The 72,089-nt window shown below is 37.3% G+C and overlaps 3 protein-coding genes and 1 long non-coding RNA gene across 6 annotated transcripts; 3 read left to right on the forward strand and 1 right to left on the reverse strand.

The window, feature by feature from the left end:
* The first annotated feature begins 201 nt into the window (after positions 1-201).
* On the forward strand, positions 202-15,644 carry LOC103968993 (uncharacterized). Its single transcript, XM_065087251.1, has 2 exons — positions 202-360; positions 14,276-15,644. Exon 2 carries the CDS (start codon positions 14,288-14,290, stop codon positions 15,308-15,310), a length of 1,023 nt encoding a protein of 340 aa, XP_064943323.1. The 5' UTR covers positions 202-360; positions 14,276-14,287; the 3' UTR covers positions 15,311-15,644.
* Positions 15,645-17,021: 1,377 nt separating this feature from the next.
* LOC103968985 (organelle RRM domain-containing protein 1, chloroplastic) lies at positions 17,022-27,098 on the reverse strand. 3 transcript variants are annotated; one of them, XR_001975971.2, is made up of 10 exons: positions 26,695-27,098; positions 26,502-26,599; positions 25,205-25,448; positions 25,030-25,127; positions 24,873-24,938; positions 18,807-18,875; positions 17,805-17,873; positions 17,625-17,731; positions 17,297-17,545; positions 17,022-17,218 (listed from the first exon to the last, which is right to left on the reverse strand). XR_001975971.2 is itself a non-coding variant. In XM_018819470.2 (9 exons), exons 1-9 carry the CDS (start codon positions 27,033-27,035, stop codon positions 17,441-17,443), a joined length of 1,197 nt encoding a protein of 398 aa, XP_018675015.2. In that variant the 5' UTR covers positions 27,036-27,098; the 3' UTR covers positions 17,022-17,440. The 3 variants fall into 3 exon arrangements, 1 of the variants encoding a protein (XP_018675015.2); XR_001975972.2 differs by having other exon boundaries at positions 17,293-17,545; XM_018819470.2 differs by having other exon boundaries at positions 17,022-17,545.
* Positions 27,099-27,501: 403 nt separating this feature from the next.
* LOC135595843 (small ribosomal subunit protein cS23-like) lies at positions 27,502-28,357 on the forward strand. Its single transcript, XM_065087272.1, has 2 exons — positions 27,502-27,837; positions 27,926-28,357. The coding sequence occupies exons 1-2, from the start codon at positions 27,568-27,570 to the stop codon at positions 28,202-28,204; spliced, it is 549 nt and encodes a 182-aa protein (XP_064943344.1). The 5' UTR covers positions 27,502-27,567; the 3' UTR covers positions 28,205-28,357.
* An 8,037-nt stretch (positions 28,358-36,394) lies between these two features.
* LOC135612281 (uncharacterized) lies at positions 36,395-37,976 on the forward strand. Its single transcript, XR_010486904.1, has 3 exons — positions 36,395-36,915; positions 37,559-37,641; positions 37,736-37,976. It is a non-coding gene; the product is annotated as an uncharacterized LOC135612281 (long non-coding RNA).
* The last annotated feature ends 34,113 nt before the right edge of the window (positions 37,977-72,089 follow it).

Genomic DNA, 72,089 nt, shown 5'->3' on the forward strand with positions numbered 1-72,089 from the left:
TATTGAAATAAATTTGATGAAACAAAATTGTCAAGAGTTGAATTCAAGCACTATTTAAAGTTTTTTTAGTAATATTTTAGTTACAGAATTAATAATTTTTTTTCATTATACTATTTACAATTGTATAACTCTTTTTATCTTTTCGTACTTACTAAATTTCAATTCTATTCGATTTTTCTTTCGTTTCTCTTTTCTTTTTCGTGTTTCTTCTTTTCCTCTCTGAGCAGCTCAGCCCCTCTTCTTTTCTTCTCTCTTCTTTTCTTCCGAGGGAAGCTACGAGTCTGCCTTGTGGTCTCCGCCTTCCGCTTTCGCCGCTCCGCCGTCCGCCTTCCGCCTCGGTCGCACTGCCCCGCCTAAGAGGTAACTCCTCCTCCCCTCCCCCATCCATCCTCCTCCTCGGGTTGCAGCTGGGGACGGTTTAGCCGGTTCGAGCTGATCCTTGAGCGGATGGGCCGATCCGCTCCAATTCGAGCAAACCGTCGGTGCGAATTCAGAGTCCCCACATTATCGCTCTTCTGGGATTCAACGAGCCCGATCCCTCGGCGGATCGGTCAAGTTGGAAACCTTGATTCTATAGAAGCAATAAACTGATCTGGCCGCAACCATTTGTTGTTCAACGTTTACTATTAATTCTCAAACGTTTCATTTCACGTTTGTCATCTGAGGCTCAATTTCATGCGTTCATCTCCGTTGCGGATCCCTGTTCCGGGATGGTCAATACTGTAAATGGTATGACAGGCTTGCTGCTAATCACCGGTTCGACCGAATGCCACTGGTTGGTAGTCGATTGACTGATTAGACCATGATTGCAGACCATTTGTTTGTTCAAATGCCCCATAGGAAAAAGCACGATGCCCTAAGGTTTGAGGCACGCAAGATTTCTGGGTTCTAGGTTGCAGATCATTTGATACAATATTGATGGTGGGTTGGGCCCTGGTTACCCGATCGTTGAGTTCATTTCAACAGTAGGTTTGTCCGGATGTGACCCCGATCTCACAAAACAGAGTGCATGACAGATAAGACCACCTCCTACATTGTCTTTCCTTAGATGGGTGGAGCAAGTCAAGGCATATTTTGACCTGATCTTAAGTATAAATGGATATTTGGCCTGATCTGAAGCACTGATCAGGTCATCTTTGCTTTGATTTAGAGTCCCTGATCGAGGTAATCTGGTTATGGCAATTGTGGTGGCCTAATTGAAGTAGTTGACCGGAACAAATTTGGGTCATTGGCGATCAGAGTAGTAGAAGCTGCCTCAGTCCAGTTGTTGGTGTTTTTGGGTCCCCATGACTGGAGTCATTGATTGTGACACTATTGGGCTGTGGATGATCAAAATAGCAGAAGCTGTCTGATGATTGTGGTGGTGTTGGACCGCCAGTAGTCAGAGCCATTGACTGATTTTTTTTAAGCTGTCGACAATTGAGGCTATAAAAACCTTAGTTCAAAGAGCCTTGGTTGGAAGTCTGGCTTCGATGGAGGGACCTTTCTTCTAACTCTAGATGACGGTTAGGTCCGATCGTCTTAATTGGTGGGAGGCTGGAAGCCAATTTAGGCCTTGTTTTGCGACTTTCAAGTGTTGAAATGGATCATGCTGATGATGCTATGGCTTGCAAGATGGAGGCTATTATTGTAGGATCTCCTAGTGATATATAATAAATCAATAGTGAATGGGAATTGAGAGAGCTAGGGAGTCCGCTAGTGGGTGGAGAGATTCCCCTTACAGCTTACCCACCCTGCCCTTTATAGAGGCAGGAGATTTAGCAAAGGCAGCAACAAAGACATTGCTGTTAGGCAAGCAAACTGTGACATGTGGATGATGATTGAATGAGCATTATGTACAATATACAAGCCACATGGATAGGGTATACATTATCCCTAACACTAGCCACCATTAGAATTATGGTCATTGTCATCTTCACACTACTACAACACCACAGTTACACCTCGGCTCCATTAACACCATAATTATTACTGCTATTGTCACAATCATTCCCACCACAACTGCCATCTCCACCACCATTGCAGCAGCATGACCGCCATCCTTACCATGCTATTGTTGTCACCATTACCACTATGAAAGTAGGGATGTTTTGTTTATTGGTAGTGGTTGTTCCCCCAAGTTCTTTTGGAACATGTTCCTTTAAGTTGGGGAACCCTTCTTATAAATGTTTATATGGGTTTTGGTCCATTGCTCACTATAAAGTCCTGTATGATCAATTACCTTTGAAGATTGAGGTTAGGCAGGAGATTTAGCAAAAGCGCCAACTGAGGTGGTGTATTTAGGTAAGCACAAGGTGACATGTGGATGATGATTCAATGAGTAATATATACAACATGAAAGCCACATGGATAGGGTGTACATAACCCCTAACAATAGCCACGACTAGAATTATCGTTATTGCCATCATCGTGACTAGACCTAGGCTCCATTAACACCATAATTGTTACTGTTATTGTCGCTATCATTACCTCCATAATCTGAAAATTGCAATAACCAGAAATAAATAAACCAATATTTTCCTAGTATAACTTAAAATAAAAAAAGAAGATTCTAATGCAACAATTGTTCTTGCATCATTGTGATGTACAAGTTAAGGAAACACTTTTTGTTATTCGAATATACTAATATTAGTATTGCTCTAATTGTATTCATGCCTTTTAAAGATTAAATGTTGTTTTTTCTCTAAGAAATTCGATGCAAAGTTACATTTAAAGGATAATATTCCTTTTCTTGTTACCTTTTCTTCACTATAATAGGCAATGAATGCCTTTTCACCTAGATAGGTAAGAACCGGATGGTAAGTACCAGCTTGGGCATAAACTCGTACGTAGAATCCCTTCGCTTTAGGAAGATCGATCCAACCAATAAAAAAAAGAAAAAAAATTAATTTAATAGGTTACGACTCGCATTTGCGAGCCTTCTTCTCGAGCCCTCTTCCTTGACACACACCTAAGTCATTGTTATTGCTTGTCATTGCCATTGTCGTTACTTGTTACGGATTTAACATGTTTTGCCCAAGTCATACGATACCTTTGTATGTCTATCTATAAAGGGTTAGCCTCTCCGTAACCTTACAAGTGCCCCTAAGGACTTACAAAAGAGAAAATGAGTTAGTAAAAACATTAAACTTGAGATTCCATAAGTAGACATTTCAGTAAGCACTTGATAGGCAATGCAAAATACAAGGATAAACGTTATAAGCTCGAAACGGTTGTGTAACAAAGGGTCTAAGGTAATATATCACACTTAAAAGTCCCTATATATAAGTGGCTATATGACACTGCTATGGAGCCAAGCAATGAACTAACATAAGATCCTACTCCAAAGGCTTATCTATTCATGTGTCACCCGGGTAGCTCCAAGGTACTGAGATAGATAATATTTCTTACGTCTCTCTATACATGGAAAACATCCAAAATGGTTGGCTGAAGGCCCTTTTTTGGGGTAGTTTCAATGATTTAAAAAGCGGCATATGTAAAGATCCCAAAATGCTCGAAGCGCTAGATGCTTGCCCAAGCAAAGCGAGGCATTCTGAAATATTAAAATATAAAAAATATATAATACAATTGGTAAATATGATTATATAAATAAAAATATGATATTAAATTAAAAATATCTAATAAAAATATCAAGTCATATTATCGATCTTCTAATAACAAAAATGTCAAAAGACTCAAAACAATAAAGTTTTATATCAAATTCAATCATCATTATAATCAACATCGTCATTCTCAAATATATCAATTTTCTCTTCCTCTTGTCCATCTTCATTAAAATAGGTTTCCTCCTCTTCAACAATGGTGGGAGATGAACTTGAGGCTTTTGCACTCATTTTTGCCTTCATCATTTGTCTTGTATATATCTGTAATTCTCCAACACTTGAGACTCTTGCCACATCTCCTCATGTCAAGCTATCATCTTCAAATACAAGCTCATCTTTGACATCTTACAAGTTCGCACATATTTTCTCCACCAACCACTCATTTAAATCATTAATGTCTGGCAATAAGATTGGATCAATGTTATTTTGCAAATCATGATGAGCCTTCAATGGTTGATTATATTTTATATAAATCAGATCTTATAATTGTTGATGCTTTAACTGATTTTTTCTCTTTGTATGAATCTGTCATATCATATAATTTTAAAATATATTAATATCTCTATCTAAAAAAGAATAGATTAATTAAAACAAAAATATCCTGTGATCCTTACATGTTTAAAGATACTCTAGTTTCGCTCACAACCTACAACACTACAAGTCAAACTAAGAATTTTGATAGTCAATTATGCAAGTTTGGGGTGGAATTTTTAAATAGACTCTACCTTTCAACTACAAAATTTATTTTATTATTAACAATAACATAATATACATGAAATTATTTGTATAAATTTATAAATACCTGGGGATATAGTTGTCCTGGATCGAATTGTCATCGGAATTTCAAAAAGACCAGCGACATTCTTATATAAAGATAATTCACGTAAGATCTTATCTTGCACCTTAAGGCTTGGAACTAATCTTGCAATGCACATATATAACCAATTTATAATTTCTGTATCAAACTGAATGGAGGTGTTGTTATAAAAGAATTCTAGATTCAAATAATATCTTATTGCATGCAACAGACGATGAAGTTGACAAGTTCATCTTTCGTTAATGATTGTAAATATTTTCTTATATTTTTTTATATTTCTATCAAAAGACTTTTGAATCATCTCCTTTGCTCTATTCACAGCCTCATAAATATATTTCATTACAGGCTTTTTTTCATTATCTGCCAATCGAATGAATCGAACAAGAGGGCCCATTACCTTTAACATATAAACTATAAGATTCCAAGAGAATGACATTAAGATGATATCACCGGCCCTCTTGTCTTTTACTTCTTTTGCCCATTTGCTTATCACCCATGTATCTGAGGTAAATATGTTTCTCATGTTATGTTTTTGACGATGCATACTCCGTAATGTCAAAAGGAAAGTAGCAAATTGGGTGACATCATATCTTACAAATTCTTTATTGCTTATTAATTCTCTTATCATATTTAAAGCTCTAATGTGATTATAGAGAAATTCAATGACAAATATTGTCCTTTTTAAAGTCTTCTTGATGTCAAGAATCTTTTCAATATTCTCCAACATTAATCAATGTAATGTGCCGCACATGGAGTTAAATATAAGTATTATTTTTTTGCTTTAAGTAATTTACCTAAGACAAAAGATAACAAAATTGATAAGACTTATGAGTCATATAGTTCTTCTATTCAAATTGAAGATAGAGTAATTAAAAGATTAAAAAAATCAAAACATAAATCTTACCAGCTAACACATGATTGCTTCCATTGTTGATTATAATTTGGATAATATTTTGTTCACCGATGTCTTTCATAAATTTGTTAAGCAACTAATATATCTTTTCTTTAGATTTCATAAAAATTGATGCATCTATTGACTTTACAAACATGGTTCCTAAAGAACGGTTGACCATAAAATTAATTATACTCTTATGTCTCCTGTTGGTCTATGTATCTGACATAATAGAGCAACCATGTTTGACCTATGATTCTTTGTGGCCCTTTAATAAGTCATTTGTAAAATCCAACTCTTTCTTCAATAATGAAGAGTTGTGACGACAGTAGTAGCGGTGAAGAAAGCTTCAGATGATCGCAACAGCGGAGGAAGCTTCGAACGACAGCAGTTGTGATGGAGGAAGCTATGGACGCCAGCAGTGGCGATGGAGAAAGCTTCAAATGGCGACGACGGAAGCTGCGAACGATGACGTCGTGGGCGGAGGAAACTTCATAGTATTGGAGGAAGCTGCGGTCCTCTCCCTTGACAGTGGAAGGAGCTGCACATGGGAGCAACAATGATCCTATGTGTCGGCAGCGAAAGCAACGACAGAGGAAGCATTGGCAGCAGAGGTAGTTGCTGCGCTAGGGTTTATGGCTTAGGGTCACACGAGGGTCGGGGGGTGAGTTTTGTAATTATAGTAATATTGTGTAGCTTAGTTGGTTCAATCGAGCCAACTAGTTACTGTTTAACTAAACCAGACTAAATAGTTTGGTTCAGTTGCATGGCTTCAACTGCGCACTTGTCCAAGGTGTCGGACGCTTGGGTTCAGGTGAGCGCCCAGGCGGTACTTCACTAAAGCGCGTCGCTTGGTCAATTTGTGAGGCGCTCAAGCCTCGCCTCGCCTCACCTCACCTGAGCGCCTAGGCGAGTGCCCGAGCACCTATTTAAACCCTTGGGTAGTTTTGCATCTATGTGACAATCACACACATGTTGTGTTTACAAGCTTGAAACAATCACAAAACCCAACTAAAATGGGGCTATTAAGCTTATTGCAAGCCCCTTACATGCTGCGTAAAGTATGAATAAAACCTAAAAGCACGGACATACACAGACATTACATCGAACACCTTTTCTACGAACTTGTCCATGACACGTCCCTAGTTGTCATTTTGAGTATGTTTCCTCTTCTCCTCGTCTTCTGTATCCTCCTCCCCTCTTCCTCAACCACTTCCTTTTCCTTCATATACCTCTTCCTTCCTCCCATGGTTCGTTGTGCTGGCCTATACCGTGCAGTATGTATTGGTCCGATTGGGGACTGACATGCAGATCGCCATATACCGAGTGATTCATAACAGGGGCGATACAGGGTCTGTACCGATCGAAATGGTCAAAATCCAACCATTACCGACCTATACCGATTAATAACGATCGAATTTCAATCAATACTGATCAATTGTTAGGATTTGTTGATTTCAAACGGTCTATTTGATTGTTTGAACCAGATCTAAGGGTTTTTAAATTCTTTCTACCCCCTTATTCTCTCCCCTTTCATTCTCTCTAACTCGTCTACTCTCAATTTTTTTAAATGGTTCGGAACATACCACAAGCTACTCCTCAAAGTCCGAAAAAGATACGTTCCATTATTCTTTTCTAATTTAGTTTATTTTTGCTAAAATTATACTAAATTTATATTTATTTTCAACTTAAAAACCCTAATCTGACTTTTTTCTATTTTAAAAGAATTTTTGGAACTATTTTGACCATTTTTCCATGTCGTCGGTACGACCCATCATTTCGACACATGATATGTTAGTACGAAACAATATGTACCATACTGTCGGTCGATCGGTACACTAGTACAGGCCAGTAAGGCGAACCTTGCTCCCTCTTTCCTCCTCTTCCTCTATTGCCTCCTCTTCTTCTTTCCTCTTCCTCCACTCTCTTTTTCTTCCTCCCACATTCTCCTTTCTCGTCCACCTTCCTCTTCCTCTAATGCCTCTTCTTCTTCCTTCTTCCTTCTCGTCTTCCTCCATCGCCATCTATTTTATTGGTATATATCGATGTTTTGTGTTGGTATATCAGTATTGATTGATCTGTATCAATTCAACCAGGGATTGATATGATCGGTCAGCATGCGACAATATTCCTTGATAATAGGACAAACTAGTTTAAAGTAATAAATGGTCCATTTACTTAAAACTTGTACATGATTATTTATAAGATTCTTGTCTATTCATGTTTATGTACAACTATGTGGAAATGGGTTAATTTTTTCATGTATTGAGATATCCTATATTAATTCATTGCCCAAGACAACATTTGTGCATTATCCCAAATTGCTTGGCTCTGATAGTAAAAACTCCGTCACACAAAATGGAGATTAGTGATGCCAAATATTTCATCAAATTTTTTGTAATATCTATTTCCTCTGCTTGTATGATGCTTTGGAGATAACACAACATCTTGATCAATATGTCATACTAAGATTGAACCAAATTGTATTTTATCTAAGTTGTTGGATTGTTAATATGAAATAGAACTTTATTAACACTTTGGTGTTTTGAAATGATTGGTTATATGAATTTACTTAGACCATAGACCTTGTTCCATCTAAATTGAATTTTCTATTGATCTTCTCCCTGACACTGCACCAATTGTTACACCTCTCTATAGAATGACACGAATTGCATAATAGAAGTTAAAGAAACAAATATAGAAGTAATTGGACAAAGGCTTCATTCAATCAGGTGCATCAGAAGGAGGATGGATGTATGAGGTTGTTTATTGTTTACAAATAATTCGACCAGGTGACCAAATATCCCTTTCTCGATAAATGATTTGTTTAATTACTTCAGGACTCTAATATATATTCAATGATTGACTTAAGGTATGTATATCACCAACTGAATATAAGAGATGAAAATATATAAGAGACTATATCGAGAATGAGATAGTCACTAGGAATTTCTAATGATGTCTTTTGGGTTAACCATGACACCAAGTGCCTTGAATCATATGAATAAAGTCTTTCATCCATATTTAGATAAATTTGTGATTGTGTTCATCGATGATATTCTTATATATTTCGAGAGTAGGGCGGAGCATGAACAATATCTTAAGACAATTCTAGAAGTTTTAAGGCATTCAAGTTGAACGAGTGGAAATTTTGTTTCAATGAAGTTATGTTACTCGAGCATGTGATATCTAGTGTAGGTATTTCTATTAGCCCATAAAAAAATATAGTTATGAAGCCAGTGATTGCAAAAGGCGCTCGCCTAGGCGCTCGGGCGAGGCGAGGCGAGGCCCGAGCGCCTCGCTAATGTCCCAGGCGGCGCGCTTCAATCAGGCGCCGCCTAGGCGCTCGCCCGAGCCCAGGCGCTGGGCACTTCGGGCGAGCGCCTGGGTAAACCGAACCAGAATTTTAGGTCTGGTTCGGTCCTGGTTCGGTTGTTAGTTGGTTCAATCGAACCAACTAAACCAATATAACCCCAACCCTAACCCTAACCCTAACCCAACACTAACCTGTTGCCGCTGCCGATCCCGATCCCGATCCCGATCGCGATCTCGTCGCTCGCTGCCGCTGCTCGCCGCTGTCGCTGCTCGCGCCTCTCGCGAGCCTTCCCGCTGCTCGCGCCTCCCGCGAGCCCTCTCGCTGCTCGCGCCTCCTGCGAGCCCTCCTGCTGCTCGCGCCTCTCGCGAGCCCTCTCGCTGCTCGCGCCTCCCGCGAGCCCTTTCGCTGCTCGCATCTCCTGCGAGCCCTCCCGCGAGCCTTCCCGCTGCTCGCGCCTCCCTCGAGCCCTCCCGCTGCTCACGCCTCCCGCGAGCCCTCCCGCTGCTCGCGCCTCCCGCGAGCCCTCTCGCCTCTTTCGATCCCTCCCGCGAGCCTTCCCGCTGCTCGCGCCTCCCTCGAGGCCTCCCGCTGCTCGCGCCTTCCGCTCCCTTTCCCTTTCCCGCTGCCGCTGCCGCCGCTCGCCGCTGCTGCTGCTGCTGCTGCCGCCGCTCGCCGCCGCAGCTGCCGCTGCTCGCCGCTGCTTCCTCGTTTCTCCGTCAGCAGGTTTATACTGTTAATGTGATTATATTTATTAATTATATTATATATTTTTATATTTTTATTTAAAATTTCAAATAATTATATTTATTAATTATATTTTATATTTTTATATTTTAGCGCCTCGCTTCGCTCGGGCGAGCGCCTGGGCGAGCGCCTAGCGCCTCGGGCGTTTTTGGACCTTGGCGCCTTTTGGCGCCTAGCGCTTTTTAAATCACTGTATGAAGCCGAAACAACCATCTAGTGTCTCAGAGATTAAAAGTTTAATCTTATTGATATTATAGATGATTTAGAGAAAACTTTCAAAAATAGCTGCTCCTTTGACAAATTTGACATTGAAAAATGTAAAAATTTGGAAACACATTCTTTATTTTAGAACTTTTGAAATTTTCACATATAAAAAAGCCTTGTATATATCTTCGTATAAAGAGAGTTGATGATAAGACAACATAGGCAATTAGCACAATCATTTCTAATGTGAGTTTATTTCTTAAATAATTATGATTTCAATATTAGTTATCATCCTAGAAAAGCTAATGTGGTTGTTGATGGCTTAAGTAGGAAGATGTGTTAGACATGTAAGGGTTTGTTTGGCACAATCCTCTTTTTGTGGAAAGAATCAATAAAAGTTAGGAAGAAGATGAATACTTTCATACCATAGCTAAAGAAATTACTCAATGGTGAAAAGAAATTACTCAAGGTTTTTCACCATAATTTCAACGAGGATGTTGTTATTAGATTCCATCAATAACTCTTATGTTTTTGAGAGTCACCTGGTGACTATCACAAGAAACTCATATATTGAGATTTACTATTCATCCTAGGAGTAGCAAAATGTATAGGGATTTGTGTTAGGGATATCAGTGACAATGCATGAAGAGAGAAAACTAAATTCGTCTCCAAATGTTTAGTTTGTTAGCAAGTGAAGGATGAGCACTAAATACATACGGAAATATTATAGAAAATGCCAAAACCTAAATGGAAGTGGGAGTAGGTTAATATGGATTTTGTGTTGGACTACCTAAGACACAGAATGGACATAATGAAATTTGGATGATTATTGATTGTCTCACTAAGTCTATCCATTTTGTTCCCATCAATAAGAGTTATTTATTAGACAAATTAGCAAAGTCATGTCACAGAGATCATTCCATGCCATGGGGTGTTAGTTAATATCATTTTTTATAATGATTCGGGACCCAAATCGAGGTTTTGGGAAGCTTGCAAAAGGCTTTGAGAGCTTAACTGTAATTTAGTAGAGTTTTTCACTTTTTAAACAAATTGTTGATCTAAAAGGACAATACAAATCTTAGAGGATCTTTTAAGAGCATATGTGCCTTGGATTTAGGTAGTAGTTGGGATAAGGATATCCACCTAATAGAATTTGCATTGGAGAAAATGTAAATCACCTGTGTATTAAGATGATGTTGGAGAGCGGAAGTTTCTTGGACCTTAGTTAATTAAAATAGATGCTGTGCAAAGGATTCGATATGGACCGTTGACAACTTGGAGTTGATATAAAAACATATGTAGATCACAGAAGGGATCTAGAAATTTGAGGTTTGGTTCACGTCTTTTTGAAGTATCTTGACAAGAGGAGTTATGAGACATGGTTGGATGGTTAGCTCTTAGATTTTTTTAGCCCTTTCGAAATCTTGTAGAAGATCAGTTTGTTGTTTATCGATTAATCCTACCCCTTGCACTTATATGCATTCATGATGTATTTCATGTCTCGATGCTTAAAAAATATAGCAAGGATCCATCTCATGTTATCTCATATTAGCTGCTATAGTTGAAAGATAATGCTAACTTTCTAGAGCATGTTTTGAGGAAGGTTATGCCATTAATGAAAGTTCGATGGTAGCACCATTTGGACCAATTAACCACTTGTGAAAGGAAGAGAATGTCAAAATATAGTACCAACATCTATTTTTTTTAGGTAAATCAATTTTGGAAACCAAAATTTCATAATAGGGGAGGAATGTAATCGTTGAAAGATTTTAATTTATTTTTTAAAATTAAAATATTATAAATTAGGATCTTATCTTGGATATGTTAACTGTTTCCTTATTTGGTAGGTCTGCTTAAGAAGTTGTTTTCTCATGGGAATGTAATTTTTTATTCACGATGATTAGGTATGGTTAAGATTAAATAAAATAAATAATTAATAATTCCGAAAAATATCATATTTGGTTTCCTTCCTTGAAGTGAGAATCCAACCCTCTATAAGTTAGGCCTTAGTTTCCTGTCAGCTTAGGAGATTCTAAGGGAGGAAGATATTTTTAGAGATGTAGGTTCTTCAATTCTCTCTTTTCATTTCTTTTTAATTTCGAAATTGTTAATTCAAAAATTTGCTTGTTCATGATTTTAAAGATTAAAGGTATGTTATTGATTTATGATTTCAATATTATGATTTGATTAATGATACATGATTCATGTTTAAAATTTTGTTATATATATATGTTTAGTAGTTGATTTATATTGTTGTTCTTACATGACTTTCTAAATAGTTAAAATATTCATGTTTTAAATACAGCTTTTATGATACTGTAAGTATAGGGTTTTTATTTTATGTTTAAATAATTAATTATGAACTTAATTATTGATTACATAATCTTATCTTCTCTGTTCATGATACATGTCTTAAATTTTTAAATCAATCAGTTTTAATTGCCTAATTAAAAATATTGAAATTGAAACTGATTTGAGGGTTCGACCTAGCAATAATCAGGTACGAACAGAGTCAGGCCGATAAATCAGATTGAGTTAACCTAGCTCAACCAATCCTAGTGGCCAACGCCAATTGCTCGTGTGTGTGGGTAGGACCTAGACTTGTGGCTTGATCTATGTGACTTGGAGTCTATGGCATGGGGTGGCTCGTCCAAGTGGCTCAACAGAACCCAATGCAACGCAGAGGCTCGACACGACTATGGTCTGCAATGAAACTTGAGGCCTAACCCAGTATGGCCTATGGGTCCTCATATCCGGTGACTTGCAACCCGACCTAGCATAGTGCAGCTCAGCCTAGCTAGGCCTGGCATCTTGTGTGGCTTAGTGGCTTGGTAGCCTGTGACCCGGTGTGGCGTGTGGCCCAATGTCGCCCAACACGTGTGGCCCAAGTGTGAAGCCCCAAGCACGGCTCAACATTGTGGCTCGGCTAGTGCAGGTGTAGTTTGAGCCCAACTTAACCCCTTGTTGCAACCTAATTTGGGCTAGGCCCATGGCCCGTAATGGCCCAATGGCTGTGACCCTGTGTAGGCCAGTCCGTGGCCCATTATGACCAGGTTTGTGCCCTATACAGTGGCTGAACCAAATCGATCTGGTCGTTTCAAATTGGTCTAGGGTGATTCTGAACCAATTCTGTTTAGCCCAAATTGAATCTATTTAAGTCCAACTAGACCAATTTAGTGTGATTGCAAACCAAACTAATGTAAAGGCTAGTTCAATTAGTTTCTAATTGAAATTGATCCGGTTCAAGTTGATTGAACTAATTTGGCTAGGGTTTAAGCCAAATTGAGGGTTGTAATTGGATTGGTACTTTATGATTTGGATGTTTTATGAATTTAAACGGTTTATTGATGCATTTGTTATGGATTTGAATGAAATTGATGAAATTTCAAGGTAAAATTGGACCATGTGATTGATACGACTTATATGAGCCCTTTTATGAGATACAAGAAATGTTTCTTAGCTGGGGGCAAGTAGGGCAGTATACTGGATGATTCTCTATAGGAATTATCAATTATCAAGCTAGACGTTGCAGCTAGATAGTTCCTTTGGTCATTGTTAGGAGGAACGTGTCCCCATGGTAAGGAATTTTATTCTTACATATTTGTTGTTGAAAGTGTGATATGAGTTAATCTTCATCTACTATTGGAAGAATAAAGAGTTCATCTAGTGAAGTGAGACCTTTTTATCCACTATTGGTATGGTGTATAGTTGGGTATTCAGCCTTTGCCAGCTTCTAAGACCTCATGAGACCTAAGACTTAGAACTGAGACATGATGATTTTGATATTGGCATGTGGCATAATTTGATTGGCATTTGCTTATGATTTACTTCGTTTGAGATTTTGTTACATGTTTTGAGAGGATGTTTTAGGAGTTTCCTACTAACAGGTTTGCTTATATCTTTTGTTTTTGTTTTCTGGAACAACCTTATGATATTAACTCCAATTTCGACACAGAGAAGACCTTTATCGTCAGGTGGTCCTGTGAGAAAATTTAGTGTTTTTATGGTTTTTAGTACATGCTAATAGGGCTGATTGTCCTCTTTGTTAGATGATAGTTATTTTGTAGACATTTGAAATTTCTGTTTGAATAAAATTTAGTTTAGTTTTATATTGTTCTAGATTTGATAGTTGCGGAAAGATTGTCACATTTTGTATGTTGTGGAAACGAAAAGAAGTTTAGCGGCAGGATGTGACATATTTAGAAAACAATGGGAGCAAGAGAGAGAGAGAGAGAGTAAAGATGTGAAATAGGAGGGGAGTAGCTTTAGACCTGCCAATGGGTCTTCTTGGATTGGATCACCTGACAGGCTTACTGTCCAGTACAAACTCATTTCAGGGCTTGTGCCCAATGGTAAGTGCAGTATTATCTAGCCTCAATCTGTAGTCAGAACAGTAAATGCAGTCCATACCATACTGGTCCAGATGGTAAAGAATTCCTTCCTGAGGAAACAAATAAAAGGTTGGTGCATAGATGTGAATTTTAAGCCAAATGATTACTGAATAGAAGGAAAATTAATTTTATTTTGTTTATGTGATATCTCAAGTTGGATTCAAATTTGATTGATCCAATCTAAGTTGTTGTAAATGATGTCATCAGCTTCCTCCTCTAGTAATTTTTTGCAGATGAGAATAATTATGTATACTATATCTTTGTAATATATTATTTAATTTTAAAGTGTCTTTGAATATTATTTTACAGATTTTCTCGACAATGGTGAGAAGTTCCGGGGTCCTTCGCAGACTTTCTTCCCGGAAACTCAGGTCAGCTCCGTATACAATTCCTTCAAGGAAGTTCTCAGAGAAGGAAGATGGGTCAAAGAAAACATCAGTGACCTTGGAGAAAAGGGATTGGGAAGATGCCACCTGTTCTGTGTGCATGGAGTACCCACATAATGCTGTTCTGCTGCTGTGCTCTTCTCATGACAAGGGCTGCCGCCCCTACATGTGTGGGACAAGCTACCGTCACTCGAATTGCCTCGATCAATTCAAGAAGGCATATACAAAAATGACAACCTCTCATCACGATCCTCTGGCTGACAACAGGACCCTAGGATTAAATGTGCCACACTTGCTTGCATGTGAAAAGTCTGATATTATGGAGCTTGCATGCCCTTTGTGCCGAGGGCAGGTAAAAGGATGGACTGTGGTGGATCCTGCACGTCAATATCTCAACAACAAGAAGAGAAGCTGCATGCAAGAAAATTGCTCATTTGTAGGGACTTACAAGGAGCTAAGTAAGCATGTTAGGTCCGAGCACCCTTCTGCAAAGCCTCGTGAGGTGGATCCAGTGCTTGAACAAAAGTGGAGGACACTAGAAAATGAAAGGGAGCGACAAGATGTGATCAGTACAATAAGGTCATCAATGCCAAGGTCAGTGGTGTTTGGTGATTATGTGATTGAAATGGGCGACAGCGACCATGATTCTGATGATGAGATCGGTGATGGGTATGGAGATGTTGACTTGGAGACTCGAGGATTTAGTAGGAATATCCTATACTTAATTCTGAGAGCGAGCACAGGTCTGATGAGGCTTCACAGGGACAGTGGGGTATTAGAGGACAGAGGAGATGATCATGAAGGTCCTTTAAACAGCGATTCTGCTGATGCTTATCCCTTGGATGGAAATGATAATGTAGCTCCAGTAATAACTCAGGATAGCGGTATGGATGCCCTGAGATCTGAGAGGCGGCACAGGCGGCGCCGTAGGAGCCGTGGTGAGTTCAGCCGGCTTTAGTTGAAGAACGTGGTTGGCATAAAGTACATATCAAACTCGGTTTGTCGTACCCGATTGTTCAATGTTTATTTGATGTGCTGATTTATATCATAAAACAGAGAAGAAACTGTACTCTTGTATTTTTAAACAGATTTTACTTTCACAGGGTGACCAGTTATGAACACCACAATGCAGTGGTCACCACTTTATTGTGGTATATTGCCACATCACGATTCAATGTTGTGGCGGAAACCATACAAAGATGATGCTCTATCTGTCAAGACGATATCTGAGCCAATGTAATGTAAAGCTGATACATGTGCTTGGAATATAGAGGGGGCATACCATTGCAATATGAACTTTTCTTGTTGCTAAATAGTTCTTGAAATTGTTGTTATTGTTGCCAAATGCCACTGATCTCGTCTTATATGACAAGAAAACGACACAATTCTTTTAACGAGAAGATCCATTTTAACACTAAATATAAAATTTGAAGGGATCAAATAGAAATAATGAAGAATATAATAAATAGCATGATAAAACTATATTATATTAACAAAATAAATATATGATATCATATTAACTTCAAACCATATAGCATAATGGATCTCTTCCTCGAGCAATTTACAAATAATTTGGGACAGATTTGAAGTACTATTATATTATATTGCCAGTGACGTTATATATATATATATATATATCATGAATAATTTTATTCATTAAAATAATCTTTTGTTAGTATGATTTCTGTTCATATATGCATAAAGATGATGATAATTTAAACTAGAAAAATGAACAATTCTGTGGCATGAGGTTGCGTAGTCCAAGTTGTGTGTCTGGTCTTCGTACCATTCGATATTTTTTAAATTATTTTTAAAGAAAATATAGGTATGTATACCATTCATTATATGTAACCAAAATCGACAACACATCAAGATTTAAATCGTTTGCATTACCTATAAATTAAAGATAATGATGCCTCATGCTACTCCTGTGGCATGGTTTTGACTTATTAATTACAAAATCTCATCATAATAAACTTTTAATGGAACAAATCAATTTCATAATTTATCCGGTGGCGTTCTCATCCCCTAAATTTTAGGTTTCTACACGTTACGTGCAATCAACTGGTGGCTATTCCTTGTTTTATTCATGATCTTGTATGCAACTCTGCTTTAAGATATTAATCTTTCTTAGATCAACAATAATTAGGAGTTCAAAATTTGTTCTTCATTCATCATGATGAGTTGCACACTCGATCCTTCCGGACGTTACCCATTTATGCACAGCCTTTATCATCCAACTCATATATATATATATATATATATATATATATAAGGTATTGTTATGAGAATATCTCTAACGATGAGTTTCATATTACATTGAGAGTACTTTTGGTATTTAGTGACAACATACAAATTAAGCATATGAATCATACAACTATACTCATGCTTTGATGCTTATTTGCTACCATATCACCTTGTTCTGGTGCTGCCATGACATGCAAATTGACAAAAGAAGCCCACACAATGGCTCATGCAAAGTCCAAGTAGACACACCATCATGGGCCAGATCAGCACACACCAATGCCACATCAGCATGAGTGATGTCAATACAAATTCAACGTGGCGCATATGGCTTTCATCAATGCACATACATAAATGAGGTGAGAACACATGCAGCTTTGAGGCCCAAACACAGTACAAACCAACCATAAGCAAACAGACAATGCTGATGTAGCCTTGTGGCCAAGAAAAAAGGAAACAATTAATCATGTATCCTTACAAAGATTGGAAAAGCCTTTGAAAAGAATCAGATAGTACTTTTGAAATTAGATCCAATTACAGTAGATTATACAATATGAAATAAATTTCTTCCTCTTTTAACTGTTGTTGGCAAATGCTGAACCCAGTTCAGTTTCTTCAGATGCTGGGCAAGGTATATGATAATACATCAGCAAAAGTTCACTAAATTTAGCAATGTACAATCTGAGTTGCAGTTACCTACACCAGGGGATGAATCCAACAGACAAAAAATCTGAAGGAATGCACATTCCCAGTGATCTGCAAAAGCGACTCAGGTAATTTGCCGAAACTCGGACCAGGCAATTAAACATTCACCCATGCCTTCGTCAATTTCGTGTGAGGTCATTTAGTTTGATGAAACGGATGAGATTGATGGCCGTGGGTGCCCTCTGCTGTACTTTGGTGGGTTAGTTCTAGCAACGTCAACGACTATCATCCAGCCATTGATTATCTGCAGACATCAAAGACAGTGTAAGTAATCTTCTGAATCGATGCTTGGTTTTGCTTAAGAGACGATGAACTCTGGTTACCTTGCCATTCATCTCTTTCAGGGCTGCACTTGCAGCTTCTTCAGTTGTATACTCAATAAAGGCATAACCTTTTGACCTTTTAGATATTTTGTCCATTATAATTTTAACTGTTGTGATACAGAACAGAGTGCCAGTAAGCAGATAAAAGACAATAAATAGAAAACAAAAAACTGCACGTACCTTCAACCAACTCACCAAAACCTTCAAATGCTGCACGCAATGTTTTCTCAGACGTATAGAAAGATAGTCCTGCAAACAAGATAGTAAAAATTGGCAACCAATGAAGTACCTTCTTAATCATGAGATGAAACATCAGAAAATTCAGGATAATTTGTATAGCCGCTATAAGTCCCACCCAAATATCTTTATCACAAAAGGCCGATTATTTGGAGCCAAACTAAGGATCTCTAATGGACCATCTAAGACCACCTAGGAGTAGGCACACCCCATATAGCATGCAGAAAAGTCAGAAATGTGGAGATAAAGAAGCTCAGTCTATAAATTCTATCATTCCATTCTTATCAGATTCAGTTCATACATAGGTGGACAAAATGACACCAAGTATTTTACCTGGTCTGCATGCAACAAAAATATCTAACTATTCCAATCTAATATTCGACAACTCATTCGAGTGAAACAACCAGCCATGAAAGATGGTATTACTTTTCTATGGTTCAATCATTGTCTAAGAAATCTGTGTCACTTAAAAGTATGATTTATATCACAAGGAATGATTTCTCCTTGTTGGAGCAACTAATTATCATATCTCACTTATAACATGCTATCATGGTGTGAATAGATGATAAAATTTCTATTCTCTGTATAATCCAAAAATATGTATACTGGAAGTAAATTGCTATCCAAGTCTTTTTTCCTTTGATTTGAGAACATATCTCAACTAAAGATTTGATAGAATCATCAGGATCAACCATCAAAAACCTGATAATACCCAAGTCTAGACAAGTCAAATTTAAGAGAGGGAACATCATAAAACTTGAAAAACTATTTGGCACGGACAAAGACTCAATTGCTTCCAATTAAGTTCATGCATCCAAGGAGCAACATCTGATCAAACTTTTCATATAAAATGTTCATGTCCCAGCTTCCTTTTGTTCTTGCAATGCGAGAGAAGTTTAACTGAACCTTTGCATGCTTTAGCTTAAAAGAATTATATCATCTTACCAGTCACAAAAAGTCTTTTGGTTCTGATTTTCTGCACTTCATTTGTTTCTGATAAATCAGGATCATTACCTGCAATTATTTAATGAGTCAAAAGATATATGATCATCTATGCACATGTGCAAACATATATATCCAAACTTAAGCTACTCAACGTCAACTAAAAGTTCTGAATCCTCCAAGCTTGACAAGTGATATTGTCCACAATAAAGCTTAACGACAAAAAAATATCCATATAACCAAGCCTTGACATTAGGGCTTCTTGCTATTTCATGTCCACCAGAAGTTGGGCATCATAAGATAATCTACCACTTTGATCATTGTCACATATTTATGACACGTGATGGTTGATAGCAAGGTCTTGAGATCAAACATCATCTTCACTACTTATATTTTGCCAAAAACAAAAAAAGAACAGTTATGAGTTATGACATATCACCCACAATGAATCCAAAAGAATCAACAAACTATTTTCTTAAGGAACATTTGTGAAATTCAAAATAAAAAATAACAAAAATTTGGCAGTGTGAATGTTAGTGGACAAAAAGAGAAACACGTTAAAGTTTAACCAAGGAGGATAACCAACAATCAGAACAAACAATTAAACACATTAAGCAAAAGATACAGTTGATCATCTTCCAAACATTACCAACATCTGTAAGTTGGTATTTAGAAGTTTAACTAGTCTTTTCTCACAACTTTCTGTAGAGCAGTCAACTTCCATTTTGAAGCATCACTTATGACGACATCTAAGTGAAAAGTCATGCTAACTCAACCATAAAAAACATGACTGTATTTACTTGACACCACCAAACAGACTAGGATATCTCAATATCAGGACAAAGAAATATGCTGACATCTATTCGCTATAAGCGAATTCTTTTAAAGCACTAGCATATACCACAGTATGTGATGGAAACCTGACTTGAGACCTTTAACAAAGAGTTCTTTGGAAAACATTTTAAACAGTTGTATCTAAAAATTTGGTAACGGATTTTTGAAAACCAATCTACCTATTCTTTTCTTCTAAAATTTACTCCTTTCATTCAAGTATTACGTAACATGTTTACTTAGGACTTGAACTCCTGACTTCTTGATTGCACGCACTGCACTTTAACAACAGTGGATGTATCCACGGTGACAAAAAAGCATTCTACCTGTTACATCTAAAGTAGTAGTAACATATTAAGAGAAACTAATTAGCTAAGTTTCTTTGCAAGATCTTCCAAATCTAATATCAATAAGTGGCAATGATTTTCCTAATTGCTAATAGTGCTAGGCAATAGTAATGGAATGATGTGAAGTATAACAGTAGGAAAAAAATGAATGGATAAGGAGACAAGAGGGTGCCTAAGCTAAGATCCTTCCTTAGTTTTGTTAACTATTGTCGGTGCTTCACCTTAGTATACTCAAAGCACACAACTCCATTGATAGAGTTGTCGAAGAAGAAGCATCCTTGGTGATGGTTAGAAAAATGTGAAGCAGCATTCCAAGACCTAAAGGCTGTTGTATTAGAGGAACCAGTGCTCAAACTACCAAACTACTAGACTATGGGAAGTCTTTCAAAGTCCACATGGATGCTTCAAACTTTACTATCAAAGGAGTTCCTATTGAAGAAGATCACACGGTGGCCTACGAGAGTCGCAAGCTTAATAAGACCAGCGGTAATATCCCGTGCACAAGAAGATAACAATAGTGGTAAACTATCTATGAGCGTGGAGGTGCTACCTTCTCATAATGTGATTTGTGCCAAGGACGGACAATATCATGCTAAATTACTTTTAGATTCAGAAAAAGCCCTCCCTAAAGCAAGTAAGATGGAATTGACTTCTTGACTGAATTTGACATAGTAATGGAGTACAAGCCTAGAAGAAAAAAACGTCATGATTGATGCCTCAAGCAGGAAGGTGGAGTTGATGAATGTAGTGCAACTGGAAGACAGAGGTTAAGTAAGGGCAAGGGACGATGATTTTTGGTCCAAGAGGGGCTTGTCTACACCAAAGGGAATAGAGTTTACATTCTACGAGCATATAATTTACGGTGTGAACTCTTTAGAGAGCAAGGTAGGCGATACCGAATGATACCGCCTGGTACAGGCGGTACGTACCGGTCCGACGGCATACCGGTACACGGACCGCCCGCTACCGGGCGAAACGAAAAATAATAATAAAATTATATATATATATATATATATATTTATTTATTTATATATAAATATTTTAGAAAAAAGGCGACGTTCGGTGACGTCGCCTTTTTCAACGACGTCGCCGAGGCACTTATTTCGGATTATATATATATATATATATAAACGAGGTGACGTCGTCGAAGCGATGTTGCCTCGCTTGGGAGAAGAGAGAGGCGACGTCGCTTCGACGACATCGCCGAGTTATATATATATATATGTATATATATATATATATATGTGTATATATATATATATATATATATGTGTATATATATATATATATATGTGTATATATATATATATGTGTATATATATATATATGTGTATATATATATATATGTATATATATAATATTATATATATATATATACCGCTCGGTGTACCGTTTCGTACCGTACCGAGCAAACGTAGAAACGCCGGTACGATACGGTATTGCGAACCTTGTTAGGGAGTGCAATGATTTCCTTTGGGTGGAGCATCTGAGCATTCACATAACTCTAGCACTCATGGAGAAGGTCTTTTATTAGCTAAAGATGAAGATTGATGTGGAAGAATATGCTCGGATGTGCGACGTGCCTCACATGCCAACAAGACATGATAGAATAGAAGCTGATGGGTCTTTTGGAGCCCTTGCCTGTACCATAAAGGCCACGAGAGAGCAAGAATCTTTATATCAAGCTTGCTGACAGTAGGGAGATTTGGGTCAATACTTGTAGTGGTTAATTGGCTTTCGAAGTATGCAAAATTTATCGTTGTTCCCCTTACGCTCAATGGAGGAGGCAATCAAGTTGATGATGAAAAATATGAAGTATTGAGAGTTTCATACAATATTATTAGTAATTGAGATGCATGGTTCTTGGAATGGTTTTGGGCAGAGCTGTTCAAATTGTTGGGATATAGTTTATACTTCTCCGTTCTTGGGATGGTTTTGGATAGAGCTATTCAAATTGTTGGGATCTAAGTTATACTTCTCCATGAACCTCCACCCCCAAATGAATGACCAAACTGCATGAATAAACTCGCTCTTGGAGCAATACCTTCGGCATAACCCAATCTAAGTATGCAAACTGCATGAATAAACTCTAACCAATAAGATTAGATGAAGCTTTTGGACATAACCCAATTCTACTACAATTTACAACGGAGTTTTGCATCCAACAAGAGCCCTTTTGAAATCATTACCATATAGCAACCATCGACTCCTTATAATTTATCAATCGGTTATACTGGGAGTAGCCTATTAGCATATCACTTTGCAAAGGAATAACACTAAAATATTGATATTGCACGAGTATACTTGAAGAAGGCAACAAAAAAATGAAGTGAGCAAATTTTGGAAGGTGACCACAGGAGTTCACGATCGACAACTTAGTGTTGGTGAAACTCCGTTCGACATCTCTCTGTCTTCATGTAGAAAAATCACAAGAGACTAGTATGCAAATATGAAGGGACCTTCCCAATGTTTCATTGGTAGGGTAAGCAACATCTCCTATAAGTTGTAGCTTTCGGTGTAACTTAAAATTCATAATGTATTCCATACGAGCAACTTGAAAGCCTACCACTTAGATTCGCAAGTCGCTTCTAGAAATGTTTCAACTCGACCTCCCCCCACCCAAGCATGTTATGAAAAACGAGTTAAGCTATTCTAGCATATCACAAGACAAAGCTAATAGATACTTGGAAGTGACCAAAACTCTCCTAAACATAAGTTAGTTGGGAGCTAGGAGACGCCTTACAACATGAAGAAGCAATCGTCAATGTTTACCAACAAGCGTTGATGAGAGCGTCGACAAACTAAGTGGGGGAGAATGTCACGAACGACCATCGCGTGCTTGCAACACCTTCGTCAACAAACCATTTGTCACTTATGTTGGCTTATACAGTCGTTTGATAGTTTGTTTTCCCTAGTTTTTGCATGTTTTTTCTTATTTTTTGTAAGCCTAGGTAGTTCGCAAGGCTGCACAACGGCCGCTTACCGAACTTAGCAAAGCTGGGCCAAAACTGCCCTATTGTCACGTGCCACGAGATGATTTCTCAAGCTTACAATGTTGTGTAAAACGTCAGCCATCTCAACTTCTTGGAACCCTTGGGTGACATAGGGTTAGATGGGGCTTTGAGTAGTGTTGGTCCCTGTTTAGATTCATAAGTTTGTATGCAAAGTATGTGTAGACTTGCCTAACACCTCGACACTTGATTGAGGAGTCGTTTGTCAACTTAAAACTATCTTTTCCCTTTCAAAGTCCTTGTTTTCCTTTTCTCTTTAAGTGTTTGTGTATTGCTTGCTTGCTACGCCTTTCGGTGAGATGTCAAGACTTGTCCGTCGCTTATTTTCTTAAATCTAATCAATATTCTCTTTTGCAGGTCCTTTGAGACCTCTACGAGGTTGCGTCTAAGTTAACCCTTTGCAAACAAATATCGCAAGGGTGCCTCACGACCGACTTAACCAATTTCAACCATGTCAGTGACACTCGGCCGCAAGTTTTCCTGCTTGTTGCAATAAATGTGAAGCAACGGTTGTTGTTTCACCCGATTTGGCTCGTAGCCACCAGTCATTATCGGTCCCAGCCTGAACTGAGATGTGGATTGCGCCCATTTTAGGCGGTAGCCTATTAAAAAAAGAAAAGAAAACCTATATAACTCATCCATTGCTGATTTAGGGCTCATGTTCACAAGCCCTCTTTGTCGTATACATGAAGCTCGTGAGTCACCTGCCACTTATGCCACCACCCGTCGCTCGCCATGCTATCATGGACGGCTACCTCCTCTTCTTCCTCCTTTCTCCTCTTCTTCTTCTTCCTCCTAGGTACATATCGGCGTATCAAGTGTCACACAACTCCACTAGATTGAAGATTAGAGACTTATTTTATGTTGGTTAAAGATGATTACATATATAGGTTAAGACATATTTTATCATTTAAGTATGCTTTTGTGTCGATTCAATTGCAAACATTGATAATCTTTTGTCATTTAAGCATACCTTCTTTGATGTTGTTGTTTTGCCATTTAAAAATATCTTGATTATTCTTATTTCGGCTAGTCTTGTTTATCTCCATAAATAATGATCAATTAGTGTTTATCTAAACAACATGGTGGAGAGTATATTTTTGAATGTGGAATACCTAATACTTTTAAAAGGACACTTAGACTTGGCTATGAGGAAGAGAATTAGGAAGGAGACCAAAATCAGTATGTACCTACTAATTTTTGACACCCTCTATATTGGAATGTGCCATAACTTTCTTCATCCAACATCCTCCAAACTCTGCAAAAATAAGTTTATAAACTTCACATCCACTAAAAATAAGTGTGACAAGTAGGAATGGTTGAGATTCTGCACGCAGGGATATTTGGGAAAAGACCACCATGTGCATTAAAGATATTGCATAATTTCCTAGAGAAAGCTAGGATATGGGCTGGGACAGCTTGAAGTGAAAAGTAGCAGGCTCTAGAATGAGCTTCAGTATTCAAGACAAATGGAAGAGACACATTATCTGTTTCTCAGATCACTAGGCGTCAAGAAAATGTCAAATCCCACTTGCACTTTACAGGATTGTCGTGCTTAAACTTCTATTGACCAAACAAAGAAATCAACTTCTGTTGAGAAAGCAATCATGAAAGGTTGGCACATGCAAAACTACATATCTATACCTCTATTTCACTTCAATTACACAATGCATAACATATGGCACAAGAATTATACATCAACATCAAATCAACACATGTGGTGCAAAATGTCAGCAGTAGGCATTCACATAGCCATTCAAAATAATAGGAGGGAAGTAAAAGTGAATTGCAAATTGCAAGAAAGAAGCAAAGATATTCAACCAAAAAAAACATATTTACAAAGCATCATGAGAATTACATGACTTGAAAGTATGACAAACCATTATAGTTTTTGTTCTCTGACTCAAAATTCATATCAGGCTGAACAGACAACACCCCAGGAACATCTGCCATGCAATTTAGAACATCTTAGACCAATTGAATATAGATGCATTGGTGCAATGATATATTTCACATCTATGAAATACAAATATTTACCAGCTAGTTCTCGTGCGTATTCCTCGTCAATATGGCAACAAAACCCAAAGTCCTTTTCCCATGAGATATGATATATGCAGACTTGTGCATCCTTCTCACTGCAATATCTTTTAATGAGTATCAAAGAGAAAAATACAGGGAAGAGATAGGAAAATATGAAAAGAGAACAACTTACTTTCCCAAAACCTTTGTTAGGGTTTGGGCATAGTAGTCCACCATTTGTGCCTTGGTGACAACTTCTACACCAGGTTTCTCGATCCGGACTAGCCAATGCTCATTTTTTCCAATGGATGAAGGAAATATCCGAGTATGGCCATCAGTTTTCATTTGATCAGCTGGTAACTGGTCCAAGTAGCTATAATTTTTCTTACCATATCCTTCATTTGTGTCAGGTCTAACGGACAAAACCCCTGGCATACCTGTATATCACATCATGTCAATGCTAAAATATCAGAGATAATATTAATAGATAAAATATTATGGAAACAAATTAAAATAAACATTATAATAGAGATTAAATGACAGTAGGTCTTCATTTCAACCATACAAGATCCAAATGGCGACAACAATATCAAACACCTATCTTGTGAAAAGCCTGAAATTTAGTTTCATCTTCTTTGACATAGAGCATTATGATGTCTAACTTACTAAATCAGAGATCCTCCTCTTCTCAATTATGTAGTATTAAGATCAGAAAGGGATAAAATTCTAGTACATGACCAAGGAAAAGTTCTCCATTTAAAGTTTAATCGGTGAAGAATTAAACATATCCGTAAATTGTAAATCAGTCAGCAAGACACCTAAGGAAAAGATCTCAGATGCATTTTCACTTAAAAAATATGCTTTTTTTCCCAAGAAAAACTAGAAAAGTTTATTACTTCAAAAGACGAGTACAACCATTGTCTCTAGCATCCGAGGTAATCAAAACAGATAACTTGGAAGGCCATTCCTCCCTCCAAAACATATCTACCCTATCGACTCTAGCAAAGTTTGCTAACCAATTAGCCGAGTGGTTTCCTTCCCGAAACACATGAACAACTTGAAATTTGTCAAATAAAGCTAAGCAGTCCAAAATGTTCCCGATTACATTCTTGAAGAACCATGGTGGTGTAGCCCTATTGTCAATGAACTAAACCAAAGTCACTGGATCAAGCTCCAAAATAATTCTCCCCACTCTCTTCGTGCAAGCAGCTAATATTCCTCTCTCGAGACGTTGCTTCATTGTATGATATCAATGTCCACCGGGGTATGTTTGCAACCACCCCGGGATTTGAAGAATATGCTCTTTACTACAACAATTCAAGCTTTGAACAGAGATGAGCCACCTTTAGTTAACGTTTGGCAGCAGCTTGCAGAAGGCTGATAAATTGAGGTATAAGAATGATCACAACCTCACAAATTAATAGACAAACATAGAATATAAAGACACACATGATGGGAAAAGAAAGAGGGAAAAGACTTAGAAAACTCACGGGCAAGTTCACGAGATGACTCCTCGTCGATATCGCAGCAGAAACCATATTGGCTTCGCCAAGAAGCATCATAAATGCACATCTGAGCCTCTTTCTCGCTGCTTAGAACCCCCAAATTTAAGCACACCCAAACAAGAGGAAGAATCCCCCTCAAGAAAAAGAAATGCAAGACAGAAACAAAGGCCACGGCTACCTTCCCAAAACGCTCGCGAGGGTTTCGACGTAGTAATCGATGACCTCTGGTTTGGAGGAGCCGCCGCCCGGGGGCCTCTCCATCACCACCATCCACCGCGTACGAGGAGTGGAAGACCAAAGGGAGCCCGACGCCGTCGCCTCCGCCTGGGAGGGGAACGAGGCGCGCACGGAGATGGCGGTGCGAACGACAACGGCGCGGCGAGCGGCGAGCTTGTTGGAGAAGCTGACAGCGAGCTTGGTGGCGACGAGGACGGGGTTCGGCGGGAAGAGAGCGAGAGCGGAGCTGGTGGTGGTGGCGGCGGCGACGGACCCGCCGGCCGGGAGAGAGAGGAGGTCCATGTCGGCGGCTGGATCCTCCCACCGCGGGGCAAAGAGCTGCGGATAACAAAATGGCTATCGATTATGTTATCTAATTTATTTTATTTGATAATAAACAAGAAACAATAGAAAATATTTTTTTATTATTAATAATTCTAATAATCAATCCCCAAATGAATAAATGAATCAATTTAGTAAAAAACAAAAAATACTGTTTAGAGTTAGACTTTTTTCTTCTTCTTTTTTTTTCCTTCAAAAATACCATTTTTATCCCAAAACTGTAATTGTAATTTATTTTTCCTCATCTTTCTTTCCTTCCCTTGGAATTGTGATTGTAATCTTCTCTCAAAGAAATTGTAGAGCCCTTTGTGTTCTTTCAAATAGCCATATCTTATGGGCCTCATCAAATTGGGCCGCGTAATAATTAGGCCGGTCCATCAACCGGCTTTGGTTTGCCAAAATTTGATGGCTCTCCTTATCCACCCGCACCAGCAAACAACTGCCTCGTCTCCCGACGAGAGCAGAACCAAGCAAAGGAGGGGAGAGGAGGAAGATGCAGTCTCTGAGTTTTCTCACCGCCCAACCCATCCTCCCCATCCCACAGCGCCGTCGCCTCGCTTCCCCCAAACCTTTGGTCTTCTTCTCCTCCTTCTCTTCCTCCTCAACCACCTGCATCATTTCTCTGTCTCAGTGCCAAAACGCCAGCGCCCGCTCGCAATTGAAGAGGCTCACGCCATTGGCCTCCGCCGGGGCGGACGCGGTCCTCGATGACTCGTCGGACGCCAGCCGAGTCGAAGAGGCCGAACAAGCGGAAGAGAAGCAGGTAAGCGAATCACCTTGTTTCTGTAGGTGCCCTATTTTTTTTTTTTTTCTGTCTGATCCTGTCCTGTGATGGGATTTGGTGTGCGCAGAAGTTGGGGATGGTGGTGAAGCTGCCGGAGAACCCGAGGCTGGTGCTGCGGTTCATGTGGATGGAGAAGAACATCGGGCTGGCGCTGGACCAGGTGATCCCGGGCCACGGCGCCATCCCGCTGAGCCCCTACTACTTCTGGCCGCGCAAGGACGCGTGGGAGGAGCTCAAGTCCAAGATCGAGGCCAAGCCATGGATCTCGCAGAAGCGCATGATCATTCTCCTCAACCAGGCCACCGACATCATCAACCTCTGGCAGCAAAGCGGCGGTAACCTGTAGACGCCCTCTGTCTCTTCACTTGGAATTTTGGTTGTCATGCCCTCTTCTTGCTAGAAGATAAATAACCTGCATTGCTTTTTGTTCTAAATGTGCCTCTCTTTCATTGTTATAGAGTACATTGGAGAAAAATTAAAATACATTTCAATTCAGATATCCAGACAAATAATAATATATGAGAAAAATTAAGAGCCAAAGGTGTGAATGACATTAGCAGCCTAAGAACTCAAATCAGGATTGTTAAAAAGATAGATAAAAATATATTTTTAGAATAATAACATAAAATTTTGAGTTTATTTTCGATAATCGAGTACCAACAAAAGCTCGGTGTAATCTGCACACTGAATCCACTCAACATGAGCCAAAATATTCGTCGGAAGTTCACTGAGAAGATTATCGGAAGTTCGTCGAGAGAACAATTGATATATCGGACAGAGATTGCCTATTTAAATGTCTTAATTATTATAGTTAAATCATAAGTTGAGTTAGGATTGGGAGATAATCCCACTAACTTAGTTATGGGATAACTAGGCTCTTAACAGGACAAAATTGGACCAGTTAAACAGTTCATTCAGCACCTAAAGTCACGGTCGATGGTGGCACCACCTGGGACTCAATCTCCCAAGTGCTCTAGGCAATGGTACTGCCCAGATTGGGTAGTGGTACCATCGACAGTTAATGCTGTGGTGAGTCAATTTCTTTAGCCCCCTCTTTTATAGTGACAAACAACAGGTAATATGAGGAAGGATAGAGCAGCTTGGAAACCCAACAAAAGAAGAATGTGTCATACAAAATGTGAAGTTATAACCTTTTCCTTAGTTCAGCTATGAAAATGCATGTTGAAGTTGCTGCCCTCCACTGAGGTACAAGAGAAACTTGAGCTTGATCCATAAATTTTCCATTAGATTTCTTTTTTATTACAGACTGGATGGGAGCTGCTGGGTTCCTGACTTTGGAATTGATCTCTTTTATGACATTCTATGAGATGACATCTTTTAGCATCTGTTACTTGTGTACCTTATGCCAACATGATTTGTAAGAACTTTAGATTGAAACCAATCAATAAAATGGGGGTTGCAATAGTTTCATTAAATTATATCACCAAAAAGAGCTGTTGTGCCACACACCCATTTGAAATAATGTTTAGAATATATCTATGTTAGGTTGAACTTAAAAAAAAGTTATGCTTGAGGTGAGGTGAGGTGATAGCAAGGAATTCTGAGGTGATGATATATATGGATTTGAAGGATATTATAAAACTTCTTTACATGATATACAACTCTGTGCAATAAAAGAATGACTGACAAAATTAAACAAGGATGATAATAATATTGATGTAGATAATTAATCACTTGAAATAGAGCAATTGTGGCAGCTCATTTGGATGATCAACTTGCAATTGTGCAAATCATGTCTTTATAAACTCATGCCAAACAATTAATCTTTTTGTGACTCATGCCAAGCAATCATGTCTTTATAACGAGGCATCATTGTGTTGTATTCCACAATTAATCTTTTTATTTGTGAACGATAATAAAAGGGATTACACAATAAATAATAATAAGACTTGTTATGATGATTTAGCTAGTGATAATCAATATTTTTCTTTTTCTCAGACTGGAGTTGTTGTCTTTTTGACCATTTATACATCTTCCATGTTCTATGGACAGCAATGCAAGATTGTAAGCTGAGTGCAAATGTCAAATTGGTCATAATGAGAGTTAATGTCGAGGAGAATTTTTATCGTAACAAGGATAAGATTAATTAAATTAAGAGGATACTATCGATCTTAATCTTTGAATCAGCTATTCATCATATATAGTGGGAGTTAGTTAAATCAGCTGTTCATCATATATAGTGAGAGTTAGTTAAAGAGTCTTCATATTCATTCAAAAAATCTTACCATCAACTCTCTTGGGATATTTTGTATAGTGAAAATTCCATTATATATAAATGTGCATTTAATGTATTTTAAATGTGAAAATTTGTATAATGAAAAGTCTTCATATACCTTCATCATTTAGATTTAGGTTAAAATTCATTTTAACTCGTGTGATTTTTGTATGAACTACTTAAATCCTTATGATTTACTCTTGTGTCTAAAATAACTTTTATATTATAAAAAAAATATAACATATTAGTCCTTATTATTTATGTGACATGTTGATTCACGATAAACCATTAATATAATGACACATATTATTTAAGTTTAAGAAATGATTAAGATTTATTTTAGCCCTTGTGATTTTTGTCATGGATCATTTAATCCATTATGGTTTATTTGTATCTAAAATAACTCCTATATTTTTAAAAATGTAGCATATAAGCCCCTTCGTCAAGTTTGAATTAATAGAAGTTAGAGTTTGCTTACGTGATATGTTGACTCATAATAAACTATTAATATAATAATAATTATAATTTAAATTTTAAAAAGGGTTAAGATCTATCTTATTGATGAAGGGGAAGTGGTAGAGGTCGTAGCGACGAACTATAATATCTCTCACTTTTGTAATTTATATAAGGATCTATTTATAAATTAGAGGATCTATTTATAAATATAAAAATTTTAAAGATTAAACTGTTAAAGTTAAAAAATGAAAAATAGTAATTTTATCCCATCACCTCCCACATCTTTGTTTCCCACACGAGGAAATAAAGGAGAGGAGGTGAGGTGCATCGAGGAGGAGAAGGGAAGAAGTGGAGAATAAGAGAAGATGATGAAGAGGAAGAAGAAAAAAAGAAGAAGAGGGAGAAACTAAAGATACAAGTATATTATATGTTGATAAATTAATAGGCTTGTTTTTAGTTAACAGATCTTTAAATGAAATTTTAGAATATGCTCTTCAAATGAAGATAGATGAAAATATGCTCTTCAAATGAAGATAGATGAAAAGAAGGACCAACAGGAAAAAAAATTCAAAAAGTAGATCGCAAGAGAGAGATCAAAATAGTAGAGACCATGGATGATCTTATGCTAAGGCAAGGGACGAGGCCGATCAAATGAGGCTTAGAGGAGCTCTAATAAAGGTAACAAAGAAATCCATCAATGTTTTTGCTGTAAAAAAATTGAATATATTGAAAAAAAATATTGGTACAAAAATGAAAATCTAAATATTCCTCTCGGCTCTCATTGTAAAAAAAGACCATCTTAATAATGATTGTTAGAACAAAAATCAAGCAAATTATCATAAAGAAAATAATAGTAAAAGAATAAAAAATATTTTCTTTATATCATCCGATAAAGAATATTCTAAATATATTTAGTTTTTGGATAGTGGATGTAGTAATCATATAACATAAGATAAAAGTTTATTTCAAAGGCTTGATGATTCAATCAAATCTATTGTATATATGGAAAATGATAGTAAGGTTCAAGTGGAAGGAAAAGAAACAATTAATATGAATACCAAATCCAGTAAAAAAGTTATTGATGATGTGATATTTATTTATAGTTTAAACTAAAATCTCATTAGTGTAGATCAACTGATCAGAAAAGGATATTAAGTTATTTTTTATGATAAAAAATATTTGATTTATAATAAGAAAATAGATAAATTGATAGCAATTGTAAAGATAACAAAAAATAAAGTGTTTCCTTATTATTTTCGTATTTCTCATTATATGCCTATTGTTACTAATAAATCGATATTATAGCATAAAAGCTATGATCATCTGAATTTTTATGGGTCTATGCAAACTATCTTATATGGTGGCTATGGGATGAAATACCATAGTACAGGTTGTGGTAATCGGGGAACTGTAGCTGATGAGTCACCTGCATAAGAAAAGAATAGGTCCTAAACTCCAATGATAATAAGTCAACAATTGAAAAGCTACCGGAACAAGAAAAGTCAACATTATTCGAAAAGACTAACGATAATAAGGAAGGTGCAACTAATGACTCAAAAAGAAAGGAAGAGGATAAGGAGATAACTTAGGAAGAATATGAAAAGATTAAGCAAGAAAAATGAAAGGCCTTAAGTTTGAGAAGAGAAATGTCAAAATTGATAAGGAGTTATAGCCTATGTAGCAATCGTCTACTAAAAAGGAAAATGATCTTATCTTTGAATTAATAGAAGTTAGAGTTTGCTTACGTTGTATATTGACTCATAATAAACTATTAATATAATGATAAGTATAATTTAAGTTTAAAAAAGAGTTAAGATCTATCTTGTTGAGGAAGGGGAAGTGACAGAAGCCGTAGTGATGGACTATAATATCTCTCACTTTTGAAATTTATATAAGGATCTATTTGTAAATTAGAGGACCTATTTATAAATATAAAAATTTTAGGGATTAAACTGTTGAAGTTAAAAAATGAAAAATAGAAATTTTATCCCATCGCCTCCCACGCATCTCTATTTCCCACATGAGAAAATAAAGGAGAGGAGGTGTGGTGCATCGAGGAGAAGGGAAGAATAGGAGAATAAAAGAAGATGAAAAAAGGAAGAAGAAGAGGGAGAAACTAAAGATACAAGTATATTATATGTTGATAAATTAATAGGCTTGTTTTTAGTTAATGAATAAAAAGTTAACATATCTTTAAATGAAATTTTAGAATATGCTCTTCAAATGAAGATAGGTGAAAATATACTCTTTAAATGAAGATAGATGAAAAGAAGGACCAACAGGAAAAGAATTCAAAAACTAGATCTCAAGGGAGAGACCAAAATAGTAGAGACCATGGATGATCTGGTGCTAAGGCAAGGGACGAGGCTGATCAAATGAGGCTTAGAGGAGCTCTAATAAAGGTAACAAAGAAATCCGTCAATGTTTTTGCTGTAAGAAAATTGAATATATTGAAAAAAATTATTGGTACAAAAATGAAAATCTAAATATTCCTCTCGGCTCTCATTGTAAAAAAAAGACCATCTTAATAAGGATTGTTAGAACAAAAATCAAGCAAATTATCATAAAGAAAATAATAGTAAAAGAATAAAAAATATTTTCTTTATAGCATCCGATAAAGAATATTCTAAATATATTTGGTTTTTGGATAGTGGATATAGTAATCATATAACATAAGATAAAAGTTTATTTCAAAAGCTTGATGATTCAATCAAATCTATAGTATATATGGAAAATGATAGTAAGGTTCAAGTGGAAGGAAAAGAAACAATTGATATAAATATCAAATTCAGTAAAAAAATTATTGATGATGTGATATTTATTTATAGTTTAAACTAAAATCTCATTAGTGTAGATCAACTGATCAGAAAAGGATATTAAGTTATTTTTTATGATAAAAAATATTTGATTTATAATAAGAAAATAGATAAATTGATAGCAATTGTAAAGATAACAAAAAATAAAGTGTTTCCTTATTATTTTCGTATTTCTCATTATATGCCTATTGTTACTAATGAATCGATATTATATCATAAAAGCTATGATCATCTGAATTTTTATGGGTCTATGCAAACTATCTTATATGGTGGCTATGAGATGAAATACCATAGTACAGGTTGCGGTAATCGGGGAACTGTCGCTGATGAGTCACCTGCATAAGAAAAGAATAGGTCCTAAACTCCAATGATAATAAGTCTACAATTGAAAAGCTACTGGAACAAGAAAAGTCAACATTATTGGAAGAGACTAACGATAATAAGGAAGGTGCAACTAATGACTCAAAAAGAAAGGAAGAGGATAAGGAGATAACTTTGGAAGAATATGAAAATATTAAGGAAGAAAAATGAAAGGCCTTAAGTTTGAGAAGAGAAATGTCAAAATTGATAAGGAGTTATAGTCTATGTAGCAATTGTCTACTAAAAAGGAAAATGACCTTATCTTTGTTAAGCTGGTTCTGACAAGGATTTTAATTATTGATCATGATAAATGAAGAAAAAAATCATTAAAAAATAATTAAGCTTCAATGAATTCCTAAAGCTAGCTTAAAATGTTCTTAGATATATTAATAGAACTCTTAATTATTGCATTTGAGGAGGTAAAATATTTGAAGTTATATTCTTATATTGATAGTGATTAGACAAAGTACTTTAAGATTTGTGCACAGCCTTGGTTCAAGTATAATTTTATGGATAAAAAAAAATAAAAATGTATTGCTCTCTCAAGTAGAGTATGTTACGACCACCAGTACAACATGTTTAATAATTTGACTTCGAATATTAGCATATCTAAAACAAAATAATAGATGCACTAACTAAAATCTACTCTAACAATAAGTCTAACGAAGATTCTATCTTCTATGAGCATTCCAAACATATTAAAATTCGATGTCATTTTATTCGTAAACCGATTGATAAAGAAGAAATTCAAATGGACTACTATGACATTGAAGATTAACTTATCAATATTTTGACAAAAGTTTTGATGAAAGAAAAATTTTAATTTTTTTTTAAAGACAACTTTAAGTTACAACTATTTTGAATTAGGGAAGTGTGATAAAATTAATTCAAATAGTTAAGATTAAATAAAATAAAAAATAATAATTTAGATTAAAATAAATAGATGAGTGTGAAAAATTTTATTAAGATATAATATTTTTTTATTATTTAAAAAGTTTGTACTTTTATCTTTTGACTAATGTAAATTAGTACTCCTAGTTTCTTTTATTATTCTTTTCCTCTTGTGCGTAGAAACGTTGGTGGAAACTATTTAAAGGATCAAAATTATATGCATGCATTTTGGTCCTTTGGTTTTGTTACCGTCTCCAGATTTGAATTGTCTCTGGAATCCAAAGCAATCCAGGGGTTGGTATAAGTTTAGTCGCATGCAAGGGAAAGACCAGTGCATGGGTCAAAGCTAGAATGGTGATTCTGCTAATGATGTTTGTCTATATAACATGATTGGGGTGGATGAATACCATGGTTGCTGTGAGGAAAACAAAGCAACTCTGCGAGGAACATCTTCTTCGTTTCCTCTTTACTTGCTCCGATGCAGAGAGCTAAGTTTTGATATTATTCTTTCAATGCTGTTAACATGTTCTAATGTCGTTGTTGCAGCTTCATGATTGAGAAGATCAACACTACTTTTTTGGATTAATTCCCTGATATGGACTCTTTGATGATGATTCAGGATAGGATTTCTTATGGAACAATCAGTTCTTCGTTGACAAAGATGCGAGTTGATGATGGGACTAAGGAAGCTAAAACTTTGCAGTGAAATATGGAGTGTTCCGTTGGAAATCCTTCTTCTCGAAAGATTAAAGATATCTTAGGTTTCTTTCTCGTAAATCTAAGAAAGATAAAAGAGACAATATGTAAAAAAGATATACAAGAGGATTTATAAGCAACACTCCTTGTGATTGGGCATATTTTGACATTGTCCACATGGACCCAAGTAAACAGACACGACGATGTAGATGTGGAACCTCAAGTACGATGTGGCGCACAGCACACACGTGGCGGGCAATCGCTTGCCGCCCCCTCTGTACGAACGACATCATCACGGTATAGCCGTCCCGGAAAGCTCGGGGCGACGTCGCACGGTGCCGATCCGTGTAGATCGGTCGATGCTCGTACAAAAGCTAAAGTCGATCGTCTGAGGAGCCGGTCGCAGTTAATTGATCCCATATGACCAACTCATCCTCGCAGGTATAAAAGCTAACCCTCCTTAATCAGGAGGGAGAGAACTTCAAACACTTAACTCTATCTCATTTCATAAAAAGCTAACTTAAGCTTTGGAGGGGTCGAGTTAGAAAATCCCCTCTTGACCTTGACCTATGTGCAGGAGTCTAGTAGTGGAGAAGCAAGCCACTCGCCAAGAGAGAAGACCATGCTCGGGAGACGAAGCTCGAACCGGACCTGACTCGACACTCGCCCTCACCACCCGAGCATCCATGTGGGCAACATTGTACATCCGAGACTGGACCAAACCGTGCTGACACCTCGATCACGACGTAAAGGTTCACCAACACCTTGTATCAAGGGCATTAGAGCAGACCTACTATTATGAATGACCGAAGAGCTTCCAATAGTTTTAAAAGTTAGGGTAGTTTTATTATTAATTTTAGTTAAAATATTTTATTATAGTGTCTGTCATTTCATTAAATTAATAAGAATGTTATCATAAGACCAAATCAAAAGGTCCGTTTGTTGTCGGTCATTAGGTCGAGCCGTTACTAATTAAGCTTGTCAAGAATGACTCGTTCGTTATAACGACGTGCCTCCCATTCTTGCATTAAGAATGACTCCTCCCTCTCCTCTGTCACCCTCTCCTTCCCCATCTCTTCCTTTCTTCTTAGACCTCAAGATCTTCCTCAGCTGCAGGCCTTATCGGTCTCCGAAGGTACTCCTACCCCCACAACAACACTGGCTGCCCCTTCAGAAAAACACAACGCTCTCAACGCCGCCGACCAGCCTGGGCATCTGCAACGTCACCCAAGGCACAACGAAGATATCGGCGAGAGCTCGTCGCCTGGTGATCCATATGCGGCCGGGCCATCAGCCTTGGAAAGGGAGCTACACGCCTGCCAGGAGGAAGTCCGCAGCATGAACGTGCAGATTCACAGGATGCGCTACCGCATCTCGATGAGGAAGGTCGCCGAGGAATGGTACCCGGTTCGTTCGTCTTGCTCCTGCCATGTCCCTGTTCCTTCTCCCCCTTTCCAGCTCCTGTTCTCCGTTGATGATGTCTTGCTGTAGACGGAAAGGCGCAGCAACGAAGACTGGTTGTGGTTGTGCAAGAAGAGGACGGCGGAACTGGCAAAGCAGCACAAGAGGCTGCTTGCCGAAACCAAAGCTTCTCAATCACAGGTATGAGATGCATCTTCCCACATGTTGTGGATCTTGAGGGCGAGGAACTATTCTATGTCTGTCTTTCTTCTGCATTCTCATCTTTCTCTTTGCTTTGCGGGCATCCTTGTAGTATTTGGCAAGATAAGCTGAGTGCCAAGCTTCGACTTGTAAGAGATCGTTTGGTGATGAGGGCAGTAATCTTAGCGTTGCACAATGATGCTCTCTTGTGGAGAGAGAGAGAGAGAGAGAATAGATGGGTAACAATCTAATAGAGGAGGGTATTCTGACAAAGTACCACACAAGACAAATGTTCTTTATAGTAAGGGATACATCAATTTTTGAGGGCAAATATCTGCAGAATGCACTTCTTTTGGTTTTCCTTGGAAGAATCTGCAAACATATTTTCATTTCAGTGCAGTATAATTTCTGATATGAGTAATATTAGACTACTGTCTGGTTGAATATGAACTCAATATGATCATGGACAAATATAAGTGTGTTTATGCTTTCCTTGTTGATGTTAGAAGAGCTAAATATAGATACTAGTAGTAAATCTTGAATGCCCGCAACAGTACTGCTTTTGTTCTTCTGTTTTGCTTCATGTGTTTTCTTTTGGTTTCTCAAAATCTGTTCACCAACTGAGATATCTTTGGTCGATTAGATTGCAAAACTGAAATCTAAGATCGAATCGCTGAAGAAGGCAAGACCAGCCGAGCCCTAAGCCATCAGAAAGCTGACACAGAGGTATCAAATTAGCTGCTTTTGTTAAACTCACAAGCATTGTATATACTTAATCTTTATGATTGGCAGTGACTGATCAACATTAATTCATTGTCAGATCGTCCGTTGGCAACTTCCAGAGCAATCTGAACTTTTATATTGGATTGGCAATCATCAAAACCTTTCTTTGCCTATTTCTAGTTTACATATACTAGTTTTGCATGACATAGCAGCTGATTCAGATGGTAATGGCATTGTTAGTAGGGCAGAGTGAGAAGAAAGCCAGAGTGTCAGTGCAATGTTAAACTGATGCTTTTATCTTAGAGAGGACATGTTATTGATACGTATTGTAAAAAGGACTTGGGAACTGAGATTTGACTTTGACTAAATGAGACTTTTGTTTGCTTCTCCAACTGTGATTTGTATGTGGAAACATGTTTTCAACAGCTTTTTTCGTCATCAAGTTTGGTAGAGAAATCGGAATCAGATTTCACGTGTATATTTCTACATACAAACATGCATCTAATCTATCTCGATGAGAAGCTAAACGTTTTTAGTTACCTCCTATTATCAGACAAAACAATTAACTTACCTTCAATTTTTCTATCATTATCGTTGCAATTGAAACCTTTAGCCATGATCTATGATTTTAAAATTTTTAACACTCCATGTCACATGTGGATGATAGACTGATTTGAATGCCGTGGCTGTTGAGTCAGCATGGCTAGGTCCACGGGCCGATGTCGAGAGCATTCTGCAAGGTGATTCGGATGATGAGGTACCCGAGCTCTCGGGAAGGAGTGCTGGTGGGCATTGGTCAGGATCAAGGCTGATTGGCGACTCCTTGGTGCCGGGTAGATCACACTACCGTGCCGAGTCCCTCACCGTTGATGAGTTGTCACCCTCCTGCAAAAATGGCCTCTGTCAGGTGGTACCCGACCGTGGCTGTAACATCCCATTAGTCCCACATCAGAAGTGAGCAATGAGCATGATTGGCTTATATGGGTCTGATGAGTGTACTATGTTAACTCTCGCTTAAGAATTTTGGTTCATGGTTGAAGGACCAAAATGGAGTTATCTTTCACCATGTATAAATAGACTTCATATGATACTAATTGAAGTGTGCTTTTCTTCATTCTCTCATTTCTTCATGGTATCAGAGCGGAAATTGTGAGGTTCGACATCACACCGATGTCAAATTTTTCCTCCCCCCACTCAGAATTTTTTTTTGATTCTTCCTCCCTCCTTATCGCAGAAAAGTACCAACACTTCTTACTTTTTCTTCCTCTTTACTGCATAACTTGTTCATTCTTCCTGGCTTCTTACTGCAGAAGTACCAACACTTCTTCCTTTTTATTTTTCTTTTGATCCTTGTTATTACTACATATTTCTACTTGCTCCCACATAGTAGTCCATATCTTCCATGTCTTCATCATCTACCTTTGTTACTCCACTTATTGTTCCAACAGGGAATCATAGTACTTTCCCATATACAAATCTTATCTCCATAAATGCAGCAACCCTCATCCCCTTCAAATTATCCAAAGGTGGCAACTACGCATCCTGGCGTGCTCAATTTTCTAATCTTCTATTTGGCTATAACCTTCTAGGCTATGTCGATGGCTCTCTTCCTTGTCCACTAGCGATGATCAACATCCCAGGAGCATCCAGTCCAGTATCAAATCCGGACCACAAACTATGGTTACGCCAGGATTGTCTCATTCTTCAAGCAATTCAAGCTTTGGTCGCTGGATCCCTCGCCCCACTCATATCTTCATGTTACATTGCTGCCGAAGCCTGGTGCAAGTTGCAAACCACCCTAACAAATCGTTCACGAACTCGCATGCTTAGTCTCCTATCCGGACTTATAAAAATAAAACAAGAGGGAAGTACTGTTACTGATTATCTACACAAGTAACTAGCAGATAATCAGTAACAGTACAAGGAACTGGCAGCAGCAATACGGGCATGTGATTCACCAGTATCGTTCGAAGAACTTTACGACAATCTGACTGATTTTGAGATATATCTCAAACGTGAGGATAAATTGTTAGGACCATCCATCATGGCTCAAGTCAATCAAAAATCCACGAGGAGGGGTTATCAGTATAACAATACTATCAACAAAGGTTTGACCAAGATGCCTTCTGAACCTTTGAGCTTCAACCAAACCCCTCCTCCACATCATCAATATTTCAATCACGACAACCAAGGTGGCTACTTCAATCATCAGCAGTCCTGGCACCCTCAACATACAAATCAACGAAGAGTTGTCTGCCAATTATGTGATAAAGTCGGTCACTCTACAAAGGTCTGTCGATCTTGACCTCGACTCTAGCGCGTGGACTACTCCAAACACTACTGATCATACTTGGATCATGGACTCTGGCGCGTCACACCACATTACCTCTGATCTACAGAACTTGTCGATCCACAACAACTATAGTGGACATGACGACATCATCATCGGTGACAGTAAATGACTTCCTATTACTCATACTGGTTCCACAATGCTTAATTCACCTACCACAACTTTTACACTCGATGAAGTTTTGTGTGCACCTCACATTAAATGCAATCTTATTTCTGTTTCTTAATTTTGCAAACAAAATAATACCTCTATTGAATTCTTTTCTAACTCTTTTCTTGTCAAGGATTTGAACACAGGGGCATCCTTGCTCCAAGGTCAAAGTAAGGACAATGTTTATGAATGGCCGTCCGTTCCACAACTCAAACAACCCACTGCTTACTCCTTAGTGGCAGCTCCAATTGATGTGTGGCATCGTCGTCTCGGTCATCCCTCCCTCTCTATCCAAAATAAATTACTTTCTCGTTATTCTCTTTCTATTCCTACAAATAATAGCTTTTATTGTGATGTTTGTCTCAGTAATAAAAGTCATAGACTCCCTTTTGGTTCTTCTTCTATATCATGTTCTACATCATTTGAAATTATTTATATTGATGTTTGGGGTCCTACTCCCATCACTTCCTTTGACAAGTTTAGATTTTATGTCGTTTCTATAGACTATTTTACTAAGTACACATGGATTTATCCTCTCCATCATAAGTCAGAAGTTTCAACAATTTTTACCAACTTTAAAAAGTTGGTCGAAAACTTCTTTCAGTCTATAATTAAAACAGTCTACTCTGATGGTAGGGGTGAATATCAAGCTCTCACATCCTATCTCTCAACCTGTGGTATCCAACATCTTAAGTCACCCCCACACACTCCTCAACTAGTTGGTTCTGCTGAACGCAAACATCGACATATTGTAGAAATTGGTCTCACGCTTCTACATCAAGCCTCTATGCCAACAACTTTTTGGTCTGTAGCCTTTTAAACTGTCGTCTACCTTATTAATCGTTTGCCCACTCTAGTTCTCTAATACTAGTCTCCATTTGAAAAACTATTTTCTAAATCTCCAAATCTTTAAAAACTCAGAATATTTGATTATTTATGTTATCCATGGCTACGTCTCTATGCCCCATATAAGATAGCGCCAAGATATAAACCTTGCATCTTCATAGGATATTCTCTTGAACATAATGCCTTTCGATGCTATGAACCTAAAACTCAAAAAGTCTTTATTTCACGTCATGTTGTTTTTGTGGAGTCTACCTTTCCATTTCAAAACCACGAGTCTCCTACCATGCCGGTCACTCCAACAAATATACATCACTGGAGTATACCATCGATCCCCTCAAATGAAACTCTTCCCACACCATCTAGTCTCCCGGTTCAACAGCTTCCCACTCCCTCCATTCCTTCTCATCTTCCTTCTTCACAAGCCTCCCCTATTATTGACATAATATCCTCCGAATCACAACAACCTTCTTTACCTAGTACCACTGATGTATCTCAGCCTACCCCAACCCCTGTCAATGCCTCTCCACCACCCATACCATTAACACAATTTCCAGTTCCTAGACATCCAATGACAACACGCTCAAAAAGTGGTATCTTTAAACCATGTCAGGTTCTTGACCTGCATGCTATCACCAAATCCTCTCCTGAGACCAGTGAACCCACCACAATTACTCAAGCCCAAAAGTCTCCTCACTGGCGTAAAGCCATGTGTGAAGAATATGATGCTCTTCTCCATAACTCCACATGGACTCTTGTACCTTTTCATCCTACACAAAAATCATCAAGTGTAAATGGGTCTTCCGAATTAAGTGGAATCCTAACGGGTCCGTTGCTCGATATAAAGCACGATTAGTAGCCAAAGGGTTTCATCAATGACTTGGAGTTGACTTCATAGAGACTTTTAGTCCTATAGTTAAACCCACAACAATTCGGCTTATTCTAAGTTTGTCTCCAGAGGCTGGCACTTACGACAACTAGACGTTAATAATGCCTTTTTACAGGGGACTTTAACTGAAGATGTCTTTATGCAGCAACCCCTTGGCTTTGTTCATCACCAGTATCCGAGATATGTCTGCAAATTACAAAAAGCCATTTATGGACTCCGTCAAGCTCCATGAGCTTGGTATACTAAACTTGGATCGTTTTTTATATCAGTTGGCTTCATCAACTCCAAGTCTGATACCTCTTTATTCCTATGACAACAACATGGAAATATAATATATCTTCTAGTATATGTAGATAATATTATTGTTACAGGCAATGATCTCTTGGAGATTCAAACATTTTTAAAGCAATTGGCTGATCGATTCTCCCTCAGATTTAGGACCCTACTACTTTCTAGGAATGAAAGCAACATTTACATCCTCAGGTCTCCTCCTCTCATAGAGAAAGTATATTCAAGACTTATTATCAAAGACAAATATGCTGGATGTGAAAGAAGTTTCCACTCCTCTCTCTACTAGTGAATCACTCAAATTATGTGATGACAGCCCTATCATGGACTCAACTCAATACCGACAAGTACTTGGCTCCTTATAGTACTTGGCTCTCACCCATCCAGATATCTCATTTGCAGTCAATAAATTATCTCAATACATGCACCAGCCTTCTGCTATGCATTGGTCTGCAGTTAAACGAATTTTGCGGTATCTTAAAGGGACCCTTAATCATGGTCTCTTTCTTCGCAAAACCACTCAACTTCATCTTCATGCCTTTGCTGATGCTGATTGGGTGGGAAACTTTGATGATAGAACCTCCACGTCAGGATATGTGGTTTTTCTTGGGTCTAATCCAATCAGTTGGAGTTCTAAGAAGCAAAAGATAATGGCCCAGTCTATAACTAAAGCTGAATATCGTGGTATTGCTACCGCTGCTGCTGAACTCAATTGGGTCACAAATCTCTTCAAGGAACTCAAAGTCAGCTCTACCCATACTCCTACAATATATTGTGATAATGTTGGAGCTACCTACTTATATGTCAATCCAGTGTTCCACTCATGCATGAAACACATTGCCATCGACTTTCACTTCGTTCAAGATCAAGTTGTCAGACATCAACTTTGTGTCTCTCATGTCCACACGGCTGATCAACTAGCAGACTCACTCATGAAGCCTCTAGCCCGTAAACTATTTTTGTTGCATCGGTCCAAGATCGGTATCCTTGACAGGAGCTCGATATTGCGGGGGCATGATAACAGAGAGATTTCCTCTGATAATAGAGAGATTTCCTCAACTGCATAGTAGATGAGATTTCCTCAACTGTATGAGGCAATCTCTCTGTTCAGTTAAAGAAATCTTATCTTTCACTATGTATAAATAGACTTCATATGATACTAATTGAAGTATGCTTTTCTTCATTCTCTCATTTCTTCAATATTATAGTTAGATTCTTGTAGATATATAACATAATTACTAGGAATTGTTGATCTTTTATTTCTAGTAAATCTTCTTAATGTTATACCAATGTTTTCCTGAGGAACTTGTGATTCATCTAGTTGTTTGGGAGCTTGTTGTAATTCTTGAATTGCTTGATCTATTAGAATACTATTAGCAACTCATGGAATCTCACTGATTGGTTGTTCAGCACTAGTTTGTACTTAAGGAGTGCTATGAACTATAACCAATCTATCATTTGATGTGGAAGGTTGAGATTCTATATGATCATATGCAGAAACTATGTTCTTGAACTGATCGCTCCCATTGATCATGTCATTATTGGAATTTCATGCATTCCTTCTTCAAGTGTCCATTCTTTTTACAAAGAAATACTTTGCTTCTTTCTTGATATCAGCTTGGGGTGGTATTTTACCTTTTCCCTATTGATGAGCTTTTTAATTGGCTTGATTTTTGTTAGTTTTATTCTTCCCACGAGTGGTTACCACCAATGCACTCTCACCCAGTTCTATCACTAGCCTCTCTTCTTCTTAAACACACATAGTTATTAATTCATTGATTGACCATTTGTCCTTACGTGTGTTGTATGAAATCTTAAAGGGCCCGTATTGATGTGGAAGGGTGTTCAGAATATAGTGCACCAAGAAGAATTTTGACATATTAACCTTGAGTTTCTTAAGTTGAGCTATAATATCTCGCATTTGCATTATATGCTCACGTACGCCCTTTATGTTGGCGAGTTTGAGGGATGAAAATTTCATTATTAGGGTACTTTCTAGTGCCTTTTCCGAAGTGATTAATTGCTCATCGATAGCTTATAGCAAGTCTCAGACCTTTTTATGCTAGTCAACAGAACCACGTATGCTAGCAGTTATCTTAATCTTGATAAACATCACATTGAGCCGATTGGATTGCTCCTATCATTCATATAATGCGATCTTAGTTGGAGTACTAGTATTAGTGACTATAAGTGGTTCGTCTTTCCTAATAGTATAATCAATATCCATCCACTATAAATGGAGGAGAATCCTCTCTTTTCACATCTTATAGTTATCATCCCTAAGTTTGCGAATGTCATATCAAATATAAGAGAAATTAATAGTTTGAGAAATTACATAAAATTAAACATGTTGGCTTAATAGTTTAAATTGCATGTTTTACCAATGTGAAACATGTCAAAAGATGAATCTCATGATATAAAAATTAAAAATATTAAAATTTAAAATTTAAAATAAAACTATTTATTAAATTTAAAATATTAAAATGCATATTCCAATTGCCTCTATATGTGAGCCCATCTTATTATCTGATAAGATGCTTTGCTCACTTCTCACTAGCTTCTTAGGTTTTGCATACCTTGCAAAGAGTTTATAATATAGATTGTTGATCTAGATTCAATCTACCTGGTATTAATATTAACATTAACCATATTAGATTCATAACATATAAACAAGGTTGGTTTACCTTTCTTTTCAAGCCATTGTTGGAATTTCGTGCATTCCTACTTCAAGTGTCCCTTCATTTTACAAAAGAAACATTTTGCTTCTTTCTTAATATCAGCTTGGGGTGATATTTTACCTTTTCACTGTTGATGAGCTTTCTGATTGGCTTGATTTTTATCAGTTTTATTCTTCCCGAGAGTGGTTACCACCAATGCACTCTCACCTAGTTTTATCACTAGCCTCTCTTCTTCTTGAACACACATGGTCATTAATTCATTGATTGACCATTTGTCCTTATGTGTGTTGTATGAAATCTTAAATAACCCGTATTGATGTGGAAGTGTGTTCAGAATATAGTGCACCAAGAAGGATTCTGACATATTAACCTTGAGTTTCTTAAGTTGAGCTACAATATCTAGCATTTGCATTATATGCTCACACACACCCTTGATGTTGATGAGTTCGAGGGATGAGAATTTTATTATTATGGTACTTTCTAGTGCCTTTTCCGAAGTGACGAATTGCTCATCGATAGCTTGTAGCAAGTCTCGGACCTTCTCATGCTGGTCAACAGAACCATGTATGCTAGCAGTTATTTTAATCTTGATAAACATCACGCTGAGCTGATTGGATTGCTCCTATCGCTCATATAATGCGATCTCAGTTGGAGTGCTGGTATTAGTGACTGTAGGTGGTTCATCTTTCCAAATAGTATAATTAATATCCATCCACCATAAATGGAGGAGAATCCTCTCTTTTTATATCTTATAGTTATCACCTCTAAGTTTGAGAATGTCATATCAAATATAAGAGAAATTAATAATTTGAGAAACTACATAAAATCAAACATGTTTATATCAAAATTTGAGGCTTAATAGTTTAACTTACATGTTTTACCAATGTGAAACATTGCAAAAGATGAATCTCTTGATATAAAAATTGACTGTGGGCTAAAATTTTAATTTAAATAGATTAAAATAGTTTTTATGATAAAACTATTAAATCATGATCTTGATTTCTTGGAATAACATGAGATTTCCCTTGATGATTATCTCGATTATTTAAAAGGAGATTTTTCAAAATGATTCATGGAATTTTCGATTCATGACTTGATCCTTCATTTGTTTATGAGATGGTTGAAATTTTTGTACCTTTGAATTCTTCCCTTCTCCTTTCGATTTTTGAATTTATGTATGTTATATGTTGAAGATTTGAAACCATATTTTGATATCATGCATACCCAAGAAATATTGATTTGACAAAATGAATGATGATTTTTCTCTTGAATATAACTTGTGATATATTTTTTTTTATGAATCATCATCTTGATTTCTCGATATTCGATACATGAAATTTTATTATGAATCAAGATTTTTTGTTTAATCGATCTCCTAAGATTTTCTTTCGATTATTTATGAGGAGGTTTTTCAAAAAGAAATCATATCTTTTGGTATTCACATGTTCAAATCTTTCATGATATGATATTTATGCAATTCCTTGTATTCATGAAATGTTTATCTCATCACCCAACTAATTCTTCTTGATATTCTTTATGTGATGATATGAATGCATGAAATATTCATAAATTTATAATGATACATGCAATACTTATGATAATGATGTACATGATGTATTGCATATGATGTGTATCATGAATGCTTTAAATGATGAATGTTTGATATCATGATCAACATGTTGATAAATGTTTAAAAATTTTAATGCTTGAATATCATGTATGATATGCTCATAATGATGATTGATTTATTTGTATCATGCATGAAAAATGAAATGTAAGGTTTTGAAAATGTGCATGTTTTAATTTGAAAATATAATGATGCACAAATAAGATTAATACTTACCTTTGTCATGATTTAGAAATTGACGCAAAGGGTCTTCCCTTCTTTTTGACATTGGCAAAGGGGGAGAAATATCGCTAGCTCATCTTGCAAAAGTTAGAAACATGCACTTTGCAAAGAAAGCAAAATTACTAGCTCAAACAAAGGAAGCAAATATTTGCTAGCTTACATATTGCAAGGAGAAGAACTTGACATCTTGAACATCACAAAAATTTGCTACCTTGCATGATGTAAAATTTGCTAGAATTGCTAGCTTGTGATCTAAAGAGAAGCAAAAAGTTGCTATCTCAAAAGAAGCAAATGTGCTATCTTCCCTATTTCAAGAGGCACAAATGCTAACTTGCACATCTAGCAAAACTTGAAAAATTTGCATATTTCAAGAAGCAAGAGTTACTTTCTTGAACATCTCAAAACTGCTAGCTTGGATGTTCTAAAATATTATAAATTTTGCTAGCTTGATGTTGTAGAACTTGCTATCTTACTACCTTGCATATCTATGATGATAGCAAAATTGCATGATGATAAAACTGAAGATTATGTTTATTATGCAATAATTTGAACTCCTACTTCTAAACACATGAGAATTGTACTTCTCCTTTTTGTTGATGACAAAGGGGGAGAAGTATGTTGTTGGTATGTCATGATTTGATCATGACATGTTACTTGGATTTGTGAATCCAAGAGTTTTTATCAATATGGCATATTGATAGGAGGAGTTTGTTTAAACTCCGGGAGTTAAGGTTAACTCCGCCGTCGATTGGTTGTCATCATAAAAAAGGGGGAGATTGTTGAATCTCAGATTTTGATGATGAAAATAATCAATATGTGTTTATGTTTTAATCTGCGTTTTGAGTGACGCAGGATGCTTCGATCAGGATGAGACAATTAAAGTAGGAAAAATTTATGTTGGACCGGAGGAATATGTCAGAAGATTGGATGTCGGGCCGGTGGATTGGTCGACGTATCGACAGAAGGCTTCGGGCCATGGACTCGGGTATCAGGCCAAGAAGAGCGGGTATTGTGCCTAGGATATTGGAGTTACAGAGTCAACTGGCCAATTGGGCAATAGGCCGCAGGAGAGGACGATGCGTCGAATAATTGGATGAAGCGTCGAGGGACCAATGACATGCCGGACAACTTGATTAGATGCTTAAGATTAATTGTCTAGATCGAAGTATGTTTTACATGTGCAAGATTAACTATAATAGTAAGACATGAAGCAAAATGAAGTCTCGAAGTCAAGATCGAGATCACGTTGGGAGTTCGAGAGTTCGTCGGAAGTCTGGACGTTCGTTGGAAGTTCTACGGGAACCAACCGAGAAATCGCAGAGCTTGCCAGAGAAGCTTGTCGGAACTCACCAAGAAGATCATCGTGAAGTCCAGGAGCTTTTCGGGAGTTTGCCAGAACATTGCCAAGAGTTCGTCGGAGGTTCACCGGAAGATCGCCGGAAGAATTGACATAGGGATTCGTTTAGCTTAGAATGTCTTAGGAATCGTAGTTAGCACGTAATTGGGATTGAATTTGAGCCAACCCAATTAGGGTCCAGCTAGGCCTATGTAATCACTATGTTGGGCCCAATAAGAAGCCCAAACAGTGCCCCAAGAAGATTCATCGTCATGGCATTGTCTTCGAGGCTGTGTCAGGCGGTGGTACCGCTAGTCTGGGCGGTTGTACCACCCCTGGCAGGGTGCCAAGCAGTGGTACCACCAGTCTGGGCGGTGGTACCGCCCAGCACTCTACCCCAAGTGGTGGTACCGCTAGACCTGGGCGATGGTACTGCCTAGCGCAGGTGGTGGTACCGCTCGTGCCCGGGGAACCCAGGATGAGATGTTTTTAGGCTCCAAGTTTGAATCAACTTGAAGCCTATAAATACCCCTCCCATCCCTGGTTAAAGCACACAAACACAGAGAGATTAAAAGAGAGAAAACATTGCTGCAATCTCTAGAATTTTCCTCCTCTAAATTCTAAATGTTAGAATTCTGTTTAGAGAGGAAAGTGAGTGCTTGTAAGGGTTGTCTCCTAAACCCGGTAAAAGGAGAAGAGGGGTGTAAGAAGGAGGTTGATCTTCGCCTAGTAAAGGAAGATCGTTAGTGGATGTCGGTGGCCTCGACGGAAGAGGAATCAGAGGAGTGGATGTAGGTCACGATTGACCGAACCACTATAAACTCCCGTCTTCTCTGGTTTATATTCTATTTCCTGCTATTACCTTACTGCAAACCCCTTCAATAGCTTATTGTGTTCAATACATTTACCTATGCTTTCAAGTTAAGTTTTCGAAATCAGTTTTACGTCAGAAACGAATTTTATCGTACGAGAGATTTGACGAAGTTGACGTTTTTATCCGCTGCACTAATTCACCCCCCCTCTCTTAGTGCCAACCCTGATCCTAACAGTAATTATGTGTCTAGATCAAGATAGTTTAGGACCAATTGAGTTAATTTTGGGATGAAATAATGTCAACTCAATTAGGGGCCAATTGAGCCTGAATCAGGGCTGAATTAGGCTTATTGTTAACCTATTTAGTGACTTATAGCAGGGTTTGGCAGTGGTACCTCCCAAACACAATCTCTCAAGCTGTGTCAGGTGGTGGTACCACTAGATTGGGTATTGGTACCACTAGACTAGGTGGTGGTACCACCCAATGTCAATGTCAGACTGAGCGATGGTACCGTCTAGTGTCAAACTGACAGGCTATGGTATTACCAATTGTCAGCCTGTTAGGAGGTGGGACCACCCAATAATGGCGGTGGTACTACTAGGACCCAGGAAACCCGGGATAAGATATTTTTTGGTTCTATTTTTGAAGCTATTTAGGGTCTATAAATACCCTAGCTATTTTTGCTTGAAAAAGTATGAATTTCAGTAAAAAAATGGGAAAGAATACTAGAGAAAAAAAAATGGAAACTCTCTTAGGATTTAAAGTCTCTTTCTCCTTGAGTTAGAAGTTTTCTAAGGGAGGAATGAGGTCTAAAAGAGAGATGTAAAAGTTCTCTCCTAAGACTGTGAAATGGAGAAAGAGTTGTAAGGGTAGTTGATCTTCACCCATTGGAAAGAAGATCAATAGTGGAAGCCGATGGTCTCGAGTGAAGAGGAATCGGGAGTGGACGTAGGTCGAGACGACCGAACCACTATAAAATCTAGTTTGTATGTACTTTATGCTTTTTAAATATATTGCAAACTAATTTCTTACTCTTACTATGCTGATGAACATGTTTTTAAGTTAAACTTTTTCTGATATAATTTTATCAAACGAAATTTTCACAATCGACGTAATTTTTATGAAAACACTAATTTCACCCCTTGCACAGCCACACCCACCCCCCCCCCCCCCCCCTAAGCGTTGATTTCGGCCCTACCAGTCTTTTTTGGTTCTAAGTGAAATATCCTTCCTATTCTTTGGAAGGTCTTTTCCATGTTCATCATGTGCCTTGCAAGTTATTTTATAGGTCCATTCTTCGGCATGTCAACCAATCCTCTAACCCGGCATTCAATCTCTAATATGATGCTTTCCGACTCAATGTCTGATTCTCCTACTTCGAGTCCATAATCGAAGTTTTCTTGCATAACTTATCTCAAATGCTTATTAGTTCATAACCTCATTAATTGATTTCATCATTAAAATCTAGGATTCAACAACCCTTCTTGTTGTCCACACACCCCAAATTGGGGCTGTCGGTTGGGGAGGAGTGGGAGGACGGAGTATAGAAGGTAGCAGCCAAAAGGAGTCTAGCATGTGCCCCCTTTGGTTCTCTCCTATTTATAAAGGTCTCTATGAACTTAACCCTAATGGATCCTGCCTTATTGGATACTAGATCTTGTTGGAAAATCTAGGGGCAACATCACATATGTAGCGAAAGAACATTAAAAAATAAAATTTTTAATTTCCTAAAGATGTGTTTGTCATGATGAGAAGATTGGTGCATAAAAACTACGAAACTTAAAACTACGTATATGAAAGATTATTTTACCTAAAGAGATCGTATATCCCTAAATCCCTACAGATCTCTAGGGGAGGGTGAAGGAGGTCAAGTGTCCTCCTCTCTAGCGGTAATCCATATAGCAGGGCTAAAACGATGCTCCTCAAAACTCCAAGCCTGCTATCTAAGGAGGAAAAGGGGAGGAGAATAGGAGAGGCAACCCAAAAAGACTCTTTGTCTATAAACCATTGGTTCCCTCCTATTTATAGAAGTCTCATATCAACTTAACCCTAATAGATCCTACCTTATTGGGTATTGGATCTCCATCCAACTACCTAAGCCTCTTAGATCAATGGATCTGTATCCAATAATCTCTCGTCGACTCTTATTGGATCTCTCATAGGATCCAATAATTCAGGGGCTTATTGGATATCCAATAAGATAGGGGCTCCGGCGAATATCTTATATCCGAACCTCTACTCATCACAACGCCTACCATATGTGTGTGACCCTCTAGGCCCAATATCGAGCTGGCCATGAGTCATACCTGTTAGAACTCCTTCTAGCTCAGTGAATTATTATCTCCATAGTAATTCACTCGATTGATCGACTGCAGACGTACTATGCTACTACGTCGTAGTCCCCAGATGATATAGGGGAATCCAATCCATTGGACATGTCTATCCTCAGTTATCATGTACCTATGGCCCCTCATCTATCTAATATCCCAGAGACCGTATACCGGGCATAGTGCTGTCAGACCCATATGGTTTATGCTCGAGTCTCACTCTAATTAGGTTTTCCCAGATAACTCTTTCTCTCTTAATCCGAATGACCCTAGCTAGGGATTTGTTTAAACAAGAACACATGGGACATTACTCTCATGACACCAAGAGTGGATGATCCTCTATCGACACTTAATAGTCCTTATAAGGTTGGCTACCACTCCCGATGACCGATTGTGCTAGATCTAAAACCTCTAGACCTATAAGTCCGGTATCAAAGAATGTAGTGCTCATATAGGACATCCTTAGTGTCTCAAGTCTAAGGACCAGATACACCACTGAGACTATGGAATCGCTGTTTGACAATAAGGTATCATCAACCATTCAACATTCTGTAAGCGGATCAATTAATGAATTCATTCCTTAGTGAGCACCTGTACTATATTCCTAGTATCCCCACACAAGCAGCTATGAGACCAATTACATTCATCATATTGATGGGTATACAACACACCAGTCCATTCAGTTATCTCGATGTCCATCTTGAGTAACCTATGATCGAGATTATTTAGGATTTGTGTTTAAAGGCGAATCAGTCTCATTATCGTAATATCATCATAATCCAATTCTCGTTATACAGATCCATGGACATCATAATATATTCAAGCAATAGGCAATATAAAGTAATAAAATACTAAATAACAAGCAAAAAGACTATGTATCAAGTCACATGTGTCATCACTCAAGTGATTGGCTTATAGGGCACCTATGACTAGCATATCTCCATCTAACTACCCAAGCTTATTGGATTAGTGGATTTATACCCAATAATCTCTCGTTGGCTTTTATTTGATCTTATCCATAAAATCTAATAATTCATGAGCTTATTGGATATCCAATAAGATAAGGACTCCAACGGATATCTCATTTCTGAACCTCTATTTATCGCAACACCTACCATTTGTGTGTGACTCTCTAAGCCTAATATTGAGCTAGCCACGAGTCATACCTATTAAAACTCCTTCTAACTTAGTGAATTAGTATCTCTTATAATAATTCACTCGACTCATTGACGATCAACGTACTAGGCCACTACGTCGTAGTCCCTAAACGATATAGGGGAATCTAATCCATTGGACTTGTCTGTCCTTAATTATCATGTATCTATAGTCACTCATCTATCTAATATCCTAAAGATTATATACCGGTCATGGTGTTATCAGGCACATACGGTTTTTACTTGAGTCTCACTCTAATCGGATTCTTTCGGAGAACTTTTTCTCTGTCAATCCGAATGACTCTGGCTAGTAATTTGCCCAAGCAAGAATATATAGGATATTACTCTCATGACATATAAGAGCGGATGATCCTTTGTTGATATTCTATTACTCTCGTAAGGTTGGCTATCACTCCCGATGACCAGTTATGCTAGATCTGGAACTTCTAGACCTATAGGATCAGATATATAATTAGGATGATGGAATCATTGTCTAACAATGATATATCATCAACCATACAACATTCCATGAGCAGATCGATCAATAAACTCATTCTCCAATGAGCACCTACACTATATCCCTAGTATCCCTACATGAGCAGTTATAAGACCAATTACCTCTATCATATAGACAGATATACAACACACCAATTTGTCCGGTTATCTCGATGTCCCTCTCAAGTAACTTACGATCAGAATTTTTAATGTTTATGTTTAAAGTCGAATCAGTCTCATTATCATGATCTCATCATGATATGATTGTCATTGCATAGATCCATAGACATCACAATATATGCAATAGAAAACATAAAGTGAAAAAAAATACTAATAAATAATAATAAATAAAAAGAGTACGTATCGTATCACATATACCATCACTCATGTGATTGGCTTGTAGGACACCTATGACTAGCAATATGCCTCTATGATAGGGTCTATCATATATGCTATGATATGTACCATGCCTGATATAGTGCATGCTCTAAGTGTTATGAGTATGTATCAGACGGATCTAGATTTAGAACACTAGAAGGCAATAAAATGTATCCTTAAGTATTGGAGAAGGACTAAGGATCTTTTACTAGCATATAGAGAAAGTAGCCTCAAGATTGAGGGATACACAGACTTGAGTTTTTAGTCTGATATCGATAATAGTAAGTTGAACTAAGGGTATTTGTTCATCCTGAATTAAGGAGCAGTAAGATGGAAGAGTTTTAAGCAAGATTGTAATCACCGATAATTTCTCCCTTACCATAAATTAATTACTATAAATGATGTATTACTTTATTATTAACTTCTATATCTATGTACTATAGTTAAGGAAATAATTAAATTTAGTTTCCTTAATCATATAGATAAGTTAGGAATTTTACTAATCAATTTAATTATTAATTAGTTTATTTCCTAATGAGTGATTTGATATTTAGGAAGTAAATAATTTACATTCCATTTTTGTGTGTGAACTATAAGAAATAAATATTATATTACTTTCTTTGTGTGTAAAAGTAAAAGAAAAATAAATTAAAAAAAATAAATTATTACTCATCTTCTCCTATATAAAACGGCTACTCCTCCCTTATTCCCCACCAAGCCTAACAATAAGAGGATTAAGGAGAGGACTTCCCGGGGAGACGATATCGAGGAAAGGATAATCGAAGAGAGGTATGATCCTTTCTTTTTTAATTAGCTTTGATTTATATTTTAAAATCTTGATATTGAGATTATTATTATTCTATGATGCATAATGATGTTTTACTTTCGAAATTTCATGATTAGTAAATAATGATAATTGATTGTAATATTAGAATGATTATTTGATTTATTTTGATATCTTAAACTTAAGTAAATTTTAATATTGATTTAATTATTAAAACTCTTATTTTTGGATTAACATAGTAGTTCTAATTTATTTAATTAGATATATCTATGTTTCAAGAATTATGTGTGAATTTCTATAATATAATTAGTTTTTAATTTAAGATCATAAATTTAAAATTTTAATTAATGGATTTGAGTTATTTTTTTAATAATTTTAAATGTTGAAATCTAATTTGATAAGAGGAGTCTAATTGAGGGCTTGACTTGAGTCAAGTTGATTGATCAGATCGAATCAACTTGACCCATGTGGTGATGTACGACCTAGCTCATGTGACCAAGTATAACATAGCCCATATGGCTCGACATGACCCAACCTATATGGCCGGATATGAGCCAGCCCATATGGCAAGGTATGACTCAACCCATGTGGCCAAGCATGACCCAACTCATGTGGCTAGGTATGATCTAGTCCATGTGGCTATGTATGACCCAGCCTATGTGGTAAGGTACGACCCAACCATGTGGTTAGGCATGAGCCAACACATGTGGCTAGGTACGATCAAGTCCATGTGGCCATATATAACCCAACTCATATAGTAAGGTACGACCGAACAATGTGGCCAAGTATTGACCAACTCATGCGGCTAGGTATGACCCAATCTATGTGGTTAGATACGACCCCAACTTATGTGTCTAGGATCAACTCGCGAGCCAAGCAAGGCCTAGTTCAATGGCAAGGCTCAGCCCAACTTATAAGCGAGACTTAGCCTAATTCATGAAGTTAAGCCTGCCCAACTATGCGATTAGTATTAGATATATCATCGCTCCTTTTATGTAGCCCGTCGTATCTTAACTCAACCTAATACTTGGAACAAGTATATACAGTGTATGTGGAATAGGTATATGCAGTGTATGTGACCCATCCAAGACTCAGGTGGGTTAGTTCGGTTTGGGTTAGCACTATATGACATAGTCCAATTTCCTCCCTCTCTATTGATTTGAGCTTATTAATTGACTAAATTAAACAGGTTTGATCAGTTAAAGCTGGTTTAGGGTGATTCCATACTAACTTAACTAGTTCAAACCTATTTGACCTAATCAAGATCAATCAAATCTAAATTAGACCAGTCAAGGGTGATTCCATATCGGTTCTATAAGGATCTGATGCTAGTTCCGTTAGATCATAATCGAATTGAGTTTGGTTTAAGTCAATTGAGCTATTCCAATTAGGGTATTGGTTAATTGAGGACTATTGAGAGATTAATGTTTCATGCTTTTATGATTTGATGAATTTAAAGGTTTTATGTGAAGATGTCATTTAAAAATAATTATTAATTTTCTATTTTCTTATGTTTATGATATTGATATGATGAGCATCATATAGTAGATGTGACTAGACTAGTAGTTCACATTGGGAGTGCAACCTGTGAAAGGAGCTATGGGCCCATCATAGTGCGAAGCCACTAATGAACATAGTCTAGCAGATTTACGTCTACGTATGGTCTCTCATAATACTTAATCATATTGATTTCTTGATGTATGTGTAAGTGAATGGATGAGTATAACGAATGATCACGGATGTTTATATATTCTTGCCGAGGGCAAGTATGGCGATTCCCTTTGGGGATTAGCAGGCCGTCAAACGTGATGGTTAGACAGTTCCTCTATCCACTGTTGGGAGGAACATGTCCACACTTGGGAGAGTGAGGGATACCACTACATCTATTGTTGGGAGTGCGATATGGATTATCTTCATCAGCTGTTGGGAGGAATCCATCCCATGGAATATGCCTCTCCATCCACTATTGGGAGAGTATACCATCGGGTGATGTACGCCTTTGTTATTATGTATGTGTTGCATGTGGTTGATGCATGATTTTATTTATTATATAAGAAATTATCATCGTCTTTCTTGTGCATAAGTTTTATGATGAATCGATATATTTTCTTATTGAATTATTGATATTTGTTTATATTTCATGAATATTGAAGATTATTTTTATGATTTTTTTGAGATTCCTACTAACATGTGTAGTTGTTGATATTTTTTATCTTATATTTATTTTCAGAGTAATCAACTATTATGTAATAGATCTGAAGCTTGGGTGGAAGAAACTTGTGACCCTACCAAGAAGATGTAGTCATTTTTTAGTTAATAGAATATTTACTACTGTAAAGACAATGATTTGAATTCAAAGACGAATGAAAAAAAAAAGGAGGGTGTTTATTATATAAATTATGGATAATAAATTATTGATTTATTATTATTTTTAGATCTGGGATGTGACAAAGATACTACTACTAACTCGACCACTAAGGCAGAGTACATTAATACGGTAGAAGCAGCAAAGGAAGAAGTATGGATAAAGAAGTTCATCATAAATCTAGGAGTCATGCTAGGTAGTGAGGAGTTAATTCCCTTATATTGCAATAATAATGGGATGATTGCTTAAGTGAAGGAACCCAAGTCTTATCAGAAGTCTACGCGTGTTCTAAAAACGTTTCACTTGATCAAAGAGATCATAGCCCATGGTGATATACGAGTGAAAAGAGTTCCATCCAAAGATAACATTGTAGATCCACTAGCCAAGCCTTTGTCTTATTTTAGAGCATCGCAAAACTCTAATGGGGATCAAGCAAGCAGGTGATTGGCTTTAGGTCAAGTAGAAGATTGCTAGTTATAGGTGCCCTACAAGCCAATCGCGTGAATGATGACACATGTGATATATTACATAATCTTTTTGGTTATTATTATTATGGTATTTTATCACTTTATATTGATGATAAATATATTATGATGTCCTTGAATCTGTGCAATGAAAATTAGATCATGATGAGATCATGATAATGAGACCAATTCGCCTATAAACACATACTCTAAATATTTCTGGTTATATGTTACTTGAGAGGGACATCTAGATAATTGGATAGACCAGTGTACTATATACCATGCATATAATGGAGGTAGTTGGTTTTATAGTTGCTTGTGTGGGGACACTAAGAATGTAGTACAGGTGCTCATTGAAAAATGAGTTTACTAAATGATCTACTTATGAAATGTTGGTTGATTAATGATACCTCATTATCAGACAACAATTATTCCTAGTTGTGTGTCTAGTCCTTAGACTTGAGACACCAAAGTTATCCTATTTGGGTACTCTACTCTTTGATACCGGACTTATAGGTCTGGAAGTTTCAAACTTGCACAACCGATCATCAAGAGTGACAACCAACCTTATGAGGGTCATTGGATGTCAATAGAGGATCATATACTCTTGGTATCATAAAAGGAATATCTCATGTGCTCTCACTCAAGCAAATCTCTGGCCATGATCAATCAGATTATGATAAATCTAATAACCATGAGATTCGGATTGAGAGAGGAGTTCTCCAAGAGAATCCGATTAGAGTGAGACTCTTATAGATTTTGTATGGGCATAATAGCGGCATGCCCGATATACAATCTCTTGAATATTAGATGGATGAGGGACTATAGATACATAATAACTGAGAGTAGATAAGTCCAATGGATTAGATCCTCCTGTACCATTTGGGGACTATGGCATAGTGGCCTAGTATATCTGTAGTCGATGAGTTGTGTGAATTATTATAGGGATAATAATTCATTGAGTCAGAAAGAGTTCTAACAGGTGCATCTCACAACTAGTTCGGTATTGGGCCTAGAAGATCACACACATATGATGGACAACGTGACAAACATAGGATCAAATATGGGATATCCAATAAGCCCCTATTTTAGTTGATCTTTATGAAAGACCCAATAGAGCTTTAAAATAGTTATTAGATGGAGATCCAATATCCATTAAGCCAGGAGTTATTGGATGGAGATCCAATACCCAAAAAAAAATGATCCATTAGGATTATCTAAAGGGGACTAAAGGGGATCATAGGCAAGACCCCTGCTGTTATTACCTCCTTCAATTGTGCGAGCTCTTGATCTTCGCATAATGATTCGATAAATCTATTTTTAAAAATTAATTTTTATTTTTATTTTTCACCGTACATATAATGCTCCCTACGGTTTCTTAACATAGAGGATTGTAGCCTCCAAAGGAGGAGCAGTAGTGGATCTCAACAGATCTGAGCAGAGATCTGTTAAAGAAGAGCTCTTTGCTGATGAGGAGGGTAGCCACTTAGTGCAGATCAAGCGATGATGGCAGTGCAGCTTTGGCTTCGTACTCGCTATCGATGGAGGAATCGAGCTGGGAGACGAGGGAGAGTTGCCCGACTACAAGTCCCACGAGCCAATTGGTCTTATTGCTGAAAGTGTCGCTACTCTGATAAGAGCACTCGAAGATTATCTTGGGGATGACGATCGTGTTTCATTACTTTCCCTAGTTGCTCTGCTACGTCGAGGGAAAGAATGCTCAGCGTCATGCCAGAGTTGATGATGATGTTCGATGATCCGAAAGGAGTAGGAGAGGTCGCCGAGATCTTTGTGTTGCCGATGCTGATGTCATTAGAGTTAGATAGTAGAAAGCTTCCTCCACTGGACAGTAGAGAAGAAGAAGTCTTGCTCAAGGTAAGATATGCTCTGACATAAATTAAGATTGAAGTGAGCAATATTTATACAGGTTTAGAGGAAGAGATTTTTTGATCATCCGTTAGGAGAATTTCCTTAATCGGTTATGTAAATCTTATCATGATCATGATCATCTATCGCTACATCTACTTCGAATCCAATTCATAGTTTTAGGAGCGAAGAGTGGAATGGTATTTATTGGCTTCTTGAGCTTGCAACAATTTTTGACTTGGAATTCACCAAGGCAAGGTACTAACTACTCCTTTTGTTGCCAACGTTGTCCGATGAATCTCAAGTCTACTAAGATGTATCTCGAGAACCGACAGTTCTACCCGAGGAGGAGCAATATTCAACAAGTTGGGGCAACGCAAATCTTCCAAGTACAAAGGCGAGGTATCAGGATTCAACCATCTTTTTTGGTTGTCGACCATTCCCTTATATCAGCAGACAACGTGAGATTATTCTCCAAGGATGGAAGCACTGTGCTTCCCTCGCCATGGGTTTCTCCTCCAACTTCCCTCGCCATGGGTTGTTTATTCCCCAATCAGCTTCGCCATGGGTTTCCAAGAGGTGGAAAGGAAAGATTTTCAATTTGTAGCATCTCATTAGATATTCAACATAAAAAGTCTACGTATTAGGATTTAGTCATGTTTTTGGACTATCGATTATTCCCTCAATTTTGTAAATCTAACAAAGAAAACACTATGCTTCCCTGGCTACAGATTGTTTTCCCAATGTTTTTGCATCGAATGGAGCTCTTCAAGACAAACTATTGAGTGAGGATAGCTCTCCAAAAGTCGGAAGGATATCCAATTTGTAGCATCTTTTTATTTCTAGATCAGGAGGGCGAGGCATCTTCTACTATCGACCATTCCTTGAGTACTTCCATCAATGTTCCAACAAAGATAACTTCTCCCGTGATGGCGGCAACACTATACTTGTGTCTTGCCGTAGGTTTCTTCACCAATGTCGATCGAAGTTTCTAAGATGCAAATGCTGGGGGAAGGGTGAATGAAGAGATGTTATGCATTGGCATTTTGATAGTGTAATATGTGTTGGGTCCAGCTCATCTCGCTCGGGACTTGGATGATTTGGATAGTAAAGCCAAATCTGATTTATTAAAAAAAATAGTGAAAAAACTGTAGTGACGTGAGAAAGAAACAGAACGATAGAAAAAGTTAAGATTTTTGGGGTTTTTGTCCGATGATCGAGTGGCTAAACTTTATTAGTTTTAACTCAAATTTTATGTAAAGAATTTTTACAATAAATTCTACAATCTTAATGTACCGATATGTAGTTTATCCTCTTTAAAGTGCTTTTCTATGATACCCACTTTGTGAGATCTAAAATTTTTTTTCATGAAATTCATCATGATTATATATTAATGTTGAATCTGTTCTTGACGTTCTTACGATCCTTTGGTTATTCTGGAGAAGACTTATTGTAAATCTGTTATCATTATTGGTGATAGTGGAAGTTTGAGATGGACTACGGTCCCGTGATTTTTCCTGTATTAGGTTTTCAACGTAAAAAATTTGGTGTCTTTCTTTTTGATTGATTTATTATTCTACTATTTAGGCTACTTTGATTAATATATGCATTTTGGTAACAAATTGGTATTTTGATAAGGAACTCATTTTGATACATAAAGAGAGAAAAGAATTATTCCGCTATAATAGTTTTTCCCAACAAGTGGTATCAGAGCAATATGTTATTTGGTGTTAGTTTTTTCTTGTGTGATTGAAATGGAAGAGTCGGATGGTATGATTAAGTTGAACTCAAATTATTCCATTTGGAGGCGTATGATGAAGATTTGCTCTATTGCAAAGATTTGTATAAGTCCATCAAGATTAAAGATAAACCTTCTACTATGGAAAATGAGGAATGAGAGGTTCAACATAGAAAAACTATTGCTTATATTAGAAGATAAATGGATATAAATTTGCATAAGCATATTTCTGATGAAACCAAAGCTGATGTTGTTTGGCAAAGATTAGAAAACCTCTTTGCGAAAAAGATAGTGGGAAATATAATTTCTCTCCTCAGAAGACTTATAAATTTAAAGTATAAAGATTGTGATAACTTTGTTGAGCACATAAGACTATTTCAGAGTATTGCAAACAAGTTGGTTGCTATAAAATTGAATATCGATGATGAGATACAAGGATTATTACTTCTCAACTCTTTACCAGAAAGTTAGGAAACATATGTGGTGATAATTTATAACTCCACACTAAAGGGGACTCTAATTATAGATATGGTTAAAAACTGTTTGCTAAATGAAGATGCTAGAAGGAAAGAACAGGGAGAATCTTCTTCTAATGCATTTGTTACTGAAAAATAAGAAAGACGTGGAAGAAGTCATAGCAGAAATTCACATGGTTATAGAGGAATATCCAAGTCTAGAAGAGATATCAAATGTTTCCACTATAATAGGCTAGGTCACATGAAGAAAGAGTGTAGATTTTGAAAACAAGAACAGAATGAAATGAAGAAAATGAGAAAAAAGAGAGAACAAAATGAAATAAAGAAAAATAAGAAAGAGACCAATATAGTTGCTATTGAAGGTGATATCATTATTTTTTGTGATGATGGTTGTGTCAGTTTGGCAACTCAGGACAGTAACTAGGTAATGTTAGGATCAAGAGCACTACGAGAGGGGGGGGGGGGTGAATTAGTACATCGGAAAACTTTCAACTCAAGATCTAGCAAAGTACAGTTAAAGTAAAGTAATAGAGATAGTTTGCAGTTATGATAGAGTGTAAAATGTAAATGCAAATCAAGATTTAGAGTGGTTTGAGCAATCTTGACCTACATCCACTTTTGGCTTCCTCCTCTGATGAGGTCACCGACGTTCACTAGAGGCCTTCTTTCAATAGGCAAAGGCCAACCACCATTTTACAGCTTTACTCCTTTTGACGGGCTTAGGAGGCAACCCTTACAGATTTTTCACTCCTCTCTTGAAAGATCAAAACTTAGACGAAAAGAGGGAGAAAAACTTTTGACCTTTACAACACTTTTGAGCTCTTAAAATTCTCACAATAAGATCAAGATTTCGGTGCCCTTTCATGCAGGAAAGGGTGGGGTTTATATAGGCCCCAACTGGTTTGAATTTGGAGCTCAAAAATATCATCTCCCGAATTTCTGGGGTCTTGGCGGTACTACCGCTCGAAGACCGAGCTCAAGTGGTACCACCGCTTGACAGGGGTGGTACCACTGCCCAGAATTCCTGGGAGACCAAGTCTCTTGGGCGGTGCCACCGCCAGCCCTAGTGGTGCCACCTCCTGGTAGGAATTCTGGGTCAGAATAAGCTGATCCATTTGGCCCAATTTAGGTCTATCAAGGGCCTAATTGCCCCCAGATTAAGTTAATGGGATCATCTCCTATTCCTAACTTAATCTATATGCTAACTATGATATTTAAGACATTAATACTACAACTTGCTCCGGTGCGTCAATCGCTTCTTCCGGTGAGCTTTCGACGAATATCCGACGAACCCTCGGTGATGCTCTAGCGGACTTCCGGCAAACTCTTGGACTTGCGACGATCCACTTGGCGAGTTCTGACTAGCTTCTTTGGTAAGCTCTTGGACTTCTCGGATTTGTTCCCGTAGAACCTTATATGACCGTCCGGACTTCCGTCAAACTCTTGAACCCCCAACGTGATCATGGTCTTGACTCCGGCGTAACTCCTGTTGTATGTCTTACTTCCATCATAGTTAATCCTGCACACTTATCTCAACATATGGATTAGATAACAAATGACAATTGACTTCATCATCAAAATCCGAGATTCAACAATCTCCCTTTTTTTGATGATGACAATCAATTGATAATGGAGTTAACCTTAACTCCCCCTATCTATATGCCATACTTGAGATAAGTCATTCTTGAATTCAAAGCCTTTAAATTCAAGAGACATTGATAAGTTAAGATCATTTAACTTTATCAATACTCCCATCATGATTTCTATCATGATGTATCTCTCTGAAAATGATGTTAAGGCTTGACATCCATTTTCAGGTTTTACATTTCAAATGTGAAAGATAGCAATTATAGCAATTCATCATATGGTAAGATATCAACATGTAAATTGCAATATAAGTTCTTGATATCTTAACATAGTGCAAATATGGCATAGTGTAAATATGACAATCATAGCAATTCTATAACCAATTTATCATATATTTCGATGTAAGCTTTTGATATCTTAACATAATTCAAATATGGCACTCATAACAATTCTATTATCAATTTACCATGTATTTCTCCCCCTTTGTCATCAACAAAAAGGAGAACTATTTGAGCAAACTTTAAGCATAAGTGCGATAATGATTCATGTCATTTTTCAACAATGAGTGATAGGATACCAATTATACAAACATCTCAAGGAAAACATGACATTGAGATAGCTTTCATTACTTCTTCCTTTTTATTTGTCATTATTTTTTTGCATGAAGGAGGAAAGCCATTTGTGAGCTTACTTGAATGAAGTTAAAATCGATAAGAGATTAAATCACGCTTTATTTTTGCAAGGATCAAGATATGTATATGAATCAAATCCTTGCAAGTGTTAAAAAAGACCTTCCTTTTTCAAGAAGGAATTCATAAGAAGGAATCATTTCATCAAATCCATTTCTCAAAAAAAATATTTTTCAAGTCTATGAGAGATGCATTTGTTAATTGATTTTATATGTCAAAAATCAATGATAAGAAACAAACTCGATATGACATATGCTTATGAAAGCTACATTAAGTCCGGAAGAGAAATACTAAATCATGTTAGGATCAAGAAAATCTAAAAATAAAATTTAACACTTTCATACATTTGGACATGGTTTTGCTATAGATTTTCAAACACAATCATGAAGATAAAACATGCTAATCATCATGAAAATTTTTGTATCCAAAACACATAATTTCCAACATGTTATTAAGGCATGTAATCATGTAAAATAGCAATTACGTGATTGATCATTGAATCAAGAAAGTCCGAAAAATGATTTTAATAAGTTCATGCATTCGGACACATCAACATTCCTAATTCTCTTCTAATGAAATCAAATTGTTCTTCACTTAAAGGCTTTGTAAAAATATCTGCTAGTTGATGTTTAGTATTAATGAACTCTATAACTACATTATGATTAATGACATGATCTCGTATAAAGTGATGTCTAATGTCAATATGTTTTGTTCTTAAGTGTTGAATGAGATTCTTTGTTAAACATATTGCACTTGTATTATTACATTTAATGAAAATATTTTTAAGATAAACTTTATAATCTTCTAAGGTTTTTTTCATCCACACAACTTGTGTACAGCATGTACTAGCTACAATATACTCAACTTCGGTTGTTGATAGTGCAACCAAGTTTTATTTCTTAGATGACCAGGAAACAAGGGTATGTCCCAAAAATTGACATGTTCATGATGTGCTTTTTCTATCTAGTCTACACCTAGCAAAATCCGCATCAGTTAAGCAATTAACTCAAAATTCTTGATTTTTTGATACCATAATCCTAGATTTGTGGTACCTTTAAGATATCTAAGTATTCTTTTAACTACTTTGAGATGAGATATCTTAGGGTTCGATTGAAACCTAGCACAAAGTCCTACACTAAACAAGATATCTAGTCTAGTTGCAGTGAGATAAAGTAAACTTCCTATCATACCCCTATAAGTTTTTTGATCGAAGCTTTCTCTACTTTCATCAACTTCTAACTTAGTGGAGGTGCTCATAGGAGTGTTAATAGCTTTTGAACTATCCATATTAAATTTTTTAAACAAATCTAAATCATATTTAGTTTGACTAATAAAGATGTCATTGCTTAGTTGCTTAATTTGTAAGCCTAAGAAGAAGGTTAATTCTCCCATTAAACTCATTTCAAATTCGAGACTCATAGTTTTAGCAAAAAATTCGCTAAGAGATTCATTCATAAAACTGAAGATAATATCATCAACATAAATCTGAACAATGAGAAAATTATTTTCAAAATTCTTGATAAATAATATAGTATCGATCTTGCCTTTTGTGAAATTATTTTCAATAAGAAAATAACTAAGTCTCTCATACCAAGCCCTTAGGGCTTGTTTTAAACCATAGAGAGCTTTAGTTAATTTAAACACATGATTAGGGAGGCTATTATTTTCAAATCCGGGAGGTTGTTTAACATAAACTTCTTTGAAAGTAAAGTCATTAAGAAAAGCACTTTTAATATCCACTTGAAACAACTTAAAATTGTTATTACTAGCATAGGCAAGGAGCATCCTTATGGCTTCTAATTGAGCCACAGGAGCGAAGGTTTCTTCATAATCGATACTTTCTTCTTGGTTGAAACCTTTAGCCACTAATCTAGCCTTGTTTCTAACCACGATACCATATTCATCTTGCTTGTTTCTAAAGACCCATTTAGTACTAATAACTAAATGATCATTTGGTCTAGGAACAAGCTTTCGTACCTCATTTCTCTCAAATTGATTTAACTCATCTTGCATTGCGATAATCCATGAATTATCTTTCATGGCTTTGTTAATACATTTAGGTTCAATCTGGGAGAGAAAAGCTGTGTTGGCACAAAAATTTTTAAGAGAAGAACGTGTTTGAACCCCCTTAGATGTGTCTCCTAGGATTAGCTCCTTAGGATGAGCATCTACATACTTCCAATCCTTGGGTAAGGATATTTCGGAAGTGGATACATCCAAGTTACTAGTTGGAGAAGGGGTTTCATTTAAATTTAAAGAATCAAAATTAATATCATCATCAAAATCATTTTTCTTGATTTCAGAAATCTCATTGAAAACAATATGAATGGATTCTTCTATAATTAAAGTTCTTTTATTGAAGATATGAAGAGCTTTAGAAACCGAAGAATAACCAAGTAAAATTCCTTCATCAGATTTAGTATCAAATTTTCCTAAGGCATCTTTTTCATTCAAAATAAAACACTTACACCCGAAGACTTTAAAATATGAAACATTAGATTTTTTATTGTTCCACATCTCATAGGGAGTTTTGGTGAGTAAGGGTCTTACTAGAACTCTATTCAAAATATAGCATATAGTGTTTACGACTTCGGCCCAAAAATATTTGGGTAGGCTATGTTCATTCAACATGGTTCTCGCCATTTCTTGTAAATTTTTATTTTTTCTTTCTACTACTCTATTTTGTTGAGGATTTCTTGGAGTAGAGAAGTTGTGATTGTATCCATTAAATTCACAAAATTCTTAGAAATCATGGTTTTGAAATTCACCACCATGATCATTTCTAATTGATGAAATCATAGAACCCTTTTCATTTTGAACAAGTTTACAAAACTTGGTGAAATATCTAAAGCATTCATTTTTATGTTTCAAGAAATAAGTCCATGTGTATCTACTATAGTCATCTACAATAACAAAAGCGCATTTACTACCTCCTAGGCTTAATGTAGAGATTGGTCCGAACAAGTCCATATGGATCAATTGCAAGGGCCTAGAGGTGCTTATTTGATTCATAGATTTAAAACTACCCTTAGTTTGTTTTCCTAATTGACAAGCATCATACACATTATCTTTGATGAACTTGATACAAAAAATTTCTCTTATAAGTTCTTTGGATGATATTTGAATGATTAGTTTCATGCTAGCATAACCTAATCTCCTATGCCAAAGCCAAGCATCCTCATTCAAAACTGAGAAACACAATTTATTACAAAGATCATTGATGTCAATGGTGTATACGTTATTTTATTTTAATGTAATCATAGATGTGTTTTTGTATGGTTTTTCAATGATGCAAGCATTATATTCGAATTTGACAATATATCCTTTATCACATAGTTGACTAATGCTCAAGAGGTTATGTTTTAAACCATCAACTAACAAAACATCTTTAATAAAGAAGTTGGATTTGTTACCTATAGTTCCTTTGCCAATGATTTTACCCTTGTTGTTGTCTCCGAAGGTGACATAGCCTTCATCTATGCTAGTGAGCTTAGATAATTAAAATGGATCTCCAGTCATATGCCTTGAGCATCCACTATCAAGGTACCATCTCTTGCTCCTAGCTTGTGATGGTATATATTTCTACAAGAAAGGATGATTTTTAGGTACTCATTTACTTTTAGGTGCATTAAAAACTGATCTAAATTGTTTATCATGTTGCATAGAATTTATCATGGTTCCTTTAGGATCCCAAATCAGTTTGTTCAGACTAACTTTCTTGAATGGACAATGATAAGTTCTATGTCCATGTTTGCAACAAAAGTTACATTTGCTTTCGTGCCGAACATGTAAGATAGGGCCTTTAATGAAGGTGGTTGGATTTTGGTGAGGACTTCTCATAAATCCGATTCCACTTCTTTTAGGAACATGACCCTTATTTGTAAGGATCATATTCAAAGACTTGCTACCAACCTCAAATTTCTTCAAGGTGTCCTTAAGTAGCAAGTTCTCTTTTTAGAGAGTTTCTAGATCATGGCATTTTATACATGGAGCTAAACTATCATGATATTCAGTTTTTAATTTATCGAAATTACTAATAAGACTATCATGCTCCTTTTTTAATAATTTATATTTTCTACTAATTATTTTCCATTCATCAAATAAGTCATGGAAAGCATTTAATAATTCATCAAATGATAAATCTACATCAATTAAATTCGTTACCTCCTCTCCGATGGCTATTAGGGCGTAATGAGTAATTTGCTCGGTATTGGACTCCTCTTCTTCGGACGCACTTGAGTCATCCCATGTTGCTTTGAGCATCTTCTTCTTTAGTATTCTCTTCTTGGCTTGGGGACAATCACTTTTGTAGTGTCCCGGCTTCTTGCATTCGTAGCAAATAACTTGGTTCTCTTTAGGTTCAAATTTATTTTTAGTGTCATTTTTAAATTTGTTTCTTTTAATAAATTTTTTAAATTTCCTTGTTAGAAGTGCCAAGTCATCGTCATAGTCCTTATCACTTGAGTTTTCTCTTAAATAATCTCTAAAGTTCTAAGTGTCATATCCTTCCTGTTTTTTGGAAGGATGTCTTCTTGCTCTTCATGAGCTTTGCAAGTCATTTCGTAGGTCATTAATGACCCGATTAATTCTTCAAGAGGGAAGTTATTTAAATCTTTAGCCTCTTGAATAGTAGTGACTTTAGGGTCCCAACTCTTTGGAAGGGATCTTAGAATCTTATTCATGAGCTCAAAATCTAAAAAACTTTTACCGAGTCCTTTTAGACTATTGACGACATCCGTGAAACAGGTGTATATGTCGCCTATGGTCTCGCTTGGTTTCATTCGAAAAAGTTTAAAAGAATGTATTAAAAGATTGATTTTTGACTCTTTCACTCTACTTGTGCCTTTGTGAGTCACTCGAGTGTGTGATAAATATCAAATGCAGTTTCACAAACTGAAACACGATTGAACTCATTTTTATCAAGCGTATAAAATAATGCATTCATAGCCTTTGCATTAAGAGTGAAAGTCTTCTTCTCCAATTCATTCCAATCAATCATTAGAAGAGAAGACTTTGAAAATTCATTTTCAACAAGATTCCAAAGTTCAAAATCCATGGAAATAAGGAAGATCCTCATTCGGGTCTTCTAGTAGGTGTAGTCCGTCCCATTGAACATGGGTGGACATGTAATAGAGTGGCCCTCTTGGTTTCCGTCATATGCCATCTCTCTTGGGTTTTAATCCGATTGAGAGTTAACCCTATTCTGATACCAATTGTTAGGATCAAGAGCACTAAGAGGGGGGCGGGGGGGGGGATTTGAATTAGTGCAGCGAAAAACTTTCGATGATTAAACCTGCGTTTGTACGATAAAAACGATTTTGATGCGAAAGCCGATTTGGAAAGTTCTTTAACTCAAGATCTAGCGAAGTACAGTTGAAGTAAAGTAATGGAGATAGTTTGCAGTTAAGATAGAGTGCAGTATGTAAATGCAAACTGAGATTTAGAGTAGTTTGGTCAATCTTGACCTACATCCAATTTTGGCTTCCTCCTCCGATGAGGTCACCAACGTCCACTAGAGGCCTTTCTTTAATAGGCGAAGGCCAACGACCCTTTTACAGCTTTATTCCTTTTGATGAGTTTAGGAGACAACCCTTACAGATTTTGTTAGGATCGAGAGCACTAAGAGGGGGGGGGGGTGAATTAGTGCAGCGGATATCTTTTAGCGATTAAAAACAAAAGCTGCGTTCGTTCGATAAAAATCAGTTTTGAAGCAAAAGCCGACTCAAAGATAACTTATGACTAAGTGCAGTTTACGTCTAAAGGTAGTTTACGTCTAAACACAATTTACGTTTAAATGCAGTTTGCGTCTAAACGCAGTTTTACGTCTAAACGCAGATTTACGTCTAAACGCAGATTTACGTCTAAACGCAGATTTACGTCCAAACTCAGTTTACTTCTAAAACGTAGTTTTACGTTTAAACGTAGTTTACGTCTAAACGTAGTTTTACGTCTAAAACGCAGATTTACGTCTAAATGCAGATTTACGTCTAAACGCAGATTTACGTCTAAACGCAGTTTGCGTCTAAGCGCAGTTTGCGTCTAAACACAGTTTGCGTCTAAGCGCAGTTTACGTCTAAATGCAGCTTACGTCTAAACGCAGTTTGCGTCTAAACGCAGTTTGCGTCTAAGCGCAGTTTGCGTCTAAACGCAGTTTGCGTCTAAACGCAGATGACAGTTTGCAGTTCTAAATGAAATCAAGACGTAAACGTAAACTGCACAGAACCTTGTTCGTAAAAGCGCAGAAGACAGTTTGCAGTTGTAAATGAAATCAAGACGTGAACGTAAACTGCACAGAACCTTGTCCGTAAAAAAGGCGCAGAAGATAGTTTGCAGTTGTAAGTGAAATCAAGACGTAAACGTAAACTGCACAGAACTCATTCGTAAAAGCGCAGAGAGACAGTTTGCAGTTTGTAGATGGAATCAAGACGTAAACGTAAACTGCACAGAATTCGTTCGTAAAAGCGCAGAGAGCAGTTTGCAGTTTGTAAATGGAATTAAGATGTGAACGTAAACTGCACAGAACTCGTTCGTAAAATTGCAGAGGACAGTTTACAGTTATCACTAGGATCAAAATATAAGTGTAAACTGCAAAGAAACTCGTTCGTAAAAGCACGGAAGACAGTTCTGCAGAATCAAACGTAAACGTAAACTGTAATGTACGAAAATACAAATTTACGTCTGAATGCAGATTAGGAAGAACAGCACTTAGAACTTGTTCGTGAAAGCGCAGAGAGCAGTAGTAATGAAGGAGGTTTGCAGTAATGATAAAGTGCTAAAAAATAAACGCAAACCAGAGATTTAGAGTGGTTCGGTCAGCCTTGACCTACTCCACTTTTGGCTTCCTCCACCGACGAGGTCGCCGACGTCAACTAGGAGCCTTCCTTCAATAGGCGAAGGCCAACTACCCTCTTACAGATTCACTCCTTTTGACAGGCTCAGGAGACAACCCTTACAAATGTTTTCTCTCCTCTCTTTACAACTCAAACTTGAAGAACAGAAGGAGGAGGAAAACTAGCAGTTTTGAGCTCTAAGAACCACTGAAAAGATCAAGATTTCGGCTTGAGTTCTTGCTCTTTCAGTGCTGAATGGGTGGGGTATTTATAGGCCCCAACCCAGTTCAAATTTGGAGCTCAAAACGATCAAATCCCGGAATTTCGGGATCAGGCGGTTGCACCTCCTGACTGGAGAGGTTGCACCGCCTGCCAGAGCTCGAAGACCGAGCTCAGGCGGTGCCACCTCTCTGCCAGGGAGGTTGCACCGCCCAGTCTTGCTCGAAGACTGAGCTCAAGCGGTGCCACCTCTCTACCAGGGAGGTTGCACCGCCCAGTCTCGCTGGAAGGCCTAGCCCAGGCGGTGCCACCTCCTGGCCTGGGCGGTTGCACCTCCTGGTGCAATCAGGGTCCGAATAGTTCATTCCATTTGGCCCAATTTCAATCTTTCAGGGGCCCAATTGCCCCAAGATTAAGCTAATGGGATCACCTCCCATTTTCCAACTTAATCAACGTGCTAACTACGATTAAATCTGAGACAATTTCTGCAGCTTTGCTTCGGTGCGTCAATCGCTCCTTCCGGCGAGTTTCTGGCGAACTTCCGTCGATCATCCGATGAACCCTCGGTGATGCTCCTGCGGACTTCCGGCAAACTCCTGGACTTTGCGATGATCCACTTGGCAAGTTCCGACGAGCTTCGCTTGGCAAGCTTCTGGACTTCTCGGATCTGTTCTCGCAGAACCTCCGACGACCGTCCGAACTTCCGTCGAACTCTCGAACTCCCAACGTGATCATGAACTTGACTCCGGTGCAACTCCTGCTGCTTGTCTAACTTTCATCGTAGTTAATCCTGCACACTTAAAACAAACACTTCGATCGAGACAATTAATCCTAAGCAATTAACCAAGTTGTCCGGCATGTCATTGGTCCCTCGACGCTTCGTCCGATTCTTCGGCGCATCGTCCTTTCCTGCAGCCTATTGCCCAATCGGTCAGTTGACACCGCAACTCCGATATCCTTGGCACAATACCCGCTCTTCTTGGCCCGATGCCCGAGTCCACGACCCGAAGCCTTCTGTCGATACGTCGACCGATCCACCGGCCCGACGTCCAATCTTCTGACATGTTCCTCCGGCACAACATGATGTTCCTGCTTTAATTGTCTCATCCTGATTGAAGCACCCTGCGTCACTCAAAACGCAGATTAAATCATAAACATATATCAAGGAGTTTCATCATCAAAATACGAGATTCAACAGATTTCTCACTCCTCTCTTGAATGATCAAAACTTAGACAAAAAAAGGGAGAAGAACTTTTAACCTTTACAACACTTTTGAGCTCTTAAAATTCTCACAATAAGATCAAGATTTCGGTGCCCTTTCATACAGGAAAGGGTGGGGTTTATATAGGCCAAACTGGTTTGAATTTAGAGCTTAAAATTGTCATCTTTCGGATTTCCGGGGTCTTGGCGGTACTACCACCATAACTGGGCAGTACTATCACTCGGAGATCAAGCTCAGGCTGTACCACCACCTGACAAGGGCGGTACCACTGCTTGGCTTCGCTCGGAGACCGAGCTCAGGTGGTACCACCGCCTGACAGGGGTGGTATCATTGCCTAGAATTCCTGGGAGACCAAGTCTCCTGGGCAGTGCCACCGGCGGCCCTGGCGGTGCCACCGCTTGGAAGGAATTCTGGGTCAGAATGGGCTGATCCATTCGGCCCAATTTGGGTCTTTCAAGGGCCCAATTGCCCCCAGATTAAGTTAATAGAATTGTCTCCCATTCATAACTTAATCTATATGCTAACTACGATATTTAAGATATTAATACTGCAACTTGCTCCAGTGCCTCAATCGTTTCTTCCAACGAGCTTCCGGCAAACTTTCGGCAAACATCCGACGAATCCTTGGCGATGCTCTAGTGGACTTCCGGCAAACTCCT

The sequence above is a fragment of the Musa acuminata genome, chromosome BXJ1-2, assembly GCF_036884655.1.
Source record: "Musa acuminata AAA Group cultivar baxijiao chromosome BXJ1-2, Cavendish_Baxijiao_AAA, whole genome shotgun sequence".
Classification (NCBI taxonomy): domain Eukaryota; kingdom Viridiplantae; phylum Streptophyta; class Magnoliopsida; order Zingiberales; family Musaceae; genus Musa; species Musa acuminata.

What these genes read in the sequence shown, in the direction of transcription:
- LOC103968985 (XM_018819470.2), bottom strand. Translation starts at nt 27,035, where the DNA reads ATGGACCTCCTCTCTCTCCCGGCCGGCGGGTCCGTCGCCGCCGCCACC. An exon ending in ATACGCACGAGAACTAGCTG is followed by an intron (nt 24,939 to 25,029) that starts GTAAATATTTGT and finishes ATTGCATGGCAG; the next exon opens with ATGTTCCTGGGGTGTTGTCT. An exon ending in CAAAAGACTTTTTGTGACTG is followed by an intron (nt 17,874 to 18,806) that starts GTAAGATGATAT and finishes TCTTGTTTGCAG; the next exon opens with GACTATCTTTCTATACGTCT.
- LOC103968993 (XM_065087251.1), top strand. Translation starts at nt 14,288, where the DNA reads ATGGTGAGAAGTTCCGGGGTCCTTCGCAGACTTTCTTCCCGGAAACTC.
- LOC135595843 (XM_065087272.1), top strand. Translation starts at nt 27,568, where the DNA reads ATGCAGTCTCTGAGTTTTCTCACCGCCCAACCCATCCTCCCCATCCCA. An exon ending in AACAAGCGGAAGAGAAGCAG is followed by an intron (nt 27,838 to 27,925) that starts GTAAGCGAATCA and finishes TGGTGTGCGCAG; the next exon opens with AAGTTGGGGATGGTGGTGAA.